Source organism: Papaver somniferum, chromosome 5, assembly GCF_003573695.1.
Source record: "Papaver somniferum cultivar HN1 chromosome 5, ASM357369v1, whole genome shotgun sequence".
NCBI lineage: Eukaryota > Viridiplantae > Streptophyta > Magnoliopsida > Ranunculales > Papaveraceae > Papaver > Papaver somniferum.
In genome coordinates, this window is record NC_039362.1 from 171961864 (window position 1) to 172033952 (window position 72089).

The 72089-nt window shown below is 36.2% G+C and overlaps 4 protein-coding genes across 5 annotated transcripts; 3 read left to right on the forward strand and 1 right to left on the reverse strand.

The window, feature by feature from the left end:
- The first annotated feature begins 31191 nt into the window (after window positions 1-31191).
- On the forward strand, window positions 31192-35097 carry LOC113283656 (probable LRR receptor-like serine/threonine-protein kinase IRK). Its single transcript, XM_026532987.1, has 2 exons — window positions 31192-32942; window positions 33226-35097. The coding sequence occupies exons 1-2, from the start codon at window positions 31456-31458 to the stop codon at window positions 34676-34678; spliced, it is 2940 nt and encodes a 979-aa protein (XP_026388772.1). The 5' UTR covers window positions 31192-31455; the 3' UTR covers window positions 34679-35097.
- A 1906-nt stretch (window positions 35098-37003) lies between these two features.
- On the reverse strand, window positions 37004-40770 carry LOC113283657. Of its 2 annotated transcripts, XR_003327561.1 has the most exons (5): window positions 40243-40770; window positions 39888-40137; window positions 38512-38639; window positions 37318-37986; window positions 37004-37179 (listed from the first exon to the last, which is right to left on the reverse strand). XR_003327561.1 is itself a non-coding variant. In XM_026532988.1 (4 exons), the coding sequence occupies exons 1-4, from the start codon at window positions 40408-40410 to the stop codon at window positions 37516-37518; spliced, it is 1017 nt and encodes a 338-aa protein (XP_026388773.1). In that variant the 5' UTR covers window positions 40411-40770; the 3' UTR covers window positions 37004-37515. The 2 variants fall into 2 exon arrangements, 1 of the variants encoding a protein (XP_026388773.1); XM_026532988.1 differs by having other exon boundaries at window positions 37004-37986.
- A 21599-nt stretch (window positions 40771-62369) lies between these two features.
- On the forward strand, window positions 62370-65235 carry LOC113280061. Its single transcript, XM_026528704.1, has 2 exons — window positions 62370-63011; window positions 65116-65235. Exons 1-2 carry the CDS (start codon window positions 62370-62372, stop codon window positions 65233-65235), a joined length of 762 nt encoding a protein of 253 aa, XP_026384489.1.
- A 5148-nt stretch (window positions 65236-70383) lies between these two features.
- On the forward strand, window positions 70384-72022 carry LOC113280062. Its single transcript, XM_026528705.1, has 3 exons — window positions 70384-71073; window positions 71127-71589; window positions 71667-72022. Exons 1-3 carry the CDS (start codon window positions 70384-70386, stop codon window positions 72020-72022), a joined length of 1509 nt encoding a protein of 502 aa, XP_026384490.1.
- The last annotated feature ends 67 nt before the right edge of the window (window positions 72023-72089 follow it).

The window sequence follows — 72089 nt, forward strand, 5'->3', positions numbered from 1 at the left end:
CGACGACCCTCAACAGCCGTTAATGTTTAAACTGTTTAAGTGACGACTCTAAACTGTCGAAAATTCATTAATGGCGGAAATGTACGACAGTTTTGGGTCGCCATAAAAATGATCAATTCCCTGACGACCCTTTGGAAGGGTTGTTACTGTTTTGGTTACGCATTTGACGACTTAAACAGTCGTTAATGTTTTAGAAATGTTATAAAATGTCGTTAATCTCTAAAAAGAGTCGTTAGTGTGTGACAGTTTAGAGTCGTTATTGTTTTGATCATGATGTATATGATGACCCTAAACTGTCGTTAATGTCGGTGAAGGGTCTTTACTGAGGGTCGCTACTTGGAAAAGAAAATATTAATCAAGGGTAAAATAGTATATTCATCTTCCGATTTTTACACCCTGAAAAATTTGGGGGCAAACAAAATTCCATGGCCCCCGATTAGAAATTATGGCCCCCAATTAAACTAGGAAAATAAATTGTGGTAAATTATTGTTACATCTAAAATGCAATTAGACTTATAAAATATGCATGATTAGGGACCCAAACAAAGTGAGTTCCCCTTGTTCCGGATCACAAATGATTGTGCTTTTTGCAGCATGCTATACAATGGTGTGGTCGAGCACACTAGAAATAATCAAATTAATTATCCATTGCTTTAGTTCATCTTTAGAGCTGTTTAGGGCACCCCACAAGCCACAACTTCACAACTTTCTTTTAATTTCTCTAATCCTCTTTAATCTTCTGCATTCTTATTCATTTTTTGCTCTTTGTCCCTACCCGAAATAACAACCAAAAAGAACATCCGGGGCTTATTCAAAAAAAAACATCCGGGAACATGAGAAAAATGATAGAATGCTGGCAATTGCTGGATTTGAAAGAATTCAGCATTTCAGACACAAAAAACTAAAATGTGTCAATAGATGCACGTCACGTAGGCAAACAAGCCCCTTGCAAGTGATGTGCAGTGACACCAGCACACGACTAAGTAGTTATTGGATGAACATAATTAGACCGGCAATCACTCAATCAGCCAAAAGAAATACCAAAATAATCATCTAGTAACAAAAAAGAAAGAGGAAAAACAAGCCGATTATAGAAAAGAAAAGAAAAAGAAACCTTCTAATATCTCTTCTTTTTGCATGTGGTTTCCACGAGATGATGATTAATTAATGTGATTAGGTAACCGGTAAATCCAAAGTGGATCATATTATGTTTTTTTTATTTGGTTTATTATGTTTCTCTAAACACTAAATTAATACAATTTTAACAACTATGTGTGCTTTACACTCCAAATCGGATGATCATAGCAGCTGGGAGTGAATTTCACTAGAAGTCAAAATCATGATCCCCTATATTCTTTGTAATTTGAAGTTGAATTAGCTGATAGCCCATGTAGGACTATGCTGAAACTTTTTGTTTAGCTGATAGCCCATATAGGGTTGATCCCCTATATTCTTGCCTCTGCTTCTTTTGTTCCTTAGAATCCCTTATAGGATAACATCAGTTTACTAATTATTATGAAAGGAACTTACCGACTTATACATTAGGTCTCTAAATCATGAGATATATGTTTAATTGATATTTCATAATACATGTTTAGCTACATTTATCTGATATCAAACCAGAGTCAGTGAATATCAATGGTTATGTCAACCGATTCTGGGGAAAGTTCATCATTTCGATGAACATCGAATAGAATAAGTTGATGTAAACATTGATATCTATCGATTCACTCAATGTTCATTCATCAGAATCGGTTGACGTATATGTTTTTATAAATCGATTATGGGCTTAACATTTAAGAAATAAAAGGTATGTAATCGGTTTATCTGAACACTCACATTATTTGTTTCTAGCAACAAAAAAACATACAAAACACTAAGTATTCTTCCATACCAGAATCTGGCGATACGAGCATGAACATCAACCGATTCTAGCTAATCATTTTTCAACCAGAAAATACATAAAAAATAATCGGTTGACGTGGTCACGAATATAGACCATTTATCATAGGAATCAATCAATATGGACGTAGACATCAACCGATTATAGTTACACACAGAAACCCAAAATTGTTCGTATTTGAATAGATAAATCGATGATATGTATATTTAAGAGTAATGGGTTGCAATGGATGATGTTTAGTTTGATTATTTATTTATTTTAAAATAAGGATGATGAAATTTCTTTAAATCGATCGATGTAGTTATAATCAATTGATGAAGTTAGTTTTTAGTTTTAGTTCTTAAGGGAGATGATTTGAATTTAGTTTTGAAAGAATTTGAATAGGTTTAAAATCTGGCCAAGTTATAAATTCCCAATAGTCCAGTGTTTTCTTCAACAAGCGTATGTAACCTCAGTGATTTGTTCATCTAACAAGTCTACTGCAAATGAAGTCCATGGGATTAAATGAAAAATATCTTGGATTGCCCCTCTTCTTAGGCAAAGACAAAAAAGAAAGTTTCAAACCAATAGAAGACAAAATGCATAGCAAGCTAAGTATATGGAAATGAGAGATAGTAGACCAAGATGGAAGATCAACTCAAGTGCAGTCAGTTTTAAGCACAATGGCCAACTATCAAATGGGTTGTTTCAAGATGCCAAAACATGTGACTGAATCTCTAGACATAATTCAGAGAAGATACTGGTGGATCAAAGTCAATAAAAAAGGAATCAATCTCATTTCATGGATTTCTGTTTGCAAACCAAAAAGATTAGGGGGTATGGGATTCAAAAACACCATTAAATTTAATGATGCTCTGCTTGCAAAATTAGCTTGGAGGATGGTTACATATCATAACTCTCTATGTGCCAGAATTCTGAGAGCAAAATACTTTCACAATAAAGATCCATTATGTGATGAAATACGTTCTCAGGGATCATGGATTTGGAGAAGTATTCATAGAGGTTTGCAGATAGTGAAGAAGTATTATATCTGGAGTGTTGGGGATGGCTCAAGTAAAATCTAGACACATAACTGGGTTGTAGGCTCTCATCACAATTAACTCTCAAATGAAGCACAGTCTCCAGGCAACAATGACAAAGTTCAGAGTTTAATTCAACAAGATACTCAACAATGGAATGTGCAAAGCATTAATCAAATGTTCAACCAAGTTGAAAGAAAGAAGATATAAGAAATAAGAATTCCCAAAAATGCCAGAGATTTAAATTGGAGTCTTACAAGAATTGGCACTTTCATAGTTCAATCTACCTACAAAGCTTTAATACAAGAAAACCGCGGCAACTGCATCAGTAAAGAAGAGCAGAAATTTTGGTTGAAAATTTGGCACCTAAAGCTTCCTTACAAGCTCAATCTTTTTCTATGGAGATATCTAAAACAAATTATTCAAACAAGAACAAGAGTGGGAAAACATATGCAGCTTGATGATTATTCTTTCCCTTTCTGCAAGCAAGCTCCAGAAACAGATACTCATATCTTCGTGCAATGTGATCTGGCAAAAATAATATGGTTCACAATTCTCCCAGAAGCTATGCATTCCCAACAATAATGTTATTCCTTACAAGATTGGATCAAGACTTAGAGTCAAGAAAAAAGCATCATCTCTTTAAAACAAGAAAAATGTATCCTTTTAGCTACAATTATCATGTGGGAAATCTGGAAACATAGATGCGCTCTAGTTTTTGAAGAAAAAAAAAACTCACCCAAACAGCATAATCATGAGCACAAAATCTTTTTGCACAAAATATAACATTCTAGATTGTGAAACTAACAATATCTGCAGGAAGCAAGCTCATAACAATAAAAGAAAGTAGAATAATAAACCACCTGCTAATTGGTGGAAATTAAATTTTGATACATCTTTTGATAAAAAGAGTAAAACATGTCGTATTGGATGATTTTGAGAGATTGTGCAGGGAGATTTATGGATGCCATGGTGAGGGTAATAAAAGCTAGAGATGTTGAACAAGGAGAAGGTTTACCTCTCTTGGAAGTAGTAGAATGGATCAAAAGTAGAGGGTGGAAAAATATTATCATTGAAGGGGATTGGAAGACTGTCATTGAAGTTGTGACTTCAAATTTTGTAAACTCTAGTTGGAAGGATCACAATCTTCTTTCCGATATTAGTAGAATTGTAGAATTTATGAGTTATGTCAAGTGTGTTTTCTTTCCAAGATTAGGTAATGAAGTGGCTAATGGACTAGCCAAATATGCCAAGAATTATGAATATAACCAAGTGTGGGTTGAGGCACCACCAAGATGTATCCTTTCAATCCTTGAGATGGAGAACTTTCTGTAACTGTTTGTTTTTCAGCATTGAATTTGCTTTTATGATCAAAAAAAAAAAAAAAAAACTTAGGATTGAATTTTAATATTAAGGATAACTCAGTAGTTTTACCTAGTTTAGACGCCCACTATTCCCTTAGTCTAGGTGATGTAGTACATCTTTCTCTGTATCAACAATGATTGTTGATCATTTTCTTCTGTATCAACTGTAACAGTTGACCTCATGCTTTTGGATCAACTATGATTGTTGATCCCTAACGTCAGTTTAAGTTAGTTTGCGTCGCAAGTATTTCCCTTTCTAGTTTTCGTCAAACTCTTTCCTTTAATCAGTTCATGTAAGTCTATATAAAGGCTGTAACTCTTGTTTACAAGACACATCTTATTATACATATTATTATCAATTTTTTTTATTAATCTTTTACCTTAGAATCTTGATCCTAGAATCAGTTTTCTATTAAGTTTCTGACGGAACTTAAACTTATCCCTGTTACCCTTATCTGTGCTACAATAGTTGGTATCAGATACAGAGTTTTTAGATTTTTATCTAGAAACAGATCCTTTCCACAGCTTCCGCAACAACTCAAAACCCTAAATTTTCACCCACCTACCTTTCGTTATAATGGGAGACAAGTTAACACCAACTGAAATTGATGCCATTGTCACAGCACTTGAAACCAAGCTCAGCGCAGCACTTGAAACCAAGCTCAGCGCAGCACTTGAAAACAAGCTCGGCAACATATTTGAAAGGTCCTGTAGTTCTTTAGAAACCAAGTTTGAAAAGTTTATAGAGGAACTGGAGAGACCTAATCATAAAATAATGCTCATAATGAAACATCATGTTAAGGAGTCACAAGATGATAAAGAAGTGTCGATGTCAACTCAAGAGGATTTGTCATCTTCTAATGATACTGTATTTGTTTCAGCTGCATCTGTGGGCGAAGAAGAAAATCCAGTCGACAAGGTTTCGTATGATTTGTCAGCGATTAATGGTAAGTCATCAGAACTTCTTTTGTTATCTGCTGGTGTTGATATACCTGTTTTATCTAGGGTTGAAAATAATCAAGTTATTATTCATGAGAAAGCACGTATGATCTCTTATGTACACCCTAGTAAGATTGTTGAGCTTAATTATCAGAATTCGTTTGTGATAAATCCGACTATGGCAATAAATTATAAACCATGGTTTCATACTTCTGTCTTTAAGCTTGATTGCCTATCTCAAGAAGGCATACCACCGGAAAATCATTCTGGAAATATTTGTGGTCGTATTTTCTCAAAATCTGAGAAAATAACGTTAGACAGAGAGTTTTTAGAAAAGTTGCCTAATTTGACTAAATATGAAGACGTTGGTGTTTACACTCTTGTGCAATGCTCTACGTTAAGAAAAATCAATAATATTTCTTGCCCAGTTGAACCTAATTTGGCGAATAGAGTCTTTGATTAGGGAAGAAGAGAAACTTTTGAATTAAAAGGATGACTCAGTGTGTGACGACGAAGACCGAAATATTTCAATCAATTATTAATACCTTCGGAAGTTTTGCTACGATAATATTCGTAGATACCAAGGTTGATAGATGTAGAGCTTCCAAATTCAAGGATGGGCGTGTTTGCTCCATGCTTGTTTGGTTGGGAGAAACCACCGATTCAAATAATGGAATCGCAATGTGTCTGGTAATCGTTATTTGTATGGTTGGTATCTTTGTGTTCGATCGAGGAAAACTTAAACACGACTTTTATGCTACTTTGAGACACATTTCTTGAATGCTTCGGTTTATGATCTCTAGAACTACAAGTTTTGTGTTTGATCGTGGTAAGTCGGTAAACGTGATATCTACATTTTTCATGGAGGAAAAGAACTCGTATTCTTTGATGACAACTCGAAGTCTAGAGCAATATATGGAGAAAAGAAAGTTTTTCTTATTAGCTAACTCGAGGGCGAGTTTCTTTCAAGAAGGGGGGACTGATGTAGTACATATTTCTCTGTATCAACAATGATTGTTGATCCTTTTCTTCTGTATCAACTGTAACAGTTGACCTGATGCTTTTGGATCAACTATAGTTGTTGATCCCTTACGTCAGTTGAAATTAGTTTGCTTCGCAAGTATTTCCCTTTTCTAGTTTTCGTCAAACTCTTTCCTTTAATCAGTTCATGTAAGTCTATATAAAGGCTGGAGCTCTTGTTTACAAGACACATCTTATTATACATCTTATTATCAATATTATTATCAAGTTTGTTTATTAATCTTTTACCTTAGAATCTTGATCCTAGAATCAGTTTTTTATTAAGTTTCTGACGGAACTTAAACCTATCCCTATTACCCTTATATGTGCTACACTACTAGGTGGGTAAAGATATCTATAGGTTTCAAATAAACCCCATAAGAAACTACAAAGGAAAATAAGGCGTTCATGAATTTCAATATTATCAACTGCAAATTGTATATATAAACGAGCACGAAGCCACCTCTGGACATTGATGGTCAATTGTTCACCCTTGAATGAGGATTTTTTATTCTAATTTTTGAATTCAAATTCAAATGGGAAAACTAATGTTTGCCTATAGAAGGTCCGCAATCTTTCTTTTTTTGCCCCCTCTTTCCGGCTCTGTTACTAATTGCATATCAATTTCTATTAGTTCTACAACTGATATATTCTATCTCCGGAAAAGTAATACGTTTACTTTTTTAATTTGATCTATTGTCAAGTAAAAACAATAAAAAAATAAAAATATCACTCTTTTTGAAACCGAAATAATAAAATACTTACTGTCTTTTTTTTCAATAAACTAAATTTATTGATTCTAAATAACGGTCTGCGAGTTATAACCCCGGAGGTGTCACCATCCTTCCACAAAAAACCCATCAAAACAAAAGTAACACAAAACCCCCATCAAAATAAAATTAACACAAAAACCCCAAATTTAAATGTTGGTTTCATCATAAAATTTGATGAAACCAATATTTAAATTTGGGATTTTTGTACCAATTTTTAAAAATTTAGGATTCTGTATCCATTTTGTTTACGATAGAGTTTAATGAATCTCAACATTTGAGTGGAATTTTTGTACCATAAGTTCGGTCATCTTGAATTTTTATGACTAGTTTTCTCTAAATAACTTGTATATTTTACTCTAGTGAGTAATCCTCTCCAGGCCACCGGCCTAATACAAACAACATACAAAACGACATTGACTTCCGTTGCTTTCTATACCGTTCCTTTTGGACTGTCTGCCTCTTTATCTGTCTCTCTATTACAAAACAATAACAGTTTCCTGATTCCTCCGTTCTTACTTAATTAGTTACCCCAAAATCGATATCAAAAAATAATTTATTTCCTCTGTGATGATCTTAAGTTGCCGATTCCAGGACTCGTGCCACACCTCACTCCAAGGTAGCATTCTTCTTCTCCGCATCATGTGCTGAACAAGAAAACCGACCTAATGAGTTCAGTCAACCTGCTCAGTCTCATTAATAGCTCAAAACACCATTAATTGATTATGGTCTGGTTTTTGAGCCTTGAGCATTCCAATATGTGCTTCTGGTCTTCTAAATAGCACTGTCTATTTCTAGTATTGTATTCATAATGGTACTTTGTTGCATTTTATGACGTTGGCTCACACCTCAGAGGTAAGTGTGTAGGTATTTTTATCTTTCCCGACAAGAAGACATGGAAAACGTTACAAAGGATTTTAAAACCGGGAACGTAAAGGTTTGGGGAACAAAAAACTTGCAAGAGGTTTTAAGCTTTTGATTCAAAATGAGAAATAAAATGGATGGGAAAATGGAAAAACTGAGAAACAAATTGATCCACCCACATTTACAATCTATATCAAGTCATATCTCAAAAAAATTATGCGAGATATTTCCGGATATTTGTCTCGATGAGTATATATATCCATTGACACAAATTAAGATGCAAATAATAGGGATCCAGCACCAGCATGTGGTGACTAGTGAGGCACACGAGCAGCAAACTACCCAAAACAATTTGTTATCGAGTTGGACCATACCATACTACGAATTTTTTTTATTTGTGTGATGTGTCCTTTACAGGCTGCTACACGGTAGTAGTCTTGTGACTAATCCTATAAACTATTCATGGACCTTTTCCCCTTGGACGCTTGTTGCAAAAGCGGCTTGTGGGTCTCTTCTCTGCAAAAATACATCCATGGGGGGCTTGAAGCATGATATATATATATATCAAGACAGTCGACAGGTGAAATCCTGAAATGTATTTGACGATGATGATATTCCACGGCATTGGAGCCACTCGCATAGAAACTCTCTGTAAGACAAAATACATGTTTCAGCAGCCTGTTTTTGGTCTTATACTCTCAGCCTTATCCTCCCTAGTGCTAATCTCTTTAAACTCCAACTTAAATTCATATTAATCTGTACTTAAAATATAGGCTTCAACAGATTTAGTAGCTTGGAGGATCCTGGCTCCTGATGTACGTGGTTCATGCAGATGTCCATGTTCCTATGTGGACACCTTACTCATTTTTGAGCGGGAAACAAACCCTATGTACGTCCAAATCTCTGATAATTTTCTTTTAGCGGAGGTGCATTTTCACATATACCATGTATTGTCTTTGATTACCATTTCGGTTGCATCCTAGCATAACTTGGTCCCAGTACCATTTTTCTCTTATGTCAATAGCATGCATTAATCCTTTTCTCCTGTATTGGAAACTACCTATGGTCCTCTATACCCTAGCAAACTTTCATTTCATTATATCCTTCCCTTAGATTGATCCATAAACATCAGTCATTAATATCTCAAACCTACCCACCATTAAAATGAGTGCCTGTACTAGCTAGTAAGCACACTGCTACTGCTTATTACTTTATTTAACAGAAGTTTTAAAACTCACAATGGCTCAACAGTCAACACTCTCCCAGTCTTGTCTGGAAAAGAAGTTTTGGTGGGAAGTTGAAGGAATTGAAACAACCCTAGAAATTAAGGGATGGTGGTGGTCCTTGCGCATGGACCATAGTAAGAAGAAATACAGGTAAAATTTAAATTGAAGATAGAGACTGTGGAGGGCAGTGTTGTTGTTTCTACAATTCAATTCTATGTTTTTCTTTTTTTTTATGGGAAATTCAATACTATGTAATGTATTAAAGACCTGAAGGTTGGTTCCCATTGCTCATTAAATTCTCTTCTACTAAATGAAAATGACAATCCCTTGCAGTACTGCTACTGTTTGTTTCTCCTTTTTCTTCTTCTTAACTTTTTGGTCACAACCGAAATTAATATGTCAACCTAACACAAACACAGTCTCACACTATGTATATATTCAGGTACGGATCTAGAAATTTCATACAGGGAGGCCTAATAGACAAAAATAATTATTCAGGGGGGACTTATTAAAAGATTTTGTCTTTAATTAATAAGAATTTTGAAAGATCACTAAGGAATCAACCAAAAATAGGGGGCGGGGCCACCCCTGAGCTCCACTTAGCTTCGTCCATGTATGTATTCATTACCAGTCGTGGTAGGGTGCGCTCTCATATAGGGAGGGTGCACACTCCTACAATCCTACCTGACATCTTAATCATTTTTTAGCTGAAAATCCATCGGAATAGATACACGGGAACTGGAAAAGTAAAGTGTTAAAACATACCATATTTCTATGGTTTTTGTTCAAGCTAAGCAAATGTGTGTTGTGGGGTGATATTTTGGATATTGCACCCTTTGATTGCATGATCTTGCACCCTCATGAAAAAGTGAGTTCCCCTTGTTCCGGATCTCATATAATTGAGCTTTCTGCAGCATGTCATATAGTGGTATGGTCGAGCTGTGAAAGGACAATAGTCTCATATCGCTATAATTCGCTTAATTAACTTAAAATATAATATGGAAGGGCTGCTCCACTCATTGCCAATTGGTTTTGAGTTGGATGCCCGCAGACTTTAACATAGTATCAGAGCTAAGACCCAGACATGTGTACGCCGGGTGTAGGCCGAGTTACTGGCCGAAATGTTTAATCGATTTTGTCACTTGTACACCCGAGGTGTAGGCCAGTGCCGATACTGGCCGAGGATGATTTAGTCACTCACCTGTGTACACTTGTTACCGATTGACTGGTAACTCGTACATAGGTCCACGTGTGAGGCCCAGTGACTGGCCTTACACGTGAGAGGGCGTTTGAAAGGACAAATAATCTCACATCGTTATAATACGCTTAATTAACTTAAAATATAATATGGAAGGGCCGCTCAACTCTTTGCAAATTGGTTTTGAGTTGGATGCCTGCAGACTTTAACATGGTATCAGAGCTAAGGCCCAGACCCAGACCTGCGTACGCCAGGTGTAGGCCGAATTACTGACCGAAGTGTTTAACCAATTTTGTCACTTGTACACCCGGGGTGTAGGCCAGTGCCGATACTGGCCGAGGTGTTACCCCCTGATTTAGTCACTCACCTGTGTACACTTGTTATTGATGGACTGGTAACTCATACGTAGGTCCACGTGTGAGGCCCAGTGACTGGCCTTATACGTGAGGGGGTGTGTGAAAGTACAATAGTGCCACATCGCTATAATCCTCTTAATTAACTTAAAATATAATATGGAAGGGCCGCTCCACTCATTGCCAATTGGTTTTGAGTTGGATGCCTGCAAACTTTAATACGAGCTCACTAGAAATAATTAAATTATCCATAATCCATTGCTTTGTTCATCTTTAGAGCTGTTTAGGGCACCCCACAAGCCACAACTTCACAACTATCTTCTGTTTTCTCTCACCCTCTTTAATCTTCTCCATCCTCCTATTTCTCTACGACTCTTCCCAAAATAACAACCGAAAAGAACATCCCAAAAACACAGGAACATGAGAAAAATGATAGAATGCTCGCAATTAAGAGGTCATTTCAGAAACAAAATTTAAAATTTGTACATAGATGCACGTCATTCATGTGAAAATATTTCTTTCGTTACTGATGGTCTCATGCATGATAGGAAAGGGAAAAGAACCATAACTTCTTTTAAGTATGTTTTTCATGAAGTTGGGGAACCAGTTAACAAAGCTCCTTCAAACTCGGTTCCTTCCCTCTCTTTATTGAATCGTGCTGGTTTTAGTCATTCATGTGAAAATATTTCTCGATGCCGATAGTCTCATGCATGATAGGAAAGGGAAAAGAACCAGAACTTCTTTTGAGTCTGTTTTTCATGAAGTTAGTTCAGGTTCATCCTCCTTTACTATGATCCCGACTCCCCGTTGGCCAGCATTATCTTCATCTCTCCCTTTTATCCTCCCTGATGATACTTCTTTCAATTTGGGATCTTCAAACTTTTCTGCAAATATGTCTAGTGTTGATGCTAACATGGTCTGGTCTACATCGACTTCAGTTTTTGCTCAGACTGTATGCTCAGCTTCAGGATTTATTTACAACTCTGCTTCTGAGATGAACTACTGTTCCAACTTGTTTATGCCTTTAAGCTCAGTTGTTGGAGATTCTTCTGCTGCTGTTTATGAGGGAGCCCCCATTGTGCCAGTGATGCTAGAGCTTATGCCCTTATCAATGTTGCCACCTGAGCCTGAAATTTCAAATGAAGAGTTTGAAAAGGAAATTGATTTGATGATGATGGAAACTGACTCTATGGATGCGGAACCCTCCGGTGCTCATGACCTGGTAAGTCTTTATATTTCCTCTCTGATTGTTCTTGCTCGCTGATTGGCATCTAATTTTGTTGCCTTTGATATCTACTTGTTTAATTTCCTTAAATACCGAATATTTGTTAGTTTTCTAGTTATAAAGTATGAGATTCATTTGTTGGAACATGAATGGATGTTGTTTAGATAAGAAATGGCTGCATATCTTGAGCATGTTTAGAAAGTTTAGGCCAAACGTTATTTGCTTTCTCGAAACCATGGTCGACACTGATGTAGTTAATAGATATACGCAACACCTTCCTTTTGATTCTTGTTCCAGCTATTGGAAAATAAGAGGGACTAGCTTTTGGATACTTTAAAAACTCGAATATAGAAATTATTGGAAATGCTTTTAACATGATACATGTAGTTTGTGACATTACGCCAGCTATTAAGAATTGCTTTGTTTCCTTCGTATATGGATCTTTAAATTCTTTGTGTATTAGGAATCATTGGAACCACTTGAATAACTGGAATACAGATAATAAACCATGGTTATTACCGGGAGATTTCAACTTTATCTTAGATGCTTCTGAAAAACAAGGAGGGAATGCTGATAACTCTCTGGCTCCAGATTTTGTTAGAAACTCCTTAACTCAGCTAAAAATGAATGAAGCTTTTGCCTATGGGAATCCTTTCACGTGGAGTAATAGAATATTTAGGAATCCTTCTGACTTCATTTTTGAAAACTAGATAGGGGTTTCATAAACGATAAATGGGTGTCTTTGCTGCCTCAGACTAGGGTCACTAATTTGGGAAGAAGTTTTTCAGATCACTGCCCTATTCTTCTATGATGTTTTCATCATGATCAAAGTTTAGCTATTCCTTTTAAGTATTTTAAATGTTGGCAAGCTAGTCCTGACTTTAAGAATGTTCTTGAAAATTTCCTGGGAGAAAGGCTCCAAAGGTTCTCCTAGTTTTATAGTTGCCGAAAAGCTTAAATCACTGAAGTATGACCTCAGTAAGTGGAATTTGAATACTTTTGGTCACATTAAAACTACAATAAATAGATTGAATCCAGAAATCGAAAAGCTGCAAAGCATGAACTATACACCAGCTCTGGGTAGTTTCATTTTGAATTATTCTAGACAGTTGGACTACTGGTATGAAATCGAAAACTCCTTTTATAAACAAAAATCGAGAATTGACTATTTTACTCAGTGTGATAGGAACATGAATTTCTTTCATAATTCTGTTAATATGAGAAACATGTATAACACTATTCACATGTTTAAAGATACTCAAGGGAAGTGATTAGAAAGTAGGGAACAAGTGGTTTCCCTTCTTTCTAATCACTTTAAAAGTATTTTTTCCTCTTCTTCTCCGAGCGCTACCGATATTGAATTGTGCTTAAAGATATTAAGTCTATAATAGCAGATGAACTTAATGTTAGTCTAGTAGCTATTCCTACTGGTGAGAAAATTCATTCTACTGTTATCAGTATGGCGCCATGGAAATCCCCTGGGCCTGATGGCTTTCCGGGAGGTTTTTTTTAGGGGATAATTGGGACCAAGTCTCAGGGGAAGTTATTAATCATGTGCAAAGTTTTTTCCACAGTAAGTTTCTTCTTAAGAAATTAAATCATTCTTTCATTGCTCTGATTCCCAAAGTTAGTAATCCTTCTACGCCTAATGACTTCAGACCGATCAGTTTAACAAATACAGTCTACAAAACTATTTCTAAAATATTAACAAATCTATTGAAACCTATATTGGATTCTTTTATTTCTCCACATCAATCTATATTCATTTCAAACCGTAACATTCAAGATAACATCATAATCAGTCATGAAATCTTGCATTCTTTTAAATATAAAAAAAGGAAAAACAATAAAGATGGGTATATGGCTGTTAAGTTGGATCTTTCAAAGGCCTTCGACAGATTAGAATGGTCCTTCATTTTGGCAGTGTTTAAGAAACTCGTTTTTTCGGATGATTGGTGTTAAATCATCTCTCAGTGCATAAGTACGGTGTCTTACTCCATTCTAATTAATGGTTCTCCATGTGAAGTTTTCGTCCCTTCTCGTGGTATTAGGCAGGGAGATTTCCTTTCTCCCTACATTTTCATAATTTGCATGGAAACTTTGTCGCAACTGTTACTCAATGGTGAAAAGAGTAAAGTTATCCAAGGGTTTAAGCTTAGGAAGGATAGCCCTGAAATCTCTCACTTATTCTTTGCTGACGATTGTATGCTTTTCTCTAAAGCTTCTCTTACTTATGCTAGGAATCTTATGAAAATCATTAAAACTTTTGCAAAAGCTTCTGGCCAAGCTATTAACTTAGAAAAATCCGGTTTCTTTACTACTAGTAAGCTGCATCATAAGCATATTAAATTACTGTCAAAAATTTTAGGTATCAAATTTCTTAGCAGTTCTCAAAAATAGCTTGGAACTCCTTTATTTGTTAAAAGAGATAAAACTAAATCTTTTCAATTCCTAATTGATAATTTTTATTCTAGGCTTCGTAATACTAAGAGAACAAATCTTAATGTAGCAGGGAGAACTGTGGTTACCAAACATGTTTTATCTAGCTTAGCTGTGTATCATATGTCTTACTTTCCATTTCCTAAGAAGATTACTTCTAAAATTGATTCCATTCAGAGAACATTTTGGTGGTCTAAGAAAAATCCTAGAAAAGTGGCTTATTTTCAGTCTTGGGGTGACATTGGTAAATCTAAATTGAATGGTGGCCTTGGCATTATGAATTATTTCGCTGTGAACAGAGTTCTTATAGAAAAACTGGGATGGATACTTTTAAAGAATCCAAATCAGTTGATTTCTAAGTTTCTTAAGGATAAGTACTACCCAAATCAAAATCTCTTGGAGATTGATAAGGCTGCTGCCAATTCTTCGTGGATTTGGAAGGGTATTATTAACAGTTTAAATTTTTTAAAAGCTAACATAGTGTACAAGATAAATGATGGTAATTCCACTAAAATTTGGTCTTCAAGCTAGATACCAGGTAGTTCTTCTCCTCCCTTTTCAGCTAGTCCAAACTGTGATGATTTTAAGTATGTTGGTGAACTTATTGATACTGTTGAAAATAACTGGAATTTAGTTACTCTTTCTTCTCTCTTCTCCTCTGAAGATGTAATTAGAATAAGATCTATTAGAATTAATACAACCAAGAAAGATGAAATTACGTGGACTCATACTTCTAATGGCATGTACACTGTTAAATCAGCTTATAAAACCTTCATAAATGAAGCCTATTCAACTGATGAAGCTTCTTTTTGGAAGAAAATTTGGAATCTGGATTGTTTACCTAAGATAAAGTTCTTTATGTGGAAAATCTTCGCGCAGATGTTACCTGTTAATTCTGTTCTTAAGCTCTACAATCCTGATATTGATGATTGTTGTCCTCTTTGTAAAAATGATTATCAGTCTGTGATGCATCTGTTTTTTCTATGTCCAATTGCCTCCCATATCTGGTTTGCTCTTTCTCTGCAACATTTAGGGTATACTGATAAGAACTGGGTTGAAGACATCTTTATGTCCTGGTTTGATAATTCTCTTGGTGTTTCTCCTTACTTTGTGGGTTGGCCAAATGTTGGAGCCATTGTTTTATGGTCTGTTTGGAAGCTGAGATGTGATGTTGTGTTTAAACATGTGAAAATCAATCTTGATAGGGTTGTGCTGGATGTTAGAAGATTTATTAATACTTATATAGCTCCTTCTTTGTTTCTTAATTCAGTTAGTATGGAAGTTACTTTCCAAAAACAGGATTTTGATTATGTTATGTTCATGGATGGTTCTTTTAAAAAATTTAACTTGGGTGTTGGCGTTATACTCTGTGATATTGCAGGGACAAAGAGTCTTAGAGCGGATTTTGGACTGATTTCTAGCGCTGTTGGGGCTTAGACAACCGCGCTCATTTTGGTGATCTCTTGGGGCAAGAGATTTGAATCTGTCTAAAGTCCTCTTAGTTAGTGATTGTCTTCAGATGGTTGGTTATGTAAATAGCACCAAGGGTGATCTGGATTGACGAAGTCTTGATCTCTTAGAAGATTGTCGTCTTTCCCTATCTAGTTTTTTATCTTGTAAGGTTGGCTATATTAAGCGTTGTAAAAATAAGTTGGCAGACAAACTTGCTCGTAGAGCTAGAAGGTTTAGATTGAGTATCATTTGGAATTCTCCTCCTCTATTCTTAGAAGATGTTATGAGGAATGTATCTCTAAATGCAGTTTGTAATAGTCTTTTCTTTTAATGAAATAGTGTCTTTCTCAGCAAAAAGGAAAAAAAAAAATAACAACATAGGTGCACGTCACGAAGGCAAACAAGTCCCTTGCAAGTGATGTGCAATGACACTAGCACACGAAGTCACGAGTAAGTAGTTGTTGGATGAACTTAGACCGGCTATCACTCAATCAGCTAAAAAATACCAATAATTTGCTGTATTTCTTAACTACCACTAGTCCAAAATAATCCAAAATAATTTGGATGATGCTTATTGATTAATTAATAAGATTAGGTAAACGGTAAATCCTAAGTGGAACATGTTATGATTTTTTATTTGGTTAGTTATGTTTCTTCAAAACACTAAATTAGTATCAGTACTATTTTAACAAATTATTATAACAACTATGTGTACTTTAGACTCCAAATCGGATGATCATAGCAACTTGGAGTGAAATTCACTCAAAGTCAAAATCATGATCCCCTGTATTCCTGCTTGGATCTTTTAATTTTGTTCCTTGAATCCCTTTTGTTTTCATTGTCGTTGAAAATTCACTCGGCCTTAGACAGACAAGTACCAAAGAAAATGCAACCGGACAAAGACACAACCTCTAGCTAGATCAAAACGCATAGAATGCGCTGTACATCCACTCCGATGATTTGTCTTTGGCGATGTTGAGTTTAATTTTGCGGTTCACGGCATTCAACCTTAATTTAGCAAATATGGATGCAGACCAAGTCATTAATGCGAGCAAGTGGGCACTCAGTTATGTAATTCAATTTTACGAAGATGTGTGTCATTTGTGCACCCTTTCGGTTTTCGTGACATGACGACGATTGACATACGCTTAATGAAAACCTCCAATGATTGCCATGATTTGATGTAGATGAAATTTGCAGCACAATCAAGAAATGTGGCAACAACAAGTCACCAGGTTTGGATGCAGCTTGCCCATTTATAAAGTGTGATCTTATGATTATCATAAATGAATTCTAGCAGTTGAAGTTGAAGAAGACAATTAATCAACCAAATAAAAAATGCTCCGCTTAATCTTAATCTATTGATATTTTTTTTTACCGCGGATCAAAAGAGATGGGATGGACCTGAGCTGTTGTCGTTTTACTGTCTGATCAGCTTTTTAATTAATCCTCGTAGAATGTGAGTGACAAGGTAGGTGGTCACCTCCTCCAGTGCTGGTGTACTTGTCAGTCACTCAGTTCATGAACTTAACAATACTATTAGGCCGGTTCCTGTGGGAGCTGGTACAGAGATTGTTTTGCCATGACAAACTAGTTTCCCACCATGGTAAAACTGCAAATTTTATTAAAGCAGTATATTATATTATGTTTTATGGGATTCTTGTTAATAAAAATCTAGTTATTTGTATTTGGTGGGTTTTTTTTAGATTTTAGGTATTATAAAAAATATTTTGTGGATCCTTTTATAACAAAAATTTGTTATAATAACTAAAAAGTATGAGAAAATAAAAAAATTAAAATAAGAAAATTATCTACCGGTGGATACTACACCGGGAGATCTACATTACACCGAACGGTCGAGATTCGACCGTTCGGGGAAAACTTGACCCGGCCTGGCTAAGTGGCAATAATGGGTGCAAAGCTGAAAAACTAGCCAGTTTGCTATGTCCATAGGAACCCGTCTTAGGTACTGTACGCATGAGATACTTTTGGTTAATTACTTGGATTCATTATTTATTCCAACACATTCCAATATTCAATAGACTTATAAATCACCATCCTAGACCCCAACGAGCACCAAGTTCTCGTCATTTATCCTAAAACTATACTCCCTTCATTTCTAAATAATAGATTTATTTGTGTGTAAATTTGCACAAAACCCATCATATTTTTTAGAAACAGATGGATTAGAATTGAAGGCATATTACCAATTGGAAAGAGAACAGACAAAGGAGCGCGGTGCCAGCTCTGAACATAGATGGTCCATTCTCCACCCTTGAATGACCACACTCTATTTTAATCTTTCAAACCCAAATGAGAAAACTGAATAATATTTGCCCCATGGAAAGTCCAAGATCAATTTTTTTTCTTTTGCTCGCTCTTTCCGGTTATGTTGCCATTTTGGACCAGGAAAGATGAAATAAAATATTCCCGTCTCCGGAAAAATGATATATTCATATATTTTTTTAATTTATCTATTTTTTAGATAAAAAAATAAAAAAATATCACTTATCCTGAGATAAAACCAGTAAAACTTACTGGTCCTAAATAGTTTGTATACTTTACTCTAGTGAGTAATCCTCTCCTGGCCACCGGCCTAATACAAACAACGTACAAAACGACATTGACTTCCGTTGCGCTCTATACAGTTCCTTTTGGACTCTCTGTCTCTCTCTGTTACAGAACAATATTAATTCTATTCTTAATTAATTACTTACTCAAAATCGACACTACATACAAAAATAATTACTTTCCTCTGTAAACATTGTAATGATCTAGGTTGACCATTCCAGGACTCGTGCCACACCTCCAAGGTAGCATCCTTCTTCTCCGCATCATGTGCTGAAACCTGAAACCGACCTCATGAGTTCAGTCAACTAGAAGTAGCTTAGCTTAGCGTCATTAATTGCTCAAAACACCATTAATTGTTGTTTTGGCGCATTCCAAAATGTGCTTGTGGTCTTCTAAAGAGCAGTTTCTAACATTGTATATTCATAATGGTATTCTGTTGCATTTTATAAGAGCATCTCCAATGCTAGGGGTGAAGGTAATCCTAGGTGGAGGTCCTATTAATACCTTTTTGTTGTGGGTCATTACTATGTGGCTAAAAAGAATGAAAGTTATACTTTCTACCTCAAATTTCATCTCCAATGCCAAGATATTACTATCCTATAATTTAGAGACAAATTAATTTTGGAATAAAGAATTGATTATGTGTCAAAAGACCTTGGGTCATGGAGAAGGTAAAGATATGACTTTCTCCTTTACCCTTTCTTATGAGATGGCATCCATGCCATGCTTTTACCTTACCTTGACCTTGGCATTGGAGATAAATTCTTGGTTAGAAAAGTGCTAAATCCTAGGTGTCTTGTCTTTTTAAGACCTTCACCCCTAGCATTGGAGATGCTCTAATGTTGGCTCACACCTCTGAGGTAACTGTGTTGGTCTTTCCTTTGCCCCAACAAGGAGACATGGAAAACATTACAATGGATGAACCGAAATGGATAAACATTTTGGGTGTTGGCTTTGCCGCCTTTTGGTCTGCTTTCTTCGTATTATGGTGTTGGATTTATCCCCACCTCTGGAATCGTTTAGGCGTTCTTATCTTGTATTCTTTTTTTTTCCTTTATCAATGAATTTAACCTTTTAAGTACAAAAAAAAAAAAGAAAAATAAAATTGGGGAATAAAATAGCTTGCAAGAAATTTCAAATTTTTGATTTGAAATGATTTGAAAATGAGAAATAAAATCGATTGGAAAATGAAGAAACTAAAAAAAAAACGATCAATAAACCTATATCAATACACCAGATCCTAGTTAGCAATTCAGGATTCGGCAAACGTAGAAAACGGCAAACGTACGAGTATTATACGGTTTTATAAAACCTAAATCCGTCCAAAATTCGGTCAACGGAACGCGATTCGTCAGTAATTCGGAACGACATACGTACGTGTATAATTCGATTTATAAATAAATGTGAGTTCGGCTCTGAAAATTCGGTATCTATATATAATAATTAATTAGTATTTATAAGGACGTATACTAATTTTTATGCATATCTGTGAGTTATTTAAAAATAAAAATAAACTTAATATGATGATATTAATAATATATACAACATTAGTCATCCAAGAGGACGTGATATAGTGGTTTAGATGCTTGGTTAGTGAGTTTGAGATCTCTCTCACCTTCACCTTCAAATCTCTTTAGTCATTTTCGTTTCATAAAAGTTACAACAATGTCTAATATCGGGTTGTCTATGCTCGGAAGGCAGTAAATCTCAAAAGTGGAGCCTTTGAAAACGTAAAAGCTAAAGAATTTCTGGTGAATTAAGCAGAAGTATTATTCGGGATACGTGAAGTTCGTGAACGATTCGCGAATAATCCGAAAATGCCATATAATACGCGTACTGGGTTCGGAGTTGCAAATGTACGCGAATAAAACGGTAAAATTCGTGATACGAAAAAATTGGCGAATCATCCCCAAACTTACTAACTAGGCACCAGATCTATTGGGATTTTCCTCTCGAAAAGTGTAAATCCATTGACACAAAGCTGCAAATGACGGGATCTACTACCTGTGCAACATTTATATAAGTGTGATGTGTACTTTACAGGTTGTTACAGTAGTCTTGTGATCCTATAGCTAATTAGCACCATAGACCTTTTCTCCTTGGACGCTTGTTGCAAAAGCGGCTGGTGGGTCTTTTCCTGCATAAACATCATCCATGAGGGGCTTGAAGCTAAGAGATATCCAGCGGTCTCAGATCCTCAAGACAGTCGACAAAGTGAAATGTATTTGGTGATGATGATGATATTCCACGGCATTGGGTGGAGCCACTTGCATAAAAACTCTCTGTAAGACAAAATACATGTTTCAGCTGTCTGTTTTTGGTCATATACTCTCAGCCTCATCCTCACTGGTATTAATCTCCCAACAAAATCGTACTTAAATTCATATCAATCGGTACTTAGAATAATATTGACTTCGAAAAATATTCTCATGTGTGTGGTGCATGCATGTCCATGCTATTACGTGGACACCTTATTCATTTTTGAAAGGAAAACAGACTTTAAATTTGGTTCAAATCCACTGATATTTTTTTTACCGGATGTGCAATTTTCACATATACCGTGTATTCTCTTTGATTACCATTTCGGTTGCTTCCTAGCACAATTTGGTCCCAGTACCATTTTTTCTGTTATGTTAATAGCATGCATTAATATTTGCTCTTAATTTGGCAACCACTTATGGTCCTATATACCCTAGCAACTTTATTTCATTCTATCCCTTCCCTTCCCTTCCCACAGATTGATACATAAACATCAGTTATTAATACCACAAAACCTACAAGCTAGTAAGCACACTACTGCTTTTGCGTTTTTTATTCGACAGTTTGAAAACTCACAGGGGCTCAACAGTCAACAGTGATCTCCCAGTCTTGTCTAGAAAACAAGTTTTGGTGGGAACTTGAAGGATTCGAATTACCCTAGAAATTAAGGGATGGTGGTGGTCCATGGTTCCATGGACCAATATAAGAAGAAATACAGGTAAATTTAAATCGAAGATAGAGACTGTGGAGGGCAGTGTTGTTCTTTCTACAATTCAATTCTATGTAATGTATTAAAGACCCGAAGGTTGGTTCCCCTTGTCTCATTAAATTCTCTTCTACGAAGTGAAAATGACACACCAGTACTGCTACCGTTTGTTTCTCCTTCTTCTTAACTTTTTGGTCACAACCGAAATTAATATGTCAACCTAACACAAACACAGTCTCACACTATTGAAGTATATTCATTATAGTCACTAGTATAACACGCACGCTCGATGCACCTCCCATTTCCATTCCAAACAAATCAACCTCTTCTTTTAATAATATTTCAATGAATAACATGTTTATATAAAATGTATATTTTTTTATGCACTTAATACTATATTTGTAAAGATAAAAAAAAACTTCCTTGCCCACCCAAGGTTCATCCACATCAACGCCTCGAATCATAAATTCAAAATAAGAGGCATCCCCTGCACTGCATATTCATCTTCGGATATAAAAAATTTGCTTTCACCCAAGGTTCATCCACATCAACGACTCGAATCATAAATTCAGAATAAGAGGCATCCCCTGCACTGTATATTCATCTTCGGATGTAAAAAATTTGCTTTCTAACCTGCTAAGAGCAAAAGTGACCTATTAAGAATGTTATGACTCAACATTATTGGTTATGGAAAATACATAGGTTGAAATAAACAACAGATTAAGTATTGTTTATAGAAAATACGTAGGTTGAAATAAACAACAGATTAAGGGTAGACAGATTTGAGCGCCATTTGTCTCCAGTTACAAACCATTAGATCCTAATATTTTAGGGAAGTCCACTTAAAAGTTTCCCCTTGCGATCTACTGACCAATTTTCCACTCAAAAAGGTGAGACAGACTCGCAGGATCTACCAATGTGGATGTCATTTTAAGTAGTGCTCAAATTCATATAAATCAAAGCCAGGTGCTAAATAACATTCATTGGAATCAATAAAATCAGTCCCAAGAAAAATCATGTATACGTTATTTCCAAGTGAAAATATCCACCAAACCTCAAAAAATGATAAAACACTTTGACAAATGATAATCTCACATAAGCAACTAAAAACAAATATTGATCCAGAATCAGTGTCTACCCAACATCAGATATTATCACGCATGCTAGCCAACACGATCACCATAGCTACTAACATATGCATGTTCTTAACACTCGGTGAGAGGCACATTATCATCAAAATAATACTCAAGAAAATGTGCTAAAAAGGATACCTAAACTCTAAAAACTTTACTCTTATCAATCCCACTGCAGCCCTACTCATAAAAGGATCTACCTGTAATGGTTCCAAATAAGCCTACTTGAGGAAGTACTGCATACAAATTAGAAATTACAGAATTATTGCGCTAAAAATGCGATTGCTATCATAGCTTATATCTTATATTCTTATGCAATCATTGACAGTCACTTAATAGCCCAGTTTTGAAGCCTAATCCCACACAACATTTCTACTAATTGCCCTCTTAAACCCCCAAAAATTGTAAGTGCATTTTTGTTTATGTTCACCCTTGACCTACCATAAAAGAAACAGACAACAAAACCATCATAATTTATACTTCAACTAAAGTTTTATAGAGGGTTTGAGGATACCTTGAAACCATAGAGGAAATAATGAGCAATCTTAAACTCTGGAGGTAGACTATCTAGGTTTCTCGGATTCTTTAACTCCTTATTTCGACGACTATGATCGATCAGTATTTCATCTGCAAGTAACATAAATCAATACAATTTAAAAACCAAGTTAAACACATATCTTACTATCAAGTTAAACCCAGTCAAACAATTCACCACCACAACATCAGCTGAAATTTAATTCACTAAATTGACTAAATCACAATGTAGCTACATTGTAAATACTAAATAGGAACGAAAATTTATGGATGATCAAGGAATAAAATTATGATTGAGCATGAAGTTAGCAAGAACCAAACAAAATTAGACGCAGACAAAGTCACATCAAGGTTAACTAATTAAGCTACCATCTAAATAATAATTATCATTATATCTAACTAAGTCATAACAACTTAAGTTACATATCAGTAGTGCCAAGAAACCCAGGTTACTATTAAAAGAATGCTTAGCTACTCTGGAAACTACAACTTCTATTACTCATGATCTGTGTGCCACAAATATGTATAGCCTGAACCGAAAATCAAAAGAGAAACTGAAGTTTACAAATTTACAGAGCCTCTATAAAGTTCAATTTAAAAACGTTTTTTTCTCATAGTAAAATCAACAAACAACTAAGGTTTACAAATTTTGGAAATAAAATTCACAAATAAAATGGGTTCACCAAAAGCAAATGTAGTTAGAAAATCTACTTCTCCAAAATTTTATCCGACTTTATAAAAAATAAGAATTTTATCTGACTTTATAAGAAATAAGATATGGATAGAAAGCAATTGTTACTGAAATCGGTAGCAAAATTCAAACTAAAATATATATGATTTTAAAATCGGTGACTGTAATTCCCAAATTTAAGTGAATTAGATTATAGTTTAGAATTTCACTAACTTGGTTTGAAATGTGATGTTAAGGTCTCACATGTTCCGCATCATAAGAAATAAAAAGCAATTGCAATGGTGCTGAAATTGGGAAGCCAGAATTCGAAATTTAGGTCAAAAATAATGAGTTCAAAATCGGTGACTGATATTATCAAGATTAAGAATCGACTAACCTGGATCGAAATCTTTCGTAGTTGTTGTTCTTCTTTACTGGCGGAGATGTTTCAGATATCATGGCGGAGACGCTGATGGTGCTTTGAAGAAAATTGTTTCAGACGGAAACGAAAGAGAAACCGGAAGCTGATTTTCTATTGTGCAGTCAAGTTACGCTTCCAGCCTTTCGTGCAAAGTTGCGATGAAGAAATACGTGAGGGAAATTTTGTAAAAAAAGGTGGCCACGGTCCATAAATCCCTCTTTTCTTTATATTAGTAAGATGGGAGGGTGCACGGTGCACACTTGCTCACTCTTCTTCTTAGTATTGCTAGACTAGCCGATTTTTGTCGAGTAAATTATCCTGAGAGGGAATCGTGCGACAGCCTTTTAATGATTCTAGTATTATGATTATAAAGGTGTAAAGTGGGTTATGGTGTTTGTGTCTGTCGGTAGGATTCTCGATGTTTTTCGGTAAACTAAGAGTTTCTCTTCTACTAGACACCTAATCATTTTTAAGCTGAAAAATCCGTTGATAAATACAGTTATAAAGTAAAGTGCTGAAACACGCCGCATTGCCACCAGTGGCCGTTAGCTAGGGAAGTGAAGTGTTAAAACACGCCGCATTACCACCAATTGCCAGCGGTCAAGCAGCATATTTTCTATCGTTGTTGTTCAAGCCAAGTAAATGTGTGTTGTGGGGTGATATTTTGGATATTGCACCCTTTACTTGCATGATCTTGATGCATATAAATTGTGGTACATTATTAATTATATATAATATGCAATTAGAAATATGAAATATATGCATTATTAGGTAACCCGAAAAGTGAGTTTCCCTTGTTCTGGACCTCAAACGATTGTGCTTTCTGCTGCATGCCGAACAGTGCTATGGTCTAGCCAGCACACTAGAAATAATCAAACTTAATTGTCACTGCCTTTATTTCATCTTTAGAGCTGTTTTGAGGGCACCCGCATCCCCACAAGGGCACAACTTCACAACCTTTTTCTATTTTCTCTCACCCTCTTTAATCTTCTTCATCCTTTTTTTTCTTTGTTCTCCCTAAAACTACCCGAAATTACAACCAAAAACAACATCCCCAAAAATGGGAACATGAGAAAAATGATGATAGAGTGCTCGCAATTGCCATATCATTTTGAAAGAATTCAGCATTTCAGTAACAACATTTAAAGTATGTACATAGATGCACGTCGCGAAGGCAAACAAGTCCGTTGCAAGTGATGTGCCAAGTGCAGTGACACACACTAGCAAACGATAAGTAGTTGTTGGATGAACTTAGACCGGCTGTCACCCAATCAGCTAAATAAAATACTACCAATAATTTGGTTCATTTCGTTAACTACCACCAATCCAAAATAATCTTCAAAAGAAGAAAAAGAAGCCGATCAAAGAAAAAAGAAAAGAACTTATATCTCTTGTTTTCGCATGTGGTCTTATAAAGATGTTCTAGTCCTTGAGAGTTAAGATGATGCTTATTGATTAATTATTAAGATTAGGTAAACGGTAAATCCTAAGTAGAACATGCTATGATTTTTTATTTGGTTAATTATGTTTTCTCAAAACACTAAATTAGTATTAGTAGTAGTATTTTAACAAATTATTATAACAACTATGTGTACGTTACACTCCAAATCAGAAGATCATAGCAACTTGTAGTGAATTTCACTCAAAGTCAAAATCATGACCCCTTCCCTCCCTATATTCCTGCTTCTTTTGTTTCTTAGAATCCCTTTTGTTTTGGTTGTCGTTGAAAATTCACTTGCCCATAGACTGACAAGTACCAAAGAAAATGCAACCGGACAAAGACACAACCTAGCCAGATCAAAACGGATAAAATACACAGTACATGCACGCTAATGATTTGATTTTTACGATGCCGAATTAAATTTTACCGTTCATGGCATTCAGTTGGCACTTAGAGCTTCTTCAATGATGGTTGTGTGTGTTTCCTACCTAACAACGCAAACAAGACATCTTCATCCCAATTTTTCCTTAAATTTAAGGAGACAGGAGAATAGCTCATCTCCAATGGTGTTGTTTGTGATTTTTTATAGGTTAAATGTAAATTTTATTTTAGTAACATTTAAAGCTAAAAATCAATGGTTATTTGATATATTATAATGAATTTTAATTAAGCAAAAGCTTACTAGGATAGCTTGACATTGTCAAGGTGAATGCCTAAAACTTGACATTCACCTTGAAAATATTTTTATATAACTAGAGGAATTTATTCATTAAGATTTATCAGGTTTAATATACCTGAATAACAATGTTTCAGTATGTGTAGGATCATTACTAAATTCCTCAATAACCAATTTATCTTTCCTCATTCTTTTTGAGATGGAATCAGTTATGTGAGTACCATTCCTCACAAAACTAATTTTAGAAAAACGAAAGAATCTAACAAAAAGAGTTGTATATCTCTAATAAACTTCCTATTTTCCCATCTAACAAGCATGGTGTTATTATTGATGGAATTGACGACCACTTCAACATCTGCAGCAATGTGAATCTTTTCCAGCTCTATTGCTTTAGCCCATCGCAATCCCTCCAACACTACTCTGCATTCTCCAGTTTCAGCATCCATCACTCCAGTTGCATAGGTTCCTTTGAACCTTGTAGATGCTCCTGCGGTATTGTATAAAACAATACCATAACCACAATCATTAGTCACATGGCCAAAGGAAGCATCCACAAATAATTTAAATGTGTCGGTGTCATGCAAGGATTCACTATTGAAATTACCACATGAATACATGTGCGAAGATGCAGAAACTACACTGGGAGGAACATAAAAAGATAAACTATTATGCACAGTCGTATTGACACTAGGCAGTTGGTGATGAATTCTAGAAATAGTATTAACAGGGTTTAGGGATTTATCCTGGAATACGCAGTCGCATCTTTCTTTCCAAATTATCCAGCATCCAACCATTAAAAGTGATCTCCAACTATGAAGCTCAGATTCTCCCACAGTTTGTACATCCAAGAACCAGTATACAATCCATTCTTTCACAATTTGGAAATTATTGATAATTTGATCAATCTTGATACTGAGAGATCTCCAAAATGCTTTTGCATGATTGCGGTTTATTAACATATGGAAGAGAGTTTCATCTTCTTGATTGCAAATTACACAATGAGTTTCAATATTCTGCATGGCTGGAGATAGTCTAAATCTTGTAAGAACAATAATCTTCATCTACTTCCATGTGAAGAGCTTGACACGATGTGGAAGCTTCATCTTTCATAAAAACTACCAAACTATCTTCGGGACAACACTTATAGCAATTTGACGGTGAACCTTTGGTTCCATAAGTTTATTCTAAGAACTTTTAACTGAAAATGTTCCATCTTTTACAAGATTCCATTGAATAACATCATTTTCTTCATGAGAAAGCTGCATTCTTTTAATTTTCTCCATTGTGTTGAGAGGAGGAATATATTAATTTTTGGTTTCATGAATAATCAACTCACTGACTAAGACATATTATAAGTGAGAAGCATTAATTAAGAGGCTCAAAAACAACTTCCAACACTATGATTCATCTATCAACTCAAATTTTAGTGCCTTTACCATTATTAACCTCCATGCAATAGTATTGCCGAAGTATAGATAAACCCAGATCAATTCCTTTCCAAGTCCAAGAAGAATTACTCTTTCACCATTTAAGTGCAAAAAATACTCTTTCTTGAAGTATTTAGCTTTAACAATCTTCCCTAGAAACTGATCATGTTGATGATAAATTCCCCATGTAAGCTTTATAAGTAATGCATGATTTAACATCTCTAAGTCTCTGAAAGCAAGACCTCCCCGATCTTTAGATAAGCACATATTCTGTCATGCAATTATATTAACACCTCTTTTAGTTTTGAACCCCCACCAGAATTTCTTTTGAACTGTGTCTAGTTTTTTAAGTAGCTTTTTTGGCATCTTAAAAATACTCATTTGATAAGTTGGTATAATATTTAGGACTGCATTCACCATAATAGTTCTTCATGCTTGATGCATTGTAGTTCCTTTCCAGTTTCCTAACCTTATTTCAAAAGAAATCTGTATACCTTCAAAAGCTTTCATTGAAGATTTACATATGCTAAGAGGAGAGCCCAAGTACTTCTCATTTTCATCCATTTGTTTGACACCTATAATTTGAATTAAGGTGTTACAGATGCTCGGATCCAAATTATTATTGTAATAAACATAAGACTTGTCAAAATTAATGACCTGATCTAATTTAGAACTAAAATCCTGCAAAACTTGTAGGAGATTATTCACACTGATTAAATTGGCATGAGTAAAAATGAGACAATCATCTGTAAAGAGTAGATAATTAATATGTGGAGCACCTCTAGCTGCAGATACCTTTGATCCTTTTAGAATGATGAGTAGAAACCATTGTTCTTGAAAACCAGTCCATTCATTTTCACCTTGACAATATCTAACAAAAATTAAGCCTTGTCATCTTCACATTGATTTAAGAAGTTGGGGTCGGAGAAAAATTTTAGGAAAAATGAATGTTTATCCTATGTGTATTTCATGTATCTTCACATACACTCCATTGGAGAAGCTCTTAGACTTGTAGTTCAATTTTAGGAAGATGTATGTCATTTTTGCACCCTTTTTGTAAAGCTCATGTAAAGCGTTTCATCATAAAATACTTTTCAGGAGCCTTCATGTAAATTCTATGTTTTGGTTTCTTCTTGTGCAAAATAGGTTGAAAACCAGCTGATAGAGGAGAAGCTATATGTTGAATCACCATGTGCTCTAGCATCGATAATGATAAAAATAATGGGCAGTCATCATATTCCTTCCCCATATGTATACATGGTTAGCATATTAAATCTCTTCATTGGAAGCCATGTTCAACTTCAGGGAGAACAAGAGAATACATTTCACCTTCCTCCTCAGACAAGTCTCCCCAGCAAGTTCCTTTCAAGGAAGTAGGAACGTTATTACCAAGACTAGTAGTAAGAGGAGATCTTTCGTTAGAAACCTTTGCTGTTAATTCTTCAATGGACTTATTGTCTGCTTGAAGTACTATTTGTTCAACAAATGAAAGTTACTGCTAACTTTAACTCTACTCACCCTAATTGTAATTTCATGACATGACGACCTTTGGGATATGCTTAAAAAAGATCTCTCCAATACCTACCATGATTTCAAGGTTAATATTAACTCCATACCACAATCAAGAAATGCGGCTTGAAAGACCTTTTAATCTAAATCCAATTTGGAACACAATCAAGAATATATGGCAACAAAAATTCATTAGGTTATGATGGATACACGTTGGAGTTCTACAAAAAAAAGCTTGGTCAATTATAAAATGTGATCTTACGGATGTCATAAATTCTATATTGAAGAACAACTAATTTGGATCCTGAATCGCTCTTGTATAAGCTTAATCCTCTAAAAGAGAGGAGTCAAGCAAGCTCCATCACTTTAGACAAATCAGTTTGGTCAGCAATGTACAGTATTATCTCTAAAGCAATAGGTGACAGATTCAAGATAGTATTACCAAAACTGATTTCTAACATCAATGGGATTTTTTATATGCAAACAAATTTATTATGAGATCTATATAACTTGGGATCTTATTGACGCTATAAAATAAAAATCAAATGCCTGGAGTTCTATGATGGTAGAAAAATATATGGTAATGTTAACTGGTTTTGTCGTGATAGTATTTATGACAAATTGGAAAGTTACGCCTCCGGCGCCAAGCTGCGCAGGCCGAAAATGACTGGTGCACCACTCAAAACATAGTAATCGGCCCATAAAGTTTCACTTATAACTAGGAAAATGTACGTTGATTTTACATTTAAAGCATGCTTTGGAAGCATGATGCTCGATACACAGTTTACGTACGTGGATCTACACAGTTTTAGCTTATCCTTGTTTTGCGAAGGGTGCAACTCCATATAAACTAATGACGGTGTAGTTTGGATGTATCATTGACTTCTGAGTCCTATCCGGGCATAAGGTATGTGTTAGACTTGCACATAGGCCATTGCAAGCCTACTTCAGCTTCATTACTCCGTTTCGGCATTTAACAGAGTCCCAAGGGTGCGACAGTCAGGCTTAAGCTATTTTAGTCGTGCATCATCCTTGTGATGCAAGTAGTTTACGGAATTATTTCATCTCGAGATTAGATATTTCCTGACACCATTTGGAAACTCTGAAAAACCATCTCGAGTTTTGGACTGACAATAATGGGAAGAAAGATTGAGTGAAAAAATGGACAATTCTGTTAGCAACAATCTATTAGGCTTTGTGGCCGTAGAGAAATAACATATATTGGCCAAGAAAATGGTTAGAGATAGTTATACGATATAAATGAAGCTCAATCTCAAACTAGATTTTTAATCTCTTTCAGAGAAGTGATAACAAATCATGAGATAGTTTTAGAATGTAATTAAGAGTTAGCTTTGTATGGGGTTAGGTCATTTGGGCTTATCCTTGTAATTATATTTTAATTTTCTATTAATAAACTCGTAGGACCAAGTTTATTTGGTGGTATGAATCTGACTTGGCATTTGACTCGGAGCGAGTCATATGTTAAATCTTCTGTTTTTTTATTTTTGAAGTCTGATTTGTGGTCTAACTTGCTCATATATTTGATTCAGAACTATTTTTAGTTAAGTAATATTTTATATCTGATTCGCTGGATATTTATCTGATTCGAAGCAAAAAAAAATCATATAACTGTTATTTTATAATTTTTGTATAAATAACAAGATTTAATCATAATAAGTCAAATTGACGAGTCAGTTCTAGACTAATTGTTTGAGTCAGTAAAAAAACAAACAACCCATGTTACCTCCGAGCCATGTCGCCTCTGTGCCGGTCTGCCGGACACCTTTTCTGCCGGGAAATTAACAACCACTCCCAACGACGACGCCCGCTCGGGACCGGTTACCCTTTCCGTAATATTTTGCAACGGAGAGGTGCAAACTTAAACCAAAGGTCTATTCTTACAGCCGAACGTTAAAGATGGACCCACATCATATCACCACGTCACGCACAACATACCCCACCGGTACATCCACGTCAGATTCTATTTGAACAAAACATAAACATCCACGTGGAATAAGCCATAAAGTCATTTTCTCTCTACCTACACCTGATTTTCGCTGTTAATAAAAATACCATTTTTTCCAGTAGAGAGAGAGACCAGACCAGAGAGATTCAGACAGTAGAGAGAGACTAGTGGGGAAGGAGTGAAATTCAAAGCTCACACTTTAATGGTGTTCAACCCCTCATTCAATTTTCACCTCTAACTTCATCATTTCATCAACTAATCTTCCATCTTCGGTCTTCTCCCGGTAACATTCCGGCCAAAAAAAGCTTCAAAATCAGTCAAATCTACTTCCTTTCTGTCTACTAATGAAACCCTAAACTCAGTTTCAAAAATGAGGAAGTGGGTCAGTTTCTTTCTTCCAGTTACTGCAACTTTTCATCTTCTTCTTGTTCTTCTATTTGTCTCATCAGTTAGATCATATGTTCCACCATTGAACGATGATGTTTTGGGATTAATTGTATTCAAAGCTGATCTTGTTGATCCAACAGGCAAGTTATCATCATGGAATGAAGATGATGATACCCCATGTAACAACTGGGTTGGTATAACATGTAACCCTAGAAACAATCGTGTCTCAGATGTCATTCTTGACGGATTCTCACTTTCCGGCAAGATTGGTCGTGGTCTTCTCAGATTACAGTTCTTAAGAAGATTATCTTTATCAAAAAACAACTTCACTGGTAGTATTAATCCTGGTTTAGCTGGTTTGGAGAATTTGAGAGTGATTGATTTCAGTGAGAATGGACTCACTGGATCCATCCCAGATGAGTTCTTCAAGAAATGTGAGTACTTGAGAGCTGTTTCATTTGCTAAGAACAAGCTTACAGGTGAGATTCCTAAGAGTTTGAGTACTTGTTCTACACTTGCTGCTGTTAATTTCAGTTCTAATCAGTTGTCTGGGGTGTTGCCGAAAGAGATCTGGGGTTTGAATGGCGTTAGGTCTATCGATTTTTCTGATAATTTACTTGTTGGTGAGATACCGGATGGGATTGAGAAGGCTTTTAATTTGAGAGCTGTTAGTTTAGGGAGGAATAAGTTGAATGGGGTGATTCCGGTGGGGATTGGTGGGTGTGCTTTGCTGAAAGTGATTGATTTCAGTGAGAATTTGTTGACCGGGGGAATGCCGGATTCGATGAGGAAGTTGTCTTTGTGTAATTATGTTGATTTACATGGGAATAAGTTGGAGGGTGAAGTTCCTGATTGGATTGGTGAAATGAGTAGCTTACAGACTTTGGATCTCTCTGGAAATGCATTTACCGGAGGGATACCGGAGTCAATGGGGAAGCTTCAGGCGCTGAAGGTGCTGCATTTGTCTCAGAATGGTTTTAATGGTGGGTTTCCGGAGTCGTTGAGTAAGCTGACGAGTCTGTTGGAGTTGGATTTGAGCCGGAATTCGTTGACGGATATACTTCCAGTGTGGATATTTGGGTTGGGTTTGCAGAAGGTTTTGTTGTCTGAGAACAAACTGAGTGGAGAGTTGGAATCTCCGGGGGTGTCGCTGGAGGGATCGTATCAGAAGCTTCAAGTCTTGGATTTGTCGGACAATGGGTTTACCGGTGGCGTTCCATCTAATATTGGGGTTTTCAGTGGTTTGGAGATGTTGAACTTGTCGAAGAACTCTCTGGATGGAGTTATTCCAGTGAGTGTTGGTGAGCTGAAGAAGGTTGGTGTTCTTGATTTCAGTGATAATCAACTTAATGCTAGCATTCCTTCTGAAATCGGAGGTGCAGTTGCTTTGAGGGAGTTGAGGCTGGAGAAGAATTCCTTGTCTGGGAAAATTCCTTCCCATATCGAAAAGTGTTCATCGCTAACCACCCTGTAAGTACTCTCCCTTACTGTCATTATGCTTATTAGTTGGTGCTAATTTTCCTGCAAGTTTACGAAATGAGAATTTTAACGCCACTGCTCATGAAACAAACTGAGTTACTTAGTTGTATTGCTGCCTGCATCATTCTTTTCAATTTCGGAACATTGATCTGCATCCTTATGTAGGAAATTGATCTTCACAACATTCAACACTAGTATAATTTCAATGGTAGTTGTTTACATGATAAGTTTATGGACATGTCCTAATTGGTATTTCGTTTGTTTGCATCGTTAGAATATTGTCACAGAACAAACTTGAAGGTCCAATTCCTGCAACCTTGGGTAACCTCTCCAACCTCCAGAATGTAGACTTATCTTTAAACAGCCTAACAGGAGCCTTGCCTAAGCAGCTTGCCAATCTTCCTCACCTCCTGTCCTTCAATATCTCCCACAATCAACTCCAAGGTGATCTACCTGCTGGTGGATTCTTCAATACCATTTCCCTTTCCTCTGTTTCGGGTAACCCGGCCCTGTGTGGTTCTGTAGTTGACCGCCCTTGCCCTGCTGTCCTTCCAAAACCCATTGTTCTCAATCCTAACTCTTCTTCTGATGTGGCTGAACCCGGTTCTTTGTCCCCAAACATGCGTCACAAAAAGATCATTCTGAGCATTTCTGCGTTAATTGCGATTGGTGCAGCTGTTGTCATTGCCCTTGGTGTAGTCGCTGTTACACTTCTAAATATCCACGCTCGATCCACATCATCTCGTTCTGCTGCAGCCCTTGCATTATCAGCGGGCGATGACTACAGCCGTTCCCCCACTACTGATGCCAACTCTGGCAAGCTTGTCATGTTCTCAGGTGACCCAGACTTCAGTGCTGGGGCCCATGCATTGCTCAATAAGGATTGTGAGCTTGGCCGTGGAGGGTTCGGAGCTGTTTACAGGACTGTCCTCCGGGATGGACGGCCAGTTGCCATAAAGAAGCTCACTGTCTCAAGCCTTGTGAAGTCCCAAGATGATTTTGAGAGGGAAGTCAAGAAGCTGGGAAAAATCCGTCATGAAAATCTTGTGGCGCTTGAAGGGTATTACTGGACTCCATCGTTGCAACTCCTCATTTCCGAGTTTGTCTCAGGAGGAAGTCTATATAAGCAGCTTCATGAAGGACCGGGAGGAAATGTTCTGTCATGGCATGATAGATTCAACATAATTCTTGGGACTGCAAAGAGTTTAGCACATCTGCACCAGCTGGACATAATCCACTACAATCTGAAATCTAGTAATGTTCTAATAGACAGCAATGGTGAGCCAAAAGTTGGAGATTTCGGGTTGGCAAGATTACTTCCAATGCTAGATCGTTATGTTCTCAGCAGCAAGATTCAGAGTGCACTTGGATACATGGCACCTGAATTCGCATGCCGCACAGTAAAAATCACTGAAAAGTGTGATGTGTATGGGTTTGGAGTTTTGGTACTAGAGGTGGTGACAGGAAAGCGGCCAGTGGAGTATATGGAGGATGATGTGGTTGTGCTCTGTGATATGGTCAGGGGAGCATTAGAAGAAGGGAAAGTAGAAGAATGTGTGGACACAAGGTTATTAGGGAACTTCCCGGCTGAGGAAGCTATCCCTGTGATGAAACTAGGCCTCATATGTACATCTCAGGTACCTTCAAATAGGCCTGACATGGGAGAAGTGGTTAACATATTGGAGCTGATCAGATGCCCTTCAGAAGGTCAAGAGGAGTTGGAATGAAACAAAATGAAGCTGTTATAGTTTTTAAACAGGAAAGGAAGGAGGAAGAAGAATCAAGATAGATAACAAGATATGATATCAAGAAGCACAAATATCATTTTACTGAAGTTTTTCCGGCGAAGAGGAATCCGGTTTGTTTGTCCAATTTACAAAAAAAAAGTAGAGAAAAGAAGAAGCAGAGCAGTAATATCTCTAGTGTTGTGTAAGTTTTAATCTTTTGGTTTTTAGTCTTTTTGGTTTTTGGTAGTTTTTGTGTATCTTGCTTTGTTATTTCTTCTTGGTCTCCTATTCCACTGTGTCTGTCTGTCTGTAACTGGTTAACGACGACGACCGATACATTTGCCGGATTCCTATTCACCGGGTTCCAATTTGGGATCATAATATTATTGCAGGATAACTTCCTCATTATCTGTTTTTCATTACTTGTTCTTAAGCTTTCCTTGTTACACCAGGCAATGCACAATTTGGATTTTAGAATGTCTTGATTCTTTTAGATTAGATTCAGGAAGCAAAAGCAAAAGTTACAATGCACTCAAAGTAAAAGGCAATGAATAGATTCTCAAACAACACCTAAAATTTCAAAATTTGCAAGGATAACAACCAGAAAAGTTTGTAAAAAGTGAAAAGGAAAATGCAATTGGAAGAAGAAAAGAATATATTGGGGAGTGCTGTTTGGATTAAATGATTCTGTCTGAAAAAAGAAGCATAGAAACTCTCACATTATAAGCTCTTCTTACTCTCCCATGTTTTAAGCTTTGGGGAGTCACAATTTTCATTCTAAACTTCATTTATAACACTTATGTCAGGACAGTCACTCAGCTAAGAAGAATGGAACCTTTCATGGTACACTTTACCACTATTTAAAAAACACAAAACACCATTTTCGATATTGACTCAAAAACAGAACTCGAAAAACAGCTCAACATTCAATACTTTGTTTAAGTTTTTGATGGGAGTTGAAAGTTAGATGTTATAAGATCCCATTTTTGGTGAAAATCTTACATTTTACCCACCCATACTGCTTTTTTTCACTTCGGTTAAAACCTGTGTCAGATTTCGAATTCAGATCGTAGATATCTGTGTCAAATTTTGAATTCAGACCGTGGATATCTGTAACGTATTTGTACACATACATTATTGTACCAAAGGGAGTTGAAAGTTGGATGTTATAAGATCCCATTTTGGTGAAAATCTTACATTTTACCCACCCATACTGCTTTTTTTCACTTCGATTAAAACCTGTGTCAGATTTCGAATTCAGATAGTAGATATCTGTGTCAGATTTCGAATTCAGATTGTGGATATCTGTATCGTATTTGTACACATACATTATTGTGCCAAAGGATCTAGAATTATGAAAATAAATTTGACAAGGAGGACATAGTGTGGTGTGGTGCATGAATAGAGGAGGAATGGATGATGGTGTTGGAGTGATGGACTCAAAAAAGAGAAAGAAAACTCAAATAAGCACATGCAATCCTCAAGAACAGCTTTGGTTTTATGGTTTTTTTATAAAAGAAGGAAAAACAAGAATATAAAAATACTTAGCTTAGTAGAAAACTATGACTATCATGGGAAGTGACAAAAGTGAAGCTTTGTTCTGTTATTTTAATGGAGAAATGCAGAACTCTATGCCTATACCCAAAGTGGTGTCCTCATCAAGCCCTATAATCACTATGGTTAGTGGAATGAAAGACGGATTCTTTCAAATGTGGTACACAAGAAGAAGAAAAAGTGGGGGGAACCCATTAAAGTAAGGCAAGCAAGCATTCTTGAAAGGTGGAAATGAACATGTTGTTGTAGCTGGCCTGGCCATGATGGGAGAATTTTCTACTCTTTTTTCAAACTTTTCATTGATTGACAGACAAAATGATAGAGAAGGGACACAATTACTAGGGTTTAGTCACGTTAGTTATAAGTGATATGGTGAATGGTGGATGCATATGATTTTGGGAGAGAATGAATCTGCCATCATTTAGATTTGCAAGGTGGGGAACATAAAAAGGTTATGAAGCGAGAGATGTTTGCAGAAGGTGCATGCTTGCTTGGATATTGCAGGCAGCTTTTGTAAGGTTTCTGGAAAAGAATAAGTCATGTCACTGTTATGGCCTAGGTTAGTGGGGGATTTTGATTTGAACATCCGTGAACTATAGAAACAAGACACCATATACAACAAAAGGAGCTGAATATGAAAAAAACCCCACCTTGCTGGTGGTGGTGGTGGTAGTTGACCTGGCAATGGCTCTGGCTGGTGGTTGTCAGTGGAATGGTTGCTGCAACTATGAATTCATCACATCTCTCTGGGAGTAAGCCCAAGCAAGAATGTTAGCTCATAAACTGAAATTCCATCTTTTGGGCCAGCATAACTTATTACAAGTCTTTCTGCTAGCTAGCAGGAGGAGTTGGCAGATAGAGACCTTGGTAAAAAATTCCCATTCACCATATTTTACAAAGTTTCACATTTAATTTTTACCAGAGCAGTGCAACTTGCCTGGATTTCCCTGTAAAAAAAGAACAAAAGAATAATATCTAACCACCCACACTTATTGTTTGATGACCTATATATTCTCTATGACCTATATCGACTTCAACTACTGGCTTGAAAGAAAATTGCAAAAAGACAATGAAAACAAAATTACCTCCGTATAATTCCAACATCAGAAAAAGGAGGCGCAATTTACACACTATCGTATACACCAAACTGTGTTTTCATCTTTAAGTGATCACATCAGTCACGCAGCAAAGTTTCTTCTGTTTCTTTGTAATAGTAATTTTCTTTGGGAGGATGGTCTTGCCTGTTTTCCTTACTTGTTTCAGGTGAAATCAGGTAAAATACGTTAATCATCCCAATCGTTTCCCCACTCATCCTTACCAGGAGGTCTTGATGTCAGTCCATTTGCAGATAAATTTCCTGTTTGCTGTCTCCCTGGTGACCTCACTGCCTCACCCTCATCCCAGTCATCATCCCAACTGTTATCCCAACCGTCTGCAGATTCCACATTAACAACTGAAGAAGATGTCATCTCAAGCTCCTGATATGGGACTCCTGTACCATGTTGTTGGTCCCGCTTGCCAAACTTACAGCAGGCCCATGACCCTCCAATAACCAGAGCTACCACAAAAAGAAAGTAAGCACCATAGATGGGGCTTTGGGTAAGAGTGGTGTAAAAAGGCATTTGAGTGATTGTACGGAAATAGTTGGCTTTGGGTTTGGGAGATACAGGACGTCCTGTGTGCAAAACGCATTCTCCACTTCCAGCATGTAAACTTATTGTTGAGATTCCTTCAGCAATTACTGATACACTTGTCTGGAAACAAAACCAAACAAACCATAACCTCATATTACTATCAGTAAGATACCAACGTCAATGCAATCATTGAGAAGGGAGGTACCAGTCAGCTGGAACTCATGAAACATTATAAGAAGATGGTGTTGGTAATCGAATGATGGAAGGAAGACTGAGAACTAAAAGGGGCGCACACTTTGAAAACTAATACTAAACAATCTTTATGCCATCTTTAGACTAAGAAATTGTTTGGCAGTACGAATATTGGTTTCACTAGTGTTGAGTGTAAACAAGCAGTTAGAAGCGTACTAGCGTGTTGAATAGCTGAAAACCATCACAACACGGCCAATAATAAAAAATGAGTTTCTTTTTGTTTTCCCCTTTTCCAGCAAAATTTTACATGGCTAAGTACTCTTTTAACTGCTGATTTAAAACAGCGTATTACTAAACCCATGCAATTATAACTTGAGAAAGTCTGGTGATAGGTCAAAGGTCTGAGATCGAAGAAACCAAAAGTTCAAGAAATTTAAGAACTGACAGACATACCTTCTTGGCTCGGTGTTTTGGTATCTTCAGCTCCTTCAGGTCCGCTTTCACAGAAGCTGAGACACTAATATTTACTTCCAGATTGCTCTCTCCTTCATTTTGCACCAGAAGAAAAAACTCTTGCAAACCTGAAAAAGAAAAGAAGAGGAAAAAGAAATGAGAGTGGTGAATGTTTGTTTTGTGGAGCCTTAATAAAATCAAGTTGCTTAACCCCACAAAGATCGAAACCATTTTTCCTTCTTTGCAACTACCTAAACTAAAATAGAGGTGAAAGATCTAAATCTCCATACTGGAATACAAAAAAGACGCAATCAAAGTGAATAACATAAAGCTGTACATTGATAATTGATGCTCATTGCACCTACTCCAGAACCCACAACAACTTCTTAATACTAACTTATATGGTCATCGAGTTGTTCCAAAAAATCAGAATCATACAATAGCATCGCAGGAATGAGGAACTATCGCCACAGGCTTGGTGAGCAACGGTAAAACCCCAGCCATTCCCCTAAGAAAATAGGCTCGCAATAGGCTTCGCGAGCCAGTGATACACCAATAGAGGGCGAGTGCAGTACCAAGATGGGTGACCACTTGGGAAGTCCTCGTGTACCTTTGTTTGGATGAAAACCAGCCATTTCCATACGAAAGGGCGGAAGCAGTACCAAGATGGGTCTGCTTGGGAAGTCCTCATATTCCCTTTCTAGCCTAGCCTAAATTGTTTGGGACTGAAGGCTTAGACGAAGAAGAAGCATGCTGGAATGACTTATCGTGGATTATTACATAAACAAAATCTGGTATGTAAATATATTACGTCTACAGGAAGTACCTATGGCAAAGTACATCTCAACTTAACATATCAAACCAATGACTAAACTAAACCAAGTTGCTTAACCCCACAAAGATTGAATCCTTTTTTCCTTGTTCTCGACCACCTAGATTAAATCAGAGGCAAAAGATCCATAGCTCCATACTGGAAGAAAGCAAGTACAAAAAAGACGCAATCAAAGTGTAACACTGATTTAAGGTTCCACGCTGTTAATTAATGCTCATTCTACCATGTTCTAAACCCTCAACCACTTCTTAATACTGACTTAACGATATGGCCATTGTCTCGCACCATAACAATCAAACTCGTACAATTGCATAGCTGAATGACTTATCAGGGTACATCTATTGCAACATAGACTAGAATCTCGTTTGCAAATATGTTTTATCAAGAAGCAGAAACAACGGTAAACTACATCTCAAACGAACACACCAAAGCAATGAGTAAACTAGTTGTGTAGCGCCTTAAAGTGTCAGTCTCTACATTTAAGTTATTTGTTCTGCAACATCTATCTACCAAAACTAGTTATTAACATTGAAAAGAAAATTACCAATTGGAAGTAGACAAGCAATCATATCTTTCTGCTCCGTCGTGCACTTGTTTGACTTCGCACTACATTTCTCATCAATTCCTTCTTGAGTCACACCACCTGCCGCAGCCGCCGCACCAGTATCATTCTGATCCACATTTGTTGTATTCTCTACTGGAATTTGTGGGCTCTTCGGTACAGTAACGTTTGAATTCACATCAGTCTGATTAGATCCTACTGCAGCAGGAATTGGTCCTGGTGATGGAGAAATCTATACAAACAACAATTTTACTCCCTCAGTAACCCAAATTCAGCACAAATCAATAGAATTCATATGTAAATTAAGGAGAAAAGCTTAAATTATTCATCACCATACCTGTGTTGTTGTTGAATTCGCTGTTGTATTGTTGCTGTCTGGTTTTAATCCGACCAATTTCCTCAACTTGAATTGAACAACATCATCAGATCCATCTGCTACTCCTAATACAAGAAGAACCAATAGAATTACTACAAAGGAAGAAGAAGAAGAACCTTTTTTAACCATCTTAGGTTAGAGATCCAGAGGGTTCACACAAATTTGTATTATGTCCTGGATTCAGAAACTAGTCTAAATCTGCAATTCAATGATAACTGCAGTTTTGACAAATTCATTTGGGGTAGTGAATGGAACAGTTACAAATTGAAGTGATGGATTGGGGAAATTGGGTTCAGTTCAAGTGTGAATTTGGGGATTCCAGGGAGAAGATGATGAGATGAGATTCAGTAAAATTAGGGTATTAATTGATTGATTCTGGGAGTTGAAAGAAGAAGAAGTAAAGTTCTAGGCAATTTCGTTGTGATAGGTCAAGATGAACAGCTCGTTGCTTCGAAGAGACAGAAAGAAAGAAAGAGATTCATTTCAGGACCTAAGAATCTTTTTTTTTCTCGATTGCGCCAGGCGGAGTCTTGCGATTTGCGACAACTACCAACCGGCCAAGGACGGAGCCACAAGGCTCTACTACGGCACCAAATACATTCTGCTCAGTGGTAAAGTCATTGGATGACGATGTTAGCTAGCACCAAATTTGTTACCTATCTATTAAAGTATGTGGGTATCAGGATCTTAAATAACCCAACCATGTGGGACTAATAATTTCAACACGCCCGTGTAGTATCGGCGGGTCTTACAAACACGTGGACAACTAAATCGGGTGACGCGGAATAAAGGTGCGGTCAACTGACTCGACACAAATAGCCTGCTCTGATATCATATTAAAATCCACGGGCATCTAACTCAAAACCAATTAGCAATTAGTGGAGAGGCCCTAATAAATTATAAACTGCAGGATCTTAAATAATCCAATCATGTGGGACTAATAATCTCAACACGATCAAAAAAAATAAAAAAATCTGTTACTTGGTTGCCAAAGTGAAAGTAGGTGTCATGAACGGGGGATTGAAGTTATAAGATTTTTGGCCACAATTTCAGCCAGGAGGAACTCTTGGGAATGGGACAAATACGTTTTGTTCCTTGGAACGATGATTAATCATTTGTGTCTGATATATTTACGAAAATCAACAGAAATAGGTGTTATAGAAATATTAAAGTAACCGAATACGAGGGATTTTCAGGAATGCCAGGTAGTTTTGACTATAGCTATTGGGCACGGAGAAATGACCTACCACCTATGTGGACATTTTGTGAATTTTTCATTCTAACCAAACTACATCTCGATGTCAGTCTACAGAAAACTTAAGAGTTTGGACATATCGAAAATGCAATTTGCTAGACCATTGTACTTTCTTGTAGTAGTACAACACTAGTATTAGCTCTAAAAGAAGAAACAACAATCTCAAATACAATGTATAATTTTCTTTCCTTTTACTTCTCAACTAAGTTCTAACAATAAGTTAATATGAGTATGTTTATTGAATTGGCAATCGCTAAAAGGGAGGTCCATAAACATTTGAGGGTAAAATTGATGAGCTGTGATGTGTATGAACTGAAGTCACACTTGAATATGAAGAAAACTGGTTATTAAAAATATGAAAGACAAGGTTTGAGGGTCGGAGGTTAATGAGTCGACTCAGTTAAAAAAATCGTTTTCATTTTCTTATCAATTTTATGAATTCTTATCATAATTTTTACTGATCAAATCATGGGTTCTAGTTTGCATCGTCTTTTAACAGGTAACTGATCTCGTTGGATATTGTGGAATCATCCAATGAGTTGTTGTTTTATAAACAATAGTACTTTCCCCATTATTTATCTTATAACCCATCTCTAAGCTACTGGATTTCTTTTTACTGTTTTTTATTATTCTTTTTCATCTTAGTTGTAAACTAACCTCCTTCCATTAAAGGGTAATCTCTGTATCCTGTGCAGGTGTATCCAAGATAATCATTTGTGGTATCCAGTAGTGGAATTTTTCAGAATGACCTTTTCTGAAACAAGAACAGTGGTGTGGAAAGCAGTAGTGCTAGTCATCCTCTCTGTGATGATTCATATTAGTAGAATAGAATATCTTGTCGATCATTCCGAAACCAGTAATAGCCAAATCCTAGATTTCCCCATCCATGGAAAATCCCATTCCAAGATCCAATCCTCCATGGAAATTTCAAAATTCAAATTCCCTCCTAAAATCAAGCTCTCAAAAGTTAGTCAAACAAAACTCTTTCCTTCTTTGGTGCCTATCAGTTACAAAAATATATATAAGTTACCCTACCTAGATATTTCTGTTTTTACCATACGTGATATATGGTATTCTCATAACTATACAAGCCTAGTTTAATTGGGGGCGATATAACTTCCAACTGGGGCCATGGAATTTTGTTTGACCCCCAAATTTTTCAGGGGTGTAAAAATCGGAAGAAATATACTATTTTATCCTTGATTAATATTTTTTTTTCAAGTAACGACCCTTCACCGATATTAACGACAGTTTAGGGTCGTCATATACATCATGATCAAAAAATAACGACTCTAAACGTCATACACTAACGACTCTTTTTAGAGATTAACGACAGTGTATAACGACATTTTCAAAACATTAACGACTGTTTAAGTCGTCAAATGCGTAACCAAAACAGTAACGACCCTTCCAAAGGGTCGTCAGGGAATTGATCATTTTTATGACGACCCAAAATTGTCGTACATTTCCGCCATTAATGAATCTTCGATAGTTTAGAGTCGTCACTTAAACAGTCTAAACATTAACGACTGTTGAGGGTCGTCAATGAAAATTTTTAATACCTTAACGATTTTTCATACTATCTGGGCAAAAAAAAAAATTAGACTAAAAATTGCAGACAAAAATCTGGAAAAAAAATTAAACTCTAATTAAGTAAGATTATCACTAATTAATTAAGATTATCACTAATTAATTAAATTTTAACACTAATCATTTAGGGGCATTTGGCCATTTAAAAAATATTTTTATAAGGGGTGACCCAAATTAGGTTCTGGTGACCTTTTTTGTCCTCTAATGCATGGCCCCCAATTAATTCCGATGGCCTCCAATTAAACTAGGTATACAAGCTATCTCCGCACAGTCATAAATGAGGATTATTCTGAAGTTCAACAGAATAACAAAAAATATATCTTCCCATTATTCTTGGGAGATATTCATTATGATAGAAACCATTTTCCTTTATCTCTGTAGATTTTCTGGACAACTATATATACCTCTTGCCAAAGCAAAAACAAACATCAACATAAGAACTTGTCTCAGAAATAAAATCTTCTTAGAGCCAAGAACTCAAACAATCAAGTCCATGACCTCAAGTTCGAATATCAATGCTAACAAGATTAACATCTTGTCTCGACAACTGAGGAATGCTACGTTAGAGATACCAAAGGAGAGAAGGAGTGTCGTTGGATCTACAACAACTATCAATGCAGCAACAAGTGCATGGTCATGTGCAATCCTAGGGAAACTTATGTACGAACATAAGATTCCTATGAGAATAATCAGAGAAGAACTCAACTCGTTCATAAACAAAATATTAAAGCAACCGAATACGAGGGATTTTCAGGAATGCCAGGTAGTTTTGACTATAGCTATTGGGCACGGAGAAATGACCTACCACCTATGTGGACATTTTGTGAATTTTTCATTCTAACCAAACTACATCTCGATGTCAGTCTACAGAAAACCTAAGAGTTTGGACATATCGAAAATGCAATTTGCTAGACCATTGTACTTGCTTGTAGTAGTACAACACTAGTATTAGCTCTAAAAGAAGAAACAACAATCTCAAATACAATGTATAATTTTCTTTCCTTTTACTTTTCAACTAAGTTCTAACAATAAGTTAATATGAGTATGTTTATTGAATTGGCAATCGCTAAAAGGGAGGTCCATAAACATTTGACGGTAAAATTGATGAGCTGTGATGTGTATGAACTGAAGTCACACTCGAATATGAAGAAAACTGGTTATTAAAAATATGAAAGACAGGTTTGAGGGTCGGAGGTTAATGAGTCGACTCAGTTAAAAAAATCGTTTTCATTTTCTTATCAATTTTATGAATTCTTATCATAATTTTTACTGATCAAATCATGGGTTCTAGTTTGCATCGACTTTTAACAGGTAACTGATCTCGTTGGATATTGTGGAATCATCCAATGAGTTGTTGTTTTATAAACAATAGTACTTTCCCCATTATTTATCTTATAACCCATCTCTAAGCTACTGGATTTCTTTTTACTGTTTTTTATTATTCTTTTTCATCTTAGTTGTAAACTAACCTCCTTCCATAAAGGGTAATCTCTGTATCCTGTGCAGGTGTATCCAAGATAATCATTTGTGGTATCCAGTAGTGGAATTTTTCAGAATGACCTTTCTGAAACAAGAACAGTGGTGTGGAAAGCAGTAGTGCTAGTCATCCTCTCTGTGATGATTCATATTAGTAGAATAGAATATCTTGTCGATCATTCCGAAACCAGTAATAGCCAAATCCTAGATTTCCCCATCCATGGAAAATCCCATTCCAAGATCCAATCCTCCATGGAAATTTCAAAATTCAAATTCCCCTAAATCAAGCTCTCAAAAGTTAGTCAACAAAACAAACTCTTTCCTTCTTTGGTGCCTATCAGTTACAAAAATATATATAAGTTACCCTACCTAGATATTTCTGTTTTTACCATACGTGATATATGGTATTCTCATAACTATACAAGCCTAGTTTAATTGGGGGCGATATAACTTCCAACTGGGGGCCATGGAATTTTGTTTGCCCCCAAATTTTTCAGGGGTAAAAATCGGAAGATGAATATACTATTTTATCCTTGATTAATATTTTTTTTCAAGTAACGACCCTTCACCGATATTAACGACAGTTTAGGGTCGTCATATACATCATGATCAAAACAATAACGACTCTAAACTGTCATACACTAACGACTCTTTTTAGAGATTAACGACAGTGTATAACGACATTTTCAAAACATTAACGACTGTTTAAGTCGTCAAATGCGTAACCAAAACAGTAACGACCCTTCCAAAGGGTCGTCAGGGAATTGATCATTTTTATGACGACCCAAAATTGTCGTACATTTCCGCCATTAATGAATCTTCGATAGTTTAGAGTCGTCACTTAAACAGTCTAAACATTAACGACTGTTGAGGGTCGTCAATGAAAATTTTTAATACCTTAACGATTTTTCATACTATCTGGGCAAAAAAAAAAATTAGACTAAAAATTGCAGACAAAAAATCTGGAAAAAAAATTAAACTCTAATTAAGTAAGATTATCACTAATTAATTAAGATTATCACTAATTAATTAAATTTTAACACTAATCATTTAGGGGCATTTTGGCCATTTAAAAAATATTTTTATAAGGGGTGACCCAAATTAGGTTCTGGTGACCTTTTTTGTCCTCTAATGCATGGCCCCCAATTAATTCCGATGGCCTCCAATTAAACTAGGTATACAAGCTATCTCCGCACAGTCATAAATGAGGATTATTCTGAAGTTCAACAGAATAACAAAAAATATATCTTCCCATTATTCTTGGGAGATATTCATTATGATAGAAACCATTTTCCTTTATCTCTGTAGATTTTCTGGACAACTATATATACCTCTTGCCAAAGCAAAACAAACATCAACATAAGAACTTGTCTCAGAAATAAAATCTTCTTAGAGCCAAGAACTCAAACAATCAAGTCCATGACCTCAAGTTCGAATATCAATGCTAACAAGATTAACATCTTGTCTCGACAACTGAGGAATGCTACGTTAGAGATACCAAAGGAGAGAAGGAGTGTCGTTGGATCTACAACAACTATCAATGCAGCAACAAGTGCATGGTCATGTGCAATCCTAGGGAAACTTATGTACGAACATAAGATTCCTATGAGAATAATCAGAGAAGAACTCAACTCGTTCATAAACAAAATATTAAAGCAACCGAATACGAGGGATTTTCAGGAATGCCAGGTAGTTTTGACTATAGCTATTGGGCACGGAGAAATGACCTACCACCTATGTGGACATTTTGTGAATTTTTCATTCTAACCAAACTACATCTCGATGTCAGTCTACAGAAAACCTAAGAGTTTGGACATATCGAAAATGCAATTTGCTAGACCATTGTACTTGCTTGTAGTAGTACAACACTAGTATTAGCTCTAAAAGAAGAAACAACAATCTCAAATACAATGTATAATTTTCTTTCCTTTTACTTTTCAACTAAGTTCTAACAATAAGTTAATATGAGTATGTTTATTGAATTGGCAATCGCTAAAAGGGAGGTCCAAAAACATTTGACGGTAAAATTGATGAGCTGTGATGTGTATGAACTGAAGTCACACTCGAATATGAAGAAAACTGGTTATTAAAAATATGAAAGACAAGGTTTGAGGGTCGGAGGTTAATGAGTCGACTCAGTTAAAAAAATCGTTTTCATTTTCTTATCAATTTTATGAATTCTTATCATAATTTTTACTGATCAAATCATGGGTTCTAGTTTGCATCGTCTTTTAACAGGTAACTGATCTCGTTGGATATTGTGGAATCATCCAATGAGTTGTTGTTTTATAAACAATAGTACTTTCCCCATTATTTATCTTATAACCCATCTCTAAGCTACTGGATTTCTTTTTACTGTTTTTTATTATTCTTTTTCATCTTAGTTGTAAACTAACCTCCTTCCATGAAAGGGTAATCTCTGTATCCTGTGCAGTTGTATCCAAGATAATCATTTGTGGTATCCAGTAGTGGAATTTTTTAGAATGACCTCTTCTGAAACAAGAACAGTGGTGTAGAAAGCAGTAGTGCTAGTCATCCTCTCTGTGATGATTCATATTAGTAGAATAGAATATCTTGTCGATCATTCCGAAACCAGTAATAGCCAAATCCTAGATTTCCCCATCCATGGAAAATCCCATTCCAAGATCCAATCCTCCATGGAAATTTCAAAATTCAAATTCCCTCCTAAAATCAAGCTCTCAAAAGTTAGTCAAACAAAACTCTTTCCTTCTTTGGTGCCTATCAGTTACAAAAATATATATAAGTTACCCTACCTAGATATTTCTGTTTTTACCATACGTGATATATGGTTCTCATAACTATACAAGCCTAGTTTAATTAGGGGCGATATAACTTCCAACTGGGGGCCATGGAATTTTGTTTGCCCCCCAAATTTTTCAGGGGTGTAAAAATCGGAAGATGAATATACTATTTTATCCTTGATTAATATTTTTTTTTTCAAGTAACGACCCTTCACCGATATTAACGACAGTTTAGGGTTGTCATATACATCATGATCAAAACAATAACGACTCTAAACTGTCATACACTAACGACTCTTTTTAGAGATTAACGACAGTGTATAACGACATTTTCAAAACATTAACGACTGTTTAAGTCGTCAAATGCGTAACCAAAACAGTAACGACCCTTCCAAAGGGTCGTCAGGGAATTGATCATTTTTATGACGACCCAAAATTGTCGTACATTTCCGCCATTAATGAATCTTCGATAGTTTAGAGTCGTCACTTAAACAATCTAAACATTAACGACTGTTGAGGGTCGTCAATGAAAATTTTTAATACCTTAACGATTTTTCATACTATCTGGGCAAAAAAAAAAAATTAGACTAAAAATTGCAGACAAAAAATCTGGAAAAAAAATTAAACTCTAATTAAGTAAGATTATCACTAATTAATTAATATTATCACTAATTAATTAAATTTTAACACTAATCATTTAGGGGCATTTTGGCCATTTAAAAAATATTTTTATATGGGGTGACCCAAATTAGGTTCTGGTGACCTTTTTTGTCCTCTAGTGCATGACCCCCAATTAATTCCGATGGCCTCCAATTAAACTAGGTATACAAACTATCTCCGCACAGTCATAAATGAGGATTATTCTGAAGGTCAACATAATAACAAAAAATATATCTTCCCATTATTCTTGGGAGATATTCATTATGATAGACACCATTTTCCTTTATCTCTGTAGATTTTCTGGACAACTATATATACCTCTTGCCAAAGCAAAACAAACATCAACATAAGAACTTGTCTCAGAAATAAAATCTTCTTAGAGCCAAGAACTCAAACAATCAAGTCCATGACCTCAAGTTCGAATATCAATGCTAACAAGATTAACATCTTGTCTCGACAACTGAGGAATGCTACGTTAGAGATACCAAAGGAGAGAAGGAGTGTCGTTGGATCTACAACAACTATCAATGCAACAACAAGTGCATGGTCATGTGCAATCCTAGGGAAACTTATGTACGAACATAAGATTCCTATGAGAATAATCAGAGAAGAACTCAACTCGTTCATAAACAAAATATTAAAGCAACCGAATACGAGGGATTTTCAGGAATGCCAGGTAGTTTTGACTATAGCTATTGGGCACGGAGAAATGACCTACCACCTATGTGGACATTTTGTGAATTTTTCATTCTAACCAAACTACATCTCGATGTCAGTCTACAGAAAACCTAAGAGTTTGGACATATCGAAAATGCAATTTGCTAGACCATTGTACTTGCTTGTAGTAGTACAACACTAGTATTAGCTCTAAAAGAAGAAACAACAATCTCAAATACAATGTATAATTTTCTTTCCTTTTACTTTTCAACTAAGTTCTAAGAATAAGTTAATATGAGTATGTTTATTGAATTGGCAATCGCTAAAAGGGAGGTCCATAAACATTTGACGGTAAAATTGATGAGCTGTGATGTGTATGAACTGAAGTCACACTCGAATATGAAGAAAACTGGTTATTAAAAATATGAAAGACAAGGTTTGAGGGTCGGAGGTTAATGAGTCGACTCAGTTAAAAAAATCGTTTTCATTTTCTTATCAATTTTATGAATTCTTATCATAATTTTTACTGATCAAATCATGGGTTCTAGTTTGCATCGACTTTTAACAGGTAACTGATCTCGTTGGATATTGTGGAATCATCCAATGAGTTGTTGTTTTATAAACAATAGTACTTTCCCCATTATTTATCTTATAACCCATCTCTAAGCTACTGGATTTCTTTTTACTGTTTTTTATTATTCTTTTTCATCTTAGCTGTAAACTAACCTCCTTCCATTAAAGGGTAATCTCTGTATCCTGTGCAGGTGTATCCAAGATAATCATTTGTGGTATCCAGTAGTGGAATTTTTCAGAATGACCTTTTCTGAAACAAGAACAGTGGTGTGGAAAGCAGTAGTGCTAGTCATCCTCTCTGTGATGATTCATATTAGTAGAATAGAATATCTTGTCGATCATTCCGAAACCGGTAATAGCCAAATCCTAGATTTCCCCATCCATGGAAAATCCCATTCCAAGATCCAATCCTCCATGGAAATTTCAAAATTCAAATTCCCTCCTAAAATCAAGCTCTCAAAAGTTAGTCAAACAAAACTCTTTCCTTCTTTGGTGCCTATCAGTTACAAAAATATATATAAGTTACCCTACCTAGATATTTATGTTTTTACCATACGTGATATATGGTATTCTCATAACTATACAAGCCTAGTTTAATTGGGGGCGATATAACTTCCAACTGGAGGCCATGGAATTTTCTTTGCCCCCAAATTTTTCAGGGGTGTAAAAATCGGAAGATGAATATACTATTTTATCCTTGATTAATATTTTTTTTCAAGTAACGACCCTTCACCGATATTAACGACAGTTTAGGGTCGTCATATACATCATGATCAAAACAATAACGACTCTAAACTGTCATACACTAACGACTCTTTTTAGAGATTAACGACAGTGTATAACGACATTTTCAAAACATTAACAACTATTTAAGTCGTCAAATGCGTAACCAAAACAGTAACGACCCTTCCAAAGGGTCGTCAGGGAATTGATCATTTTTATGACGACCCAAAATTGTCGTACATTTCCGCCATTAATGAATCTTCGATAGTTTAGAGTCGTCACTTAAACAGTCTAAACATTAACGACTGTTGAGGGTCGTCAATGAAATTTTTTAATACCTTAACGATTTTTCATACTATCTGGGAAAAAAAAAAAATTAGACTAAAAATTGCAGACAAAAAATCTGGAAAAAAAATTAAACTCTAATTAAGTAAGATTATCACTAATTAATTAAGATTATCACTAATTAATTAAATTTTAACACTAATCATTTAGGGGCATTTCGGCCATTTAAAAAATATTTTTATAAGGGGTGACCCAAATTAGGTTCTGGTGACCTTTTTTGTCCTCTAATGCATGGCCCCCAATTAATTCCGATGGCCTCCAATTAAACTAGGTATACAAGCTATCTCCGCACAGTCATAAATGAGGATTATTCTGAAGTTCAACAGAATAACAAAAAATATATCTTCCCATTATTCTTGGGAGATATTCATTATGATAGAAACCATTTTCCTTTATCTCTGTAGATTTTCTGGACAACTATATATACCTCTTGCCAAAGAAAAACAAACATCAACATAAGAACTTGTCTCAGAAATAAAATCTTCTTAGAGCCAAGAACTCAAACAATCAAGTCCATGACCTCAAGTTCGAATATCAATGCTAACAAGATTAACATCTTGTCTCGACAACTGAGGAATGCTACGTTAGAGATACCAAAGGAGAGAAGGAGTGTCGTTGGATCTACAACAACTATCAATGCAGCAACAAGTGCATGGTCATGTGCAATCCTAGGGAAACTTATGTACGAACATAAGATTCCTATGAGAATAATCAGAGAAGAACTCAACTCGTTCATAAACAAAATATTAAAGCAACCGAATACGAGGGATTTTCAGGAATGCCAGGTAGTTTTGACTATAGCTATTGGGCACGGAGAAATGACCTACCACCTATGTGGACATTTTGTGAATTTTTCATTCTAACCAAACTACATCTCGATGTCAGTCTACAGAAAACTTAAGAGTTTGGACATATCGAAAATGCAATTTGCTAGACCATTGTACTTTCTTGTAGTAGTACAACACTAGTATTAGCTCTAAAAGAAGAAACAACAATCTCAAATACAATGTATAATTTTCTTTCCTTTTACTTTTCAACTAAGTTCTAACAATAAGTTAATATGAGTATGTTTATTGAATTGGCAATCGCTAAAAGGGAGGTCCAAAACATTTGACGGTAAAATTGATGAGCTGTGATGTGTATGAACTGAAGTCACACTCGAATATGAAGAAAACTGGTTATTAAAAATATGAAAGACAAGGTTTGAGGGTCGGAGGTTAATGAGTCGACTCAGTTAAAAAAATCGTTTTCATTTTCTTATCAATTTTATGAATTCTTATCATAATTTTTACTGATCAAATCATGGGTTCTAGTTTGCATCGACTTTTAACAGGTAACTGATCTCGTTGGATATTGTGGAATCATCCAATGAGTTGTTGTTTTATAAACAATAGTACTTTCCCCATTATTTATCTTATAACCCATCTCTAAGCTACTGGATTTCTTTTTACTGTTTTTTATTATTCTTTTTCATCTTAGTTGTAAACTAACCTCCTTCCATGAAAGGGTAATCTCTGTATCCTGTGCAGGTGTATCCAAGATAATCATTTGTGGTATCCAGTAGTGGAATTTTTCAGAATGACCTCTTCTGAAACAAGAACAGTGGTGTGGAAAGCAGTAGTGCTAGTCATCCTCTCTGTGATGATTCATATTAGTAGAATAGAATATCTTGTCGATCATTCCGAAACCAGTAATAGCCAAATCCTAGATTTCCCCATCCATGGAAAATCCCATTCCAAGATCCAATCCTCCATGGAAATTTCAAAATTCAAATTCCCACCTAAAATCAAGCTCTCAAAAGTTAGTCAAACAAAACTCTTTCCTTCTTTGGTGCCTATCAGTTACAAAAATATATATAAGTTACCCTACCTAGATATTTATGTTTTTACCATACGTGATATATGGTATTCTCATAACTATACAAGCCTAGTTTAATTGGGGGCGATATAACTTCCAACTGGGGGCCATGGAATTTTGTTTGCCCCCCAAATTTTTCAGGGGTGTAAAAATCGGAAGATGAATATACTATTTTATCCTTGATTAATATTTTTTTTCAAGTAACGACCCTTCACCGATATTAACGACAGTTTAGGGTCGTCATATACATCATGATCAAAACAATAACGACTCTAAACTGTCATACACTAACGACTCTTTTTAGAGATTAACGACAGTGTATAACGACATTTTCAAAACATTAACGACTATTTAAGTCGTCAAATGCGTAACCAAAACAGTAACGACCCTTCCAAAGGGTCGTCAGGGAATTGATCATTTTTATGACGACCCAAAATTGTCGTACATTTCCGCCATTAATGAATCTTCGATAGTTTAGAGTCGTCACTTAAACAGTCTAAACATTAACGACTGTTGAGGGTCGTCAATGAAAATTTTTAATACCTTAACAATTTTTCATACTATCTGGGCAAAAAAAAAAAAATTAGACTAAAAATTGCAGACAAGAAATCTGGAAAAAAAATTAAACTCTAATTAAGTAAGATTATCACTAATTAATTAAGATTATCACTAATTAATTAAATTTTAACACTAATCATTTAGGGGCATTTTGGCCATTTAAAAAATATTTTTATAAGGGGTGACCCAAATTAGGTTTTGGTGACCTTTTTTGTCCTCTAGTGCATGGCCCCCAATTAATTCCGATGGCCTCCAATTAAACTAGGTATACAAGCTATCTCCGCACAGTCATAAATGAGGATTATTCTGAAGTTCAACAGAATAACAAAAAATATATCTTCCCATTATTCTTGGGAGATATTCATTATGATAGAAACAATTTTCCTTTATCTCTGTAGATTTTCTGGACAACTATATATACCTCTTGCCAAAGCAAAACAAACATCAACATAAGAACTTGTCTCAGAAATAAAATCTTCTTAGAGCCAAGAACTCAAACAATCAAGTCCATGACCTCAAGTTCGAATATCAATGCTAAGAAGATTAACATCTTGTCTCGACAACTGAGGAATGCTACGTTAGAGATACCAAAGGAGAGAAGGAGTGTCGTTGGATCTACAATAACTATCAATGTAGCAACAAGTGCATGGTCATGTGCAATCCTAGGGAAACTTATGTACAAACATAAGATTCCTATGAGAATAATCAGAGAAGAACTCAACTCGTTCATAAACAAAATATTAAAGCAACCGAATACGAGGGATTTTCAGGAATGCCAGGTAGTTTTGACTATAGCTATTGGGCACGGAGAAATGACCTACCACCTATGTGGATCTTTTGTGAATTTTTCATTCTAACCAAACTACATCTCGATGTCAGTCTACAGAAAACCTAAGATTTTGGACATATCGAAAATGCAATTTGCTAGACCATTGTACTTGCTTGTAGTAGTACAACACTAGTATTAGCTCTAAAAGAAGAAACAACAATCTCAAATACAATGTATAATTTTCTTTCCTTTTACTTTTCAACTAAGTTCTAACAATAAGTTAATATGAGTATGTTTATTGAATTGGCAATCGCTAAAAGGGAGGTCCATAAACATTTGACGGTAAAATTGATGAGCTGTGATGTGTATGAACTGAAGTCACACTCGAATATGAAGAAAACTGGTTATTAAAAATATGAAAGACAAGGTTTGAGGGTCGGAGGTTAATGAGTCGACTCAGTTAAAAAAATCGTTTTCATTTTCTTATCAATTTTATGAATTCTTATCATAATTTTTACTGATCAAATCATGGGTTCTAGTTTGCATCGACTTTTAACAGGTAACTGATCTCGTTGGATATTGTGGAATCATCCAATGAGTTGTTGTTTTATAAACAATAGTACTTTCCCCATTATTTATCTTATAACCCATCTCTAAGCTACTGGATTTCTTTTTACTGTTTTTTATTATTCTTTTTCATCTTAGCTGTAAACTAACCTCCTTCCATTAAAGGGTAATCTCTGTATCCTGTGCAGGTGTATCCAAGATAATCATTTGTGGTATCCAGTAGTGGAATTTTTCAGAATGACCTTTTCTGAAACAAGAACAGTGGTGTGGAAAGCAGTAGTGCTAGTCATCCTCTCTGTGATGATTCATATTAGTAGAATAGAATATCTTGTCGATCATTCCGAAACCGGTAATAGCCAAATCCTAGATTTCCCCATCCATGGAAAATCCCATTCCAAGATCCAATCCTCCATGGAAATTTCAAAATTCAAATTCCCTCCTAAAATCAAGCTCTCAAAAGTTAGTCAAACAAAACTCTTTCCTTCTTTGGTGCCTATCAGTTACAAAAATATATATAAGTTACCCAACCTAGATATTTATGTTTTTACCATACGTGATATATGGTATTCTCATAACTATACAAGCCTAGTTTAATTGGGGGCGATATAACTTCCAACTGGAGGCCATGGAATTTTGTTTGACCCCCAAATTTTTCAGGGGTGTAAAAATCGGAAGATGAAATATACTATTTTATCCTTGATTAATATTTTTTTTTCAAGTAACGACCCTTCACCGATATTAACGACAGTTTAGGGTCGTCATATACATCATGATCAAAAAAATAACGACTCTAAACCGTCATACACTAACGACTCTTTTTAGAGATTAACGACAGTGTATAACGACATTTTCAAAACATTAACGACTGTTTAAGTCGTCAAATGTGTAACCAAAACAGTAACGACCCTTCCAAAGGGTCGTCAGGAAATTGATCATTTTTATGACGACCCAAAATTGTCGTACATTTCCGCCATTAATGAATCTTCGATAGTTTAGAGTCGTCACTTAAACAGTCTAAACATTAACGACTGTTGAGGGTCGTCAATGAAATTTTTTAATACCTTAACGATTTTTCATACTATCTGGGCAAAAAAAAAAAATTAGACTAAAAATTGCAGACAAAAAATCTGGAAAAAAAATTAAACTCTAATTAAGTAAGATTATCACTAATTAATTAAGATTATCACTAATTAATTAAATTTTAACACTAATCATTTAGGGGCATTTCGGCCATTTAAAAAATATTTTTATAAGGGGTGACCCAAATTAGGTTCTGGTGACCTTTTTTGTCCTCTAATGCATGGCCCCCAATTAATTCCGATGGCCTCCAATTAAACTAGGTATACAAGCTATCTCCGCACAGTCATAAATGAGGATTATTCTGAAGTTCAACAGAATAACAAAAAATATATCTTCCCATTATTCTTGGGAGATATTCATTATGATAGAAACCATTTTCCTTTATCTCTGTAGATTTTCTGGACAACTATATATACCTCTTGCCAAAGCAAAACAAACATCAACATAAGAACTTGTCTCAGAAATAAAATCTTCTTAGAGCCAAGAACTCAAACAATCAAGTCCATGACCTCAAGTTCGAATATCAATGCTAACAAGATTAACATCTTGTCTCGACAACTGAGGAATGCTACGTTAGAGATACCAAAGGAGAGAAGGAGTGTCGTTGGATCTACAACAACTATCAATGCAGCAACAAGTGCATGGTCATGTGCAATCCTAGGGAAACTTATGTACGAACATAAGATTCCTATGAGAATAATCAGAGAAGAACTCAACTCGTTCATAAACAAAATATTAAAGCAACCGAATACGAGGGATTTTCAGGAATGCCAGGTAGTTTTGACTATAACTATTGGGCACGGAGAAATGACCTACCACCTATGTGGACATTTTGTGAATTTTTCATTCTAACCAAACTACATCTCGATGTCAGTCTACAGAAAACCTAAGTGTTTGGACATATCGAAAATGCAATTTGCTAGACCATTGTACTTGCTTGTAGTAGTACAACACTAGTATTAGCTCTAAAAGAAGAAACAACAATCTCAAATACAATGTATAATTTTCTTTCCTTTTACTTTTCAACTAAGTTCTAACAATAAGTTAATATGAGTATGTTTATTGAATTGGCAATCGCTAAAAGGGAGGTCCATAAACATTTGACGGTAAAATTGATGAGCTGTGATGTGTATGAACTGAAGTCACACTCGAATATGAAGAAAACTGGTTATTAAAAATATGAAAGACAAGGTTTGAGGGTCGGAGGTTAATGAGTCGACTCAGTTAAAAAAATCGTTTTCATTTTCTTATCAATTTTATGAATTCTTATCATAATTTTTACTGATCAAATCATGGGTTGTAGTTTGCATCGTCTTTTAACAGGTAACTGATCTCGTTGGATATTGTGGAATCATCCAATGAGTTGTTGTTTTATAAACAATAGTACTTTCCCCATTATTTATCTTATAACCCATCTCTAAGCTACTGAATTTCTTTTTACTGTTTTTTATTATTCTTTTTCATCTTAGTTGTAAACTAACCTCCTTCCATAAAAGGGTAATCTCTGTATCCTGTGCAGGTGTATCCAAGATAATCATTTGTGGTATCCAGTAGTGGAATTTTTCAGAATGACCTCTTCTGAAACAAGAACAGTGGTGTGGAAAGCAGTAGTGCTAGTCATCCTCTCTGTGATGATTCATATTAGTAGAATAGAATATCTTGTCGATCATTCCGAAACCAGTAATAGCCAAATCCTAGATTTCCCCATCCATGGAAAATCCCATTCCAAGATCCAATCCTCCATGGAAATTTCAAAATTCAAATTCCCTCCTAAAATCAAGCTCTCAAAAGTTAGTCAAACAAAACTCTTTCCTTCTTTGGTGCCTATCAGTTACAAAAATATACATAAGTTACCCTACCTAGATATTTCTGTTTTTACCATACGTGATATATGGTATTCTCATAACTATACAAGCCTAGTTTAATTGGGGGCGATATAACTTCCAACTGGGGGCCATGGAATTTTGTTTGCCCCCCAAATTTTTCAGGGGTATAAAAATCGGAAGATGAATATACTATTTTATCCTTGATTAATATTTTTTTTCAAGTAACGACCCTTCACCGATATTAACGACAGTTTAGGGTCGTCATATACATCATGATCAAAACAATAACGACTCTAAACTGTCATACACTAACGACTCTTTTTAGAGATTAACGACAGTGTATAACGACATTTTCAAAACATTAACGACTGTTTAAGTCGTCAAATGCGTAACCAAAACAGTAACGACCCTTCCAAAGGGTCGTCAGGGAATTGATCATTTTTATGACGACCCAAAATTGTCGTACATTTCCGCCATTAATGAATCTTCGATAGTTTAGAGTCGTCACTTAAACAGTCTAAACATTAACGACTGTTGAGGGTCGTCAATGAAAATTTTTAATACCTTAACGATTTTTCATACTATCTGGGCAAAAAAAAAAATTAGACTAAAAATTGCAGACAAAAAATCTGGAAAAAAAATTAAACTCTAATTAAGTAAGATTATCACTAATTAATTATATCACTAATTAATTAAATTTTAACACTAATCATTTAGGGGCATTTTGGCCATTTAAAAAATATTTTTATAAGGGGTGACCCAAATTAGGTTCTGGTGACCTTTTTTGTCCTCTAGTGCATGGCCCCCAATTAATTCCGATGGCCTCCAATTAAACTAGGTATACAAGCTATCTCCGCACAGTCATAAATGAGGATTATTCTGAAGTTCAACAGAATAACAAAAAATATATCTTCCCATTATTCTTGGGAGATATTCATTATGATAGAAACCATTTTCCTTTATCTCTGTAGATTTTCTGGACAACTATATATACCTCTTGCCAAAGCAAAACAAACATCAACATAAGAACTTGTCTCAGAAATAAAATCTTCTTAGAGCCAAGAACTCAAACAATCAAGTCCATGACCTCAAGTTCGAATATCAATGCTAACAAGATTAACATCTTGTCTCGACAACTGAGGAATGCTACGTTAGAGATACCAAAGGAGAGAAGGAGTGTCGTTGGATCTACAACAACTATCAATGCAACAACAAGTGCATGGTCATGTGCAATCCTAGGGAAACTTATGTACGAACATAAGATTCCTATGAGAATAATCAGAGAAGAACTCAACTCGTTCATAAACAAAATATTAAAGCAACCGAATACGAGGGATTTTCAGGAATGCCAGGTAGTTTTGACTATAGCTATTGGGCACGGAGAAATGACCTACCACCTATGTGGACATTTTGTGAATTTTTCATTCTAACCAAACTACATCTCGATGTCAGTCTACAGAAAACCTAAGAGTTTGGACATATCGAAAATGCAATTTGCTAGACCATTGTACTTGCTTGTAGTAGTACAACACTAGTATTAGCTCTAAAAGAAGAAACAACAATCTCAAATACAATGTATAATTTTCTTTCCTTTTACTTTTCAACTAAGTTCTAACAATAAGTTAATATGAGTATGTTTATTGAATTGGCAATCGCTAAAAGGGAGGTCCAAAACATTTGACGGTAAAATTGATGAGCTGTGATGTGTATGAACTGAAGTCACACTCGAATATGAAGAAAACTGGTTATTAAAAATATGAAAGACAAGGTTTGAGGGTCGGAGGTTAATGAGTCGACTCAGTTAAAAAAATCGTTTTCATTTTCTTATCAATTTTATGAATTCTTATCATAATTTTTACTGATCAAATCATGGGTTCTAGTTTGCATCGTCTTTTAACAGGTAACTGATCTCGTTGGATATTGTGGAATCATCCAATGAGTTGTTGTTTTATAAACAATAGTACTTTCCCCATTATTTATCTTATAACCCATCTCTAAGCTACTGGATTTCTTTTTACTGTTTTTTATTATTCTTTTTCATCTTAGTTGTAAACTAACCTCCTTCCATGAAAGGGTAATCTCTGTATCCTGTGCAGGTATATCCAAGATAATCATTTGTGGTATCCAGTAGTGGAATTTTTCAGAATGACCTCTTCTGAAACAATAACAGTGGTGTGGAAAGCAGTAGTGCTAGTCATCCTCTCTGTGATGATTCATATTAGTAGAATAGAATATCTTGTCGATCATTCCGAAACCAGTAATAGCCAAATCCTAGATTTCCCCATCCATGGAAAATCCCATTCCAAGATCCAATCCTCCATGGAAATTTCAAAATTCAAATTCCCTCCTAAAATCAAGCTCTCAAAAGTTAGTCGAACAAAACTCTTTCTTTCTTTGGTGCCTATCAGTTACAAAAATATATATAAGTTACCTACCTAGATATTTCTGTTTTTACCATACGTGATATATGGTATTCTCATAACTATACAAGCCTAGTTTAATTGGGGGCGATATAACTTCCAACTGGGGGCCATGGAATTTTGTTTTCCCCCCAAATTTTTCAGGGGTGTAAAAATCGGAAGATGAATATACTATTTTATCCTTGATTAATATTTTTTTTCAAGTAACGACCCTTCACCGATATTAACGACAGTTTAGGGTCGTCATATACATCATGATCAAAACAATAACGACTCTAAACTGTCATACACTAACGACTCTTTTTAGAGATTAACGACAGTGTATAACGACATTTTCAAAACATTAACGACTGTTTAAGTCGTCAAATGCGTAACCAAAACAGTAACGACCCTTCCAAAGGGTCGTCAGGGAATTGATCATTTTTATGACGACCCAAAATTATCGTACATTTCCGCCGTTAATGAATCTTCGATAGTTTAGAGTCGTCACTTAAACAGTCTAAACATTAACGACTGTTGAGGGTCGTCAATGAAATTTTTTAATACCTTAACGATTTTTCATACTATCTGGGCAAAAAAAAAAAAATTAGACTAAAAATTGCAGACAAAAAATCTGGAAAAAAAATTAAACTCTAATTAAGTAAGATTATCACTAATTAATTAAGATTATCACTAATTAATTAAATTTTAAAAATAATCATTTAGGGGCATTTTGGCCATTTAAAAAATATTTTTATAAGGGGTGACCCAAATTAGGTTTTGGTGACCTTTTTTGTCCTCTAGTGCATGGCCCCCAATTAATTCCGATGGCCTCCAATTAAACTAGGTATACAAGCTATCTCCGCACAGTCATAAATGAGGATTATTCTGAAGTTCAACAGAATAACAAAAAATATATCTTCCCATTATTCTTGGGAGATATTCATTATGATAGAAACCATTTTCCTTTATCTCTGTAGATTTTCTGGACAACTATATATACCTCTTGCCAAAGCAAAACAAACATCAACATAAGAACTTGTCTCAGAAATAAAATCTTCTTAGAGCCAAGAACTCAAACAATCAAGTCCATGACCTCAAGTTCGAATATCAATGCTAACAAGATTAACATCTTGTCTCGATAACTGAGGAATGCTACGTTAGAGATACCAAAGGAGAGAAGGAGTGTCGTTGGATCTACAACAACTATCAATGCAGCAACAAGTGCATGGTCATGAGCAATCCTAGGGAAACTTATGTACAAACATAAGATTCCTATGAGAATGATCAGAGAAGAACTCAACTCGTTATGGCGGAAGTATAGAAACAAGGAGATTCGTATTATGGGGAATAATCTGATGTTGGTCATATTGAACAGTGAAGAGGAACAAGAAGAAGTCATTCAAGAGGGTCCTTGGATTATAGGAGGAGCTCTGTTTGCTGTCAAAAAGTATGTTGCTCAAACTGCTTCCAAAGACTATGATTTCACTCATCAGGTTTTTACAGCTCATTTTTAAGTATCTTCGACTAGGGCACCTTAATGTTACTGTCATTGATGAAGCTATTAGCTTTATAGGGAGAAAAGTCTCAACTACACCAACAAACTGCAGGCCAAGGTATCGAAACTCTGTGAAGGCTAGAATAGAAATGGATCTCAAAAAACCATTGTATCGTGGTGGCTGGTGGAAAATTTTAGGAGATGAAGATGTTTGGATCCGCTATCATTGGGAGTTACAGCAAAAAAAAATATGTGATAAATGCTGGGTCATTGATCACCAAGATGACAAATGTGCAGAATGGAACTGGCTGTTACATCTAGATAACCTAACAACAGCTGAGTATGAGGAAATACTATAGAACGAAAGAGACGTCTATGAAGGAAGTGATGAAAGAAGCATACAACTTTCAATGGCTGAAAAATGGCAGATGCTGAAGCATGTGAAGAACAAAGACAGATCAAGCGTCTGAGAAACTCTGATCGCAACCTTGAACCATCCATGAACCCACGTAACATTAATGTTCTTCCACGAAACACTGTAAGAACTAAGTTAGGCAATAATATGAACAAAATCACAACTCAAGAGATGGCTGTCAATAATCCAGAGGCAATGCATTATGAAAACACAAAGGATTATCATGGAGACATAGTGCAGGTAACTTCTCACATCTTATACTCAAGTTTTTATCATATTCAATATCTTTGTTTTCAAAAAACCATTTTTACTAGTTTTAAAATGAAAATAATCGCTTGGAATTGTAATGGTTTTGCAAATAAAAACACTAGGCAATATATATTAGATTTGAATAGAATGCTTAATCCAGACATTATCTTTTTACAAGAAACAAAAATTTGCAGTGATAAAATTCTCAGGTTCATCAGACCTTTAAACTTTCCAAACTCCTTTTATGTTCCATTTATAGGGAGATCTAGAAGAATTTATTTGTTGTGGAAAGATGGGTTTGATCTTGATATTATATATCATGACAAAAATATGATACATTTTCTAGTAAAGAGTGACCCTTCAAAACCTAGTTGGATCTTGTCTTGTGTCTATGGTTCACCTTACCCCCAGGAAAAGAATGAACAATGGAATTTTATTAGAGATATTTGCTTGAACTTTGATATTACTGCCCCTTGGATAGTGATTGGTGATCTGAATATAACCTTACATGAAGATGAAAGGGTTAATAACAATGGTTCCACCTCCTTCTCCTCTAGAATTTGTAATATCATAAGTGATGCAGGATTAAGTGACTTAGGATATCATGGAAATCCATATACTTGGAAAAGTAATACACATGGAACTGGAAAGATAAAGTCTAGGTTAGACAGAAATTTAATGATCTCTGATTGGCTGTTAACTTTTCTTGATTCTTGTCTAAAGCACCTACCATTTTTATTCTCTGATCATTATCTTATACTGTTAGATCTGTTTCCTAACAATGTTTGTAGCGCAAGGAATTGGAAGTTCTTTGAGTGTTGGTTAAGAGATGCAAGCTTTAAACTCCACATTCAATCTTCTTGGTCCAAGAACCATAGGGTATGCACTTGATAGAAAATTATCTGAAACAAGGAGAGATTTGTCCCTTTGGAATAGAAGCAAGTTTGGTAATATACATGAGAAGCTCAACAATCTTCAGCAACAACTAACTGATCTCCAAAAGCCTGACTCCAGTCGGACTGATAGCACTCAAGTTGTACAAAAAATTGAAAAGGAAATTGAGGAATGGCACCAGCGTGAAAAAATTTTCTACATACAAAAATCCAGAGAAACTTTCTTCCATGAGGTAGATCAAAATACAAAACACTTTCACCTACAAGCGAATAGGATAAGATCGAGAAATAGAATCGAAACTTTGAATAAACCAGATGGAACATGGTGCCAAGGAAAAGAACAACTTGAATCATTGTTGGATAAAAACTTCAAGCAAATAATGACAACTGTTAGCCCAGACACAAATGATGAGTTGATGAATCTCTTGCCGCCTTGCATCACTGAAGCAGATAATGAGTCTCTCACAAGAATGCCCACGGAGGAGGAAATCTATAACACTCTGAAACAAATGCATCCATGGAAAGCACCGGGACCAGACAGATTTCCACCAGGATTCTTCCAAGCAAACTATAGCACGGTAAAGAATGACTATGAGGGAAAAATATCAACTCGCTACGTGGCGCAATATTAGGAGTCGAAGTAGCCTACTAAAATGTAACCAAATACACTATGTATACCCAACCACTTAGTCTTATCCCATCTAATCAGCCCTAGGGGCATATATGTAATTTAATGTAACCACCTACCCTATAAAACAGAAAGAGAAATAGGTTAGTAGGGATGGTCGGATAGCCAAGGCTATTCCCCTCTCTCTCATCTGGCCTCCATAGGTCTTCTTCTTCCCAAGAACTTCATGAAAGCCTCTCCAATGGAGATCTTGTAAACACCTCACAACATAGTGAAATCCGTGGATGTAGGTCACAATTGACCGAACCACGTAAAAAGATCTGTCTCCCTTTACATTTCTGCACTTTATCTTCTTTTATGTGTGTTAATGTATGTTTTGATGGTTAAGATCATCATGGATGTAGACATCAAAAAAGATGCAGGTACATTTTAACGCTAGAAACAGGGACAAGAGTGATGGATTTATCCAACCTAGTCCCTTAGAACATCATTTGTTCACTACCAACAAGTTCTGTAACAGATCCAACACAGATCCAGTAGATACAAGAGCTTTAGACAACAAAATGTCTCGTCCGAGTCCAAACAGAGACTAAGGAAAAGAAAGAGGCGTGAAACACCAGAAGTTGTTATTACACAACAAAGAGAAAAGAGGCGAAATTGCTGTGGCGGAGAATATGAAGAACAACTTCATCAAGCACTGAAATCAGCAGATTTGCCATCAACATCAACTGGGAACGAATTTCTTCTTCCTATCTCTCTTATTTTGTTCTTAATTTTCAGATCTACAAAATTTAAAACAAATTTTTGGAGGAAAAACCCTTCACAAAAGCGAGGGCTTGTTCTTCAATACAAGTCTGATTTTGTTTCAAAATCTTGATTAACAATGATTTTTTATTACAGATCTACAACCAGTAGATCCTATTCTTCAAACCCATTGAAGATTTTTTCCAAAAACACTAAAAATCAACATATTTGCCTGATTCAGGGTTTTTTTATTCTCTATGCCTTCGTACTATGTTACACATCGGAGAAATTGATAACTCAATTGAACTGCTGCTGCAGAAATTGACGATTATGAAGTCACATCGGAGCAGCAGAAGAAAGCTTCAAAGCTGCATCGTGCCGGCCAATTGAAGTCGGCCACCAGTTCTTATCCGAACTCACATCGGAGTGATTCACCATCAGCACAACAGATGCTCGCCCTCAGCATCATAGCCTAATTTAGGGCTTAGCTCTACTATCTCCTCGTTCTGATTCATCTAACAATTGTTGAACGAGTTTGTTCATATAGTGGGTACTAACTTATATTACTTGCTGTTTCAGAATATGATGGTAGACGAAATCACAAGTACGGACCACCAACAACACCATAACCATCTCGTACATCTCAATTGCGATCCTCCACCTCAAACGAAGTAGGCCAGAAAGCTACCATTTCGTGAAGAAGCAATCAGTGAGAGCCAACTAGAGATCGGACTCACCAAGTCATCGGACTGGAGCCTTGGCCTGATCTGCTCGGACACATCAGTCCATCTTCGAGCACCAACCTCGGACAAGCAATGCAACCAGAGCATGAACTCGGATGCATCAACACTTTAGCCTGATTTAGGGATTTTTTCATCGCTCTCTCCTCTTCTTACTACTTTACATAGCAATCGCAGAACGAGTTCACTGAGATTTCTCACTTAACTGAGTTGTTGTTACAGAATAACGATGATGGACGAATCCACATCAAAATCACCAGATCGTGCTCAACTCGAGACCAACTCGTACAGAATCACTGATCCAATCGGACATACTACCTCGTTTTGCTCAGTCAAGATAATCAATCTAGACCTCGGACTCGATCCATATCGGACTCAATTATATTGGATGACTCAATCTAGAGCATCAATCTCTGATAGAAATCAAATCTCGTTCGCAGATTACCATCAACAGGATCATAGCCTGATTTAAGGCTTTTGCTTCACTATCTCCTCGTTCTGATTCATATAGCAATTGCTGAACGAATTTATCATATCCTGATTACTCACCTGATTAAGTTGCTGTTTCAGAATATGGTGATCGACGAAATCATTATCGGAGCAGCATCACGACCATCTCGTGGACTAATTGCAGCACCATCTCGTGCTGGCAGTACTGCTCAACTCGGGACATCAACTTCAGACGATTAGATCGGGAAGCTGCCTCTTACCAACTCGTGAAGGAGCAATCAACAAGTCACATCTTGACAGTGATATCGGACTGATCATCGAATCCACTCGGACTCGTCAGTTCATCTCCGAGCACCAAACTCTGACAGACAACCAGAGCATGAACTCGGATGCCTTAACATCTTAGCCTTATTCAGGGCTTTTTTCTTCAACCTCTTCGTGCTGTCTTACATAGCGATTGTTAAACGAAGTCAACACATATTGTGATTACTAATCTAGTTGGCTTGTTTCTGCAGAAAAACGATGATGGATGAAATCACATCGGAATCACATCGAGATCAACTCGTGGAGATGCCACCGATACAATCGGACGGACCATCTCGTATAGCTCAACTCGGAGCAATCATCCTGTACAGCTCAATCCAGAGCATCCATCTCGCACAGAAAAGCAGCAGACCGATGTCGGAAACAACAACCAACACGATGGGATCCAACCAGAGCTCGGAATCATCAGTCTCAGTTCATTCTCGGACTCAATCCATCTCGGACAGAAGAGCATCAGAGCGATGTCGGAGGAGAAACCCATAAGCACGATACGAGCCACCTAGAGCTCGGACTCACCAAGTCATCGCAAGAAGTGATATCGGAACAAAAGCAATGTTCAACCGATCATGATAGTAGTATCGGACTGGTCACCCGATCTACTCGGACTCATCCTTGCTTGCGAAGCTCACCATGTTTCGAGATCACCTCGAGAGAAATAAGCTAAACAGGAGCATTCTTATTTCCCTATTTCTGAATTTCATTATGTTGTATAACTGCAAAAATAGCCGAATGCAATCCATCAAATCTAAATAGCATAAATTATATATGTTTGATTAAAGTTCGCAAGCAACTACAAAAAATCCTATTGGCCTTTTTAGCTATGACAGATAACTTGTCTTCAACTCTCTTGAATGGTTATTAACCTTTAATTGAAGTATGCAGGGGCATGAGCAAATCGTCGTTGCAAAGAAACAATGGACACGGTCCAATAACCAACTATCTAGCTTAACAGCAGGGACAAAAAGCAACCTCGTGATAAAGGCTATAAATCTTGAGGAAGATACAATCTCCTACCTTTCTTGCCAGTCTAAGGACAAACAGAGGCAGTTTCTAACTCATATATTCTACATTCAGTATTCAATGAATATATATATGCCTAACCAAGGCACAAATTTACTTATGAGCAAGCTAAGAAAATAGCTAGTCGCTAAGATTTAAGCCGATACATGTATCGCACTGGTACATCCAGAATTGAGTGCCGCAATCTAGCGCGCCTGCTCCACAGCGAGCATCACAGTAAGTGACAATGTGAAATCATATCGCAGAAAAATGAGTAGAAAATGATTAGATATGCATAATTCTTTAAAAATTATTGAATGCTTAAATCTTCAATGATGTATTAACATTTCATGTTTTGCAGCAAATCTCCATATGGTTGGAGAATTCAGTTAAGTCGGATTAGTTATCCGCATAAAGTTAGAGTCGGATTAGACGTAGTCCCCATAAAGTCATGCTTATCATGCATTAGGAACTAGCATTATGCTAGATAGAGTTAGAGTCAGATTAGTTGAAATCTGCATAAAGGCATGCTTATCATGCACTAAGGTTAGAGTCGGATTAGTCGTAATCCGCAGTAAAGCTATTATTGTGTTTCTGTCTTCTTGCAGGTACACTTGATGTATGTATGGTACATCTGCTAGTTATATATATATGTGTTTTCCTGCAGGGTTAAATGGTGTTTCATACATACATCCTCCTCTTGTTCTATATGTATGTATTTGCTTGCAGCGACATTTGATGAATGTTGAATGAATGTGATATAAATATCTTTCTCTTGTCATATCTGTGTTTTCCTGCAGGGTAACTTAGTGTTCTTAATATGAAATTTGTCCATCACCGATGGTAATTGGGCATGATCCCCATCCGAGAAAACATCTTCTCGAGATGGTAATTGGGGCACGATCCCCATCCAAGAAAACATCTTCTCGAGACCATTACGAATGGTATCTGGGTAAACCAAACCCTCGTGCGATAAAATATCTTCTCCAAACCATCACGATGATAATCGGGCCATGAGCCCCACAGAGAAAAACCTATTCTCAATGTCATGTGATTTATTTCCATGTGATTGTTTTATTCATTATTTCGATCTGTTGAATGCATGAATTATATATGTTGTTTGCAGGTTCACTCATTTAGTATTGTTCCATCACGAATGGTAACAGGGGCATGACCCCTATGCGAGGAAACATCTACTCAAGACCATCAAGAATGGTAAGGTGCTAGCCCGCGAGCAATGCTCAAGCTACCCGAGACGGACATATTGACCTAGGGTAATGCCATCTTGACCACGAGTCAGATGATGTCCTGTAATTCAGGAGATACCCTGTAGTTGGCTCACTTTAGGATGAAATGTGAATCAACTATCAGAGGTATCACCCTCACTCTAGTTAGCGCCACGAACCGACTATGGGGCAGAATCCTTCCCAAAAAGAAGCACTGTACATAATTCATGAATATATGACACTTATTCGGCATCAGAAGGATCCTTGAAATCCTCTCGACTTGTATTGTAAGAGGTTATCTGGCCAAATGGGAAGCTGATCACTTCTCGGCCTTATAGCCCATAACTTGTCCAAGGACGAAAGGGATACCACTATGGTGTGACCCTCATATAACTGCAAAAAGCAAAATTGTATCAAGGTACAAGCTACATGTAGTAGCATTATAAATCAGAAAATGGAGTTAGGGGCAAAACCTTGACTTTGTCTTTCAAAAGCTATAAGCTTTTAAGCTTTCAAAAACCAAAGGGGCAGTGCATACCCTCAGTACCTTCAAGAAAGGTTTAGATCCTCGGATCACAAATTGAGGAAATCTGTAATCCCTCGGAGAAGGACTTCGGATTATGATCCGAAGACATTTTGAGTCCCCACAGACACAAGCCTCCAACTGGAGCATAAAGTAAGACCTCGAACTCCTCTCCGAAGGCATTCAACAAAATCTTACGTCCACACGATTCAAGGCAAACAGTAAGTCCTAGGGGCAAGGCTTCGGACTACCATCCGAAGACATTTTGAGTCCCCACAGATATGAGCATCCGATATATCTTGGAACCAAAACAAGACCTCGGACCACCATCCGAAGGCATCTGATAAATCTTATAGCAGCACGATTTGAGGCATTTACTAAGCCCCCGGAGCATGACCTCGGACTGCAATCAAAAAGTCATTTGGAAAGACCCCACAACGATGTGTCACACGCATAAGACTTTTTACACCAGTAAAAGGCTATAGGATTCAAAGCTTATATATCCTTAGCTTATCTCAATTTATTTCATTTCATGGAGTTTATTTTGGATTTGTTCAAAACCTTATCCTCTCAAATGATAGCAGGAGCATATATATTCGAATAAGGAAAAACCCTCATCGCTCAGAGCAAGGAACAAGCTACAAATGCAAAGGCAATCAGCCAATTGTGAAGAAAGCTAAGTATTACCTTTATTAAGGAACTATTTTACTGCGGATACCATTAATTCTTCCCACAAAAAGCTTAATAGCTTAATATATAGCATAAATAGTTTTGATATGCCTATACACAGATCATTCATACCATAAACATGCTTAAGGATACCCAATATCTTATTCTATCTTTGCAAATGCAAGACTTTGAACTCTTCTTATCTCTTACAACTATAGTACTTGATTACTATAATGTTTATGAAGAAAAGTAAATCTTAAACTTATATTGCTGCAATATAGCAATTACTACTCTCTCTTGAGCAACAGGTACCCATGATGGTCCCGAGAAGCACTACACGACAAGTCGTCAAGAACGGATGCCAACCAAGCCAGAAAGAGCTGGAACACAAACTGCCTAGGAGCAAGCACAACGACCACGAGCATAAGGACTGCCTCAAAACTTCACAAAAGAACATGGGAAAGTATTAATACTTTTAAAAGATGATTATATTCTTCTGCGAAGTTCCTTCAACAACAAAGAGCCAGGAAGCGCGGTACCACACACCACCAACTGAAGTCATAAACCAACTCCAGCAAAGAATCAAAGACCAAAAATTGAGAGCGACCTCGCACTGTTACTCGGAGTCGCAACTCGCACATCTACATCGTGTAACACGGATCACGGATCGTGAAGCACAAGCATCGCAACAACCAACTCGGACGACCCCAACCCAATACTCTACAGAAGTGAAGCCTAACTACAAGCCAGATCGGAACCAAGCATGTTCATAAATCTCTCTCAGCCACTTCTCTCGTCTTCAAAGCCATACCGAGGTTAATTTTCTTAAGGATTATTGTTCCAACAACCTTCAACCAAAGGAGAAAAATGTGAGGGAAAAATATCGACTCGCTACGTGGAGCAAGATTATGAGTCGAAGTACCATACTAAAATGTAACCAAATACACTATGTATACCCAACCACTTAGTCTTATCCCATCTAGTCAGCCCTAGGGGCATATATGTAATTTAATGTAACCACCTACCCTATAAACCAGAAAGATAAATAGGTTAGTAGGGATGGTCGGATAGCCAAGGCTATTCCCCTCTCTCTCATCTGGCCTCCATAGGTCTTCTTCTTCCCAAGAGCTTCATGAGAGCCTCTCCAATGGAGATCTTGTAAACACCTCACAACATAGTGAAATCCGTGGATGTAGGTCACAATTGACCGAACCACGTAAAAAGATTTGTCTCCCTTTACATTTCTGCACTTTATCTTCTTTCATGTGTGTTAATGTATGTTTTTATGGTTAAGATCATCATGGGTGTAGGCATCAGAAAAGATGCATCTACAATGACATCATCAACATGATACAAAGTTTCTTCCTTACGGGAAGATTGCTTAGAAAGATAAATAAGACAAATTTATGTCTTTTACCCAAGTGCAAACTACCACAGACTCCAGGAGACTATCGACCAATCGCACTGTGTAATACAACCTACAAACTCATCTCGAAAATATTGGGGAACTGGCTAAAACAACAATTGGAGAAAATAATCTCCCCCATGCAAGCTGCATAAGTACCAGGCAGACAAATAAGAGACAACATCACCTTGGCTCATGAGCTTATTCACCGCATGAAGAGAAACAAATCGAAGAAAGGCTACATGGCCCTAAAACTCGAAATGTCAAAAGCTTTTGATCTTGTTGAGTGGGTTTTCCTCGATAGAGTTATGAAACAATTAGGGTTTAACTCTAAGTGGTGCAATCTCATACATAAATGTATATGTAATACTGATATTCAAATTCTTCTTAATGGATCTCTAGGAAAGGCATTCAAACCAACGATGGGAATACGACAGGGGGATCCCATCTCTCTATACTTATTATTACTTACAATGGAGGTATTCACTCGTGCCTTGGCCAAAGCAGAGTCTGAGAGGAAAATTCAGGGTATAAAGATTTCGAGAAAATCTCCACAGGTTACTCACTTATTATTCGCTGATGATTGTATGGTTTTTGCCAAAGTGGATATTCATAATGTTACAAATCTTCTCAACAGTGAAGACAAACTATGGGCTCAGGATCTAAAAGGAAGATATTTTCCAACTACTTCAGACTTGCATGCAAATAAAAATAAGAATTCTACTTGGTCATGGCAAAGTATACATGGAAGCATGCAATTCATATTCAAACACAGTTTATTTCTAGTGGGCAATGGACAAAAAATATCGATATGGACTGACATTTGGATACAAGGTAAACAAGAACCACCAATCCCAGTTGTAGAACTGGAGATCGCTAATACTTACAATACAATATCTGATCTAATTGATTATGATACCAAGTCATGGAAGGTAACAGTGGTGCAACAATTATTCAGCTAACAAGATGCTCAAAAATCATGCAGAAGAGAATACTGCAAAGGGGAGAGGATAGACTCATATGGACACTGACTAGGAATGGCGTTTTTACTATAAAGTCAGCATATCAAAGATTAGTGGAGATGAAAAATGGAGCACCTGTAATTGATACAACAACAACAACTTTACCAAGGGTAAAACACTTTCTATGGCAATGTATGGTTGATATTGTTCCTTCTAATGAACGAATGGGAAGGGTTCTTAACTACAGTGAGGAGCAATGTAAAATGTGCAAACAAGACATTGAAACAACAAGGAATATGTTGTGGGAATGCTCCTTTACAAGAGCCATCTGGTTCACAACTCCAAGAGCTAAAAGAAGCATGCGAAGCAATAACTCTTCAGTACAGGAATTGATTCAAAGTTGGTTCGATAATGAGTTTAATAATTTGGTTGAAGACTGGACAGTAAAGATGGAAAACACACTCTGGGAGATTTGGATTACAAGATGTAAATATGTCTTTGAAGACATAAAACCGAACCCGTTGAAGTTATACAACTTATCCAGTTGATGAATGATTCCACAGGGAAAAAGATGCTGAAACAGAAGCACAATGGAGATAACAACATGCATCATACTATACAACTCTGGAAACCACCATTATCTCCTTATAATGCTTTTTCCTGTGATGCATATTTCAAAATTATAAATCAAATTACTTATTCAGGTTGGGGACTAATTATACGTTCTTTTGCAGGAGAATTCATCCAAGCAAGATGCGGCTACTCCAATGGACTCATAAGTGCTGAAGAAGCAGAGTGCATGGGTCTTCTGTACGCGACGCAGTGCGCGGAAGATTTAAATATCCAGTTTTCGTTTTTTGAAATGGATGCAGAGTTGGTGATCAAGGAAGTGAATGGAAGTCTTCATCATGCTGCTTGAGAGAACCAGATGCTGATTCAAGATATAAAATCTAAGCTTGAAACTCATCTTTCTTGGATATGCAATT

Coding starts and splice junctions, on each gene's coding strand:
- LOC113280062 (XM_026528705.1), top strand. CDS start 70,384: ATGGCCCTAAAACTCGAAATGTCAAAAGCTTTTGATCTTGTTGAGTGG. Junction 71,074..71,126: donor ATGATACCAAGTCATGGAAG/GTAACAGTGGTG, acceptor AAAATCATGCAG/AAGAGAATACTGCAAAGGGG. Junction 71,590..71,666: donor GGAGATTTGGATTACAAGAT/GTAAATATGTCT, acceptor ATGATTCCACAG/GGAAAAAGATGCTGAAACAG.
- LOC113283656 (XM_026532987.1), top strand. CDS start 31,456: ATGAGGAAGTGGGTCAGTTTCTTTCTTCCAGTTACTGCAACTTTTCAT. Junction 32,943..33,225: donor TGTTCATCGCTAACCACCCT/GTAAGTACTCTC, acceptor TTGCATCGTTAG/AATATTGTCACAGAACAAAC.
- LOC113280061 (XM_026528704.1), top strand. CDS start 62,370: ATGCAAGCTTTAAACTCCACATTCAATCTTCTTGGTCCAAGAACCATA. Junction 63,012..65,115: donor TCCAAGCAAACTATAGCACG/GTAAAGAATGAC, acceptor TTGCTGTTTCAG/AATATGGTGATCGACGAAAT.
- LOC113283657 (XM_026532988.1), bottom strand. CDS start 40,410: ATGGTTAAAAAAGGTTCTTCTTCTTCTTCCTTTGTAGTAATTCTATTG. Junction 40,138..40,242: donor CGAATTCAACAACAACACAG/GTATGGTGATGA, acceptor TTGTTTGTATAG/ATTTCTCCATCACCAGGACC. Junction 37,987..38,511: donor CAAAACACCGAGCCAAGAAG/GTATGTCTGTCA, acceptor TTTTGTTTCCAG/ACAAGTGTATCAGTAATTGC.